Genomic DNA, 72,089 nt, shown 5'->3' with positions numbered 1-72,089 from the left:
CATACCCAAACTCTGTGCAGAACTAATGGACTCTCTAAAATACTATTAGGATTTAAAAGTGTTTAAACTCATACCTGGTTGAGTTCCAAGTCACCTATGGCAAAAGAATCACTGCTGACTTGTGAAGCAGACAGCAGCTGAGACACCGTGCATGGTAAAATCTGAAGAAAAGCCCTCTGAGGAGACATCAGGGTGAAGAATCTGTTACTGTCTGTATGGAAACATTTTCTTCAGGTGCTCACATATCGCTTCAGGAGATAAACACACCTTTGATATCACTGCTTTGTGGCTGCTAGTCCCAGCAGGAGACTGAATGCAGGCTGAGAAAGTAGAAGATACAAACTTCATAAAGACAGCAGAGGTAAAGTCTTTCTGTTGGAGTAATGGAGAAATTTAACTTACCTTGATTCCACATGGTAGAATAACCATCTCACGTGCTGATGTAAAGACAAGGTTAAAAACTTCTGTGATCCAGGACCAGGAGAAGGAAGATCATGAACTGGGAGAGTCTGTCAGCTGAAGCTGAGTCTACAGGTGTATTGAATTACAGCAATCACCTGTGCAGCAGAGCACGACCAGAGGGAACAGCCATAAAGGCCTTCAAGCTTCATTTCTCTAAACACAATTCACTTCTTTTCAGCTGCTTTTATTGAAAAATTCATCAGTTCAACAGTGATTGACAGGTGTTCACACCACTTCTGATAAACTTCATTTAATCTCTTCAAAATATTTTACAATGACGAGCCAAAAATCGTTCATACAAAAGAGTGAGAGGAGTTTGGGTTTATTGTTCCACATGAATCAGTGTGCTCATCATCCAACACAAGACAAGTTTATGTGAAGAGTAACCCTGATCCAGGACTAAAACACAATACATCACGCATTTTCACTGGTAGCTGTCACTGTAAGTGACATGCTTTTTTAAATCTGGAAGGATCCTTTAAGCAGGGTAAAAACTACAGGATAATTGTACAGATTTTGGGCCTGATTCCCCTCTTCCAACCAAAATCGACAATGGCACAATTATCAGATGGGTCAAAAGGTTATCTTGACAGATTTTCCTTTAGTGTGACGCATTTTAGGAGTTATTTACTCTGTGATCTTCTTGTAAGATGCAAAGTATAGAAAAATTGAAGCACAGAGAAGCAACTTCTTGATTTTGTGGCGACCACACCTATCAAAAAGTTGCTCATACCATAATCCAACTGACAAGGAGAGAAACTGGACTAAAAATTGCTACCATACTGGATGAAGCAGATAGCTAATGGCTAGCCACATTTAGTTTGTTTCCTCAAAAGCAATGCTTCTCAACTGGTGGTTTGGGACCCAAAAGTGGCTCACAAAGACATTTACCGTGAATTGTGAAGGTTTTCCTTCTAAGATATTGCCAAAATGTGTATGAAACGCTCTTAAAACATGTTTTTTCTACTTCATGTGTTTGTTTTGTAAAATGTGTTTTGCTTTCTGAGGTCCAAGCTGGACTTTTTTAATTAACCCTCCGAGCCTTAAGTAATTTTTTTAACCATTTGTCTCGACTGGACTTTTACTCTTAAAAAGCTTGTAAAAAATCGACCATGTTGCACGATCAAGCTTTAAACATCCTTTGTTCAGGACAACCTGGGCTTCAAGAGTATGTGTGCTGCAGTAATGACACTTGAATTCTTAAAAAGTTCCAGGACTATGAAGAAAAAAGAAATACTGAATGGAAATTGGCTGACCCAGTAAACAATAATGACAAAGATTTTTTTCTTGCACAGACTTGTTCTTCCATCTCTTAGGAATCAAAAAGTGAAAAAAAAAAAAAAAATCATTTTGTGACAAAAGGTCTTCTATATATTGACATTTTTACAAAAAAAGTCTGCGCTTTTTTGTGTTGGCTCTTTAGTGGCATTATTCAACGCAGTTCCCGTCTGCAGTGACACAGAGGGACACATCACAGACTCTCTTTCTCTCCTTTATGAGCTATTCAGGGTGTCTTCACCGTGATCTTAGTGTCAAGAGCATAATGTGATGGCGGTACAAAGCATTGTGGGATATAAAATGGTGTTCAGAAAGCCGCTAGAATAGACATACTGAGTTGAAAACAGGGAACCTGAAGAGAAAGTAAGGTCTACAATAAACTGAAATATTTCTTCCACGAACGTGTCACTGGTTTAGCATCCGCTGTTTGTGTACTACAAATTTGTTTGTACGCAGGTTCTTGTATGCACACGTGTTTTGTATGAATGTAAATGTATTCTCTTGTTTCTTATTTTGTGTTTGAACTTCTTTGTTTTTTCTCCTTTATTTATTTTGATTTGTTGTAAAACAATTTTGGTTATTTCAGAGGAGGCTTTGGAGTTTGTGGGTGGGAGTTTGGTATGTTTCTGTTTTATTCTGGCTGATGTACACATGGTGAAAATAAAAATACAGTATGTAATAACAAAAAGAAAGCTGACAGCAGCAGAAATTAAAATTAAAATTTTAAAGTTAAAAATTAAAATTTTGAAAAAAAGGACATTAAATATCGGATTTGCTGGTGTAGATTTCATCTTTAAACACTCCAGAAAGGTTTCAGGCTCCCTAGAAAAGCTACCATGAGGAATTTGAAGGCATGGATAGCGTCACTGAAATGGCAAAACGGCCCCCTCCAAGAGAAAAAGAAAGAGGCTATAATAAGTTTTTATAAACTGTGCCACTTCTTGACATTTACAAAAACGCAGGTCTCAGGGATTAATTAAATCTGATTGGCCTCTTAACTCTCAAAATGTGACTTTAGAACCCATAGGGCTAAAAATAATGGCAAACCATAACATTAAGCTCTCATGTTACTATTTTGTCTTAATAGTGGCTTTCAGAGTTCTTTTTGGTAGGCGTATGGGTAGCACACCATTTGTAGATGGAGCTAAAAATTCACTGTACTGATCGCTGTATCAGTGATCAAAAATTACCACAAAAAATCTTAGACAGTCTCTCAAATCCTCTTTCAGTCTGATTTGAGTTTTCCATTTTATTATGTTTCCATTTCATAGCTTTCACGTTCATGGCGCCGCCCCCTGGTGGGTAAGAGAGACTTCCTGCTGCTGTTAACTGCAAAGAAGTTGACAGCCTCAGTTGCCACCCATGTGTTTTAACCAGTTTTTTGTTTATATTTTCCAGTGAAAGAAAGTTGGATGCACTAACTGATGAGGAGACCAGCCCTGGTTATACTTGTACAGAACACAATTGGGGAACAAAATCTCAGAGTGGTGCAAAAAGTGGGTTAATGCTGTTAGACAATCCTCTGTTCCTTTATGGAACAATACAGTAGCAGTGAACAGACTTCTCCTAATCCTGAAAACAAGTATTGTGTTAACTTAATAAAAAAAGACTCAAGTAGCATTACAGCGCCATTACTTCTTTTGGTGAAAAACTCTCACAATGCCAACATTTTCTCTCACATTTGACAATTTGTCCAACCAGTCACTTTTTCTGTCCTGTATAAAAAAACTAATATCTGTTCATGCCACTTAACTTGGTCAGTTAGTAAAAAGGGCTGACACCAGCTACCAGTGTTAAACTGATATATCAGTGCATCCCTACCTGATGTGCTGGTTGCTATTTTATTTCTTTTAAGATGAATTTCTTCTTAATTTCTTCTTATTTCTTCTTAATACTGCTCTTTCCCAAACAGCAGTATTATCGACCCATACACATCATGAATACATAAAACTGTCTGTACTTTCATCCTGGCAGCGCTGTAAGAAGGATTCTCCACTACTATAAATATATCTGTATGTAAACATCACTTGTGGTAATTTCTGACTGGAGCTTTTTTTGGTTTTGGTGATTTTAATAGTGTCCATGTTAAATATGAGAGTCTAGCATGACAAAAACTTGCAGTTTTAGTTAACATCTTCATTTTTCTGTGGCTTTCAGGTGATGTAAACCTGCTTTTTTAGAGGTGTTGGCTCTTTTTAACCACCAGTACTTTGCGCTTGTCACATGGCTGAAAGCTATGAATAACAAATCTTTTGAGCCACTTACTGGTTGAAACATCTGAGTGTTGGCCTGGTTGCTTTGAAGGTTTTATCTGTAGTATGTTAGAATGATCCAGATTTGGTAATCCAGCTCACTTTTACCCCAGTTTTTCTAAGAAAACTGGACCAGATCAACCTGATCCAGAAATATATCTTTAAAGACCATAGACTAGTGCTTTGAAGAGGGGCCCTACACTTCTTAACTCCACCACAGGGGGCGCCAAAATCCTCAGAGAAATCCTCACAGGTGCTTTATATATGTTTTATCAAATGTTTGATTTTGGTGCTTCTTGGGTGGAACTGTTTTGTATATTTATATATTTTGATTCAATCTTACATTTTTCCTGTAATCCAGTCTTAACCCAGACCTCTCCTGGATCAGGATTACCCAGACCGTTATTGGATCCAAGATCTCTCAAGCCTGCTCATTTTATCCTAATAAAACCCAGGAATAGATTGTCTGACCTCAGCCTTTTTTGTTGCACTTTTTTTGCCCCTCAATGCCCAAATTTCAGGATTTGATTGAATCCAAACAGCTTTAATCCTGTCTGAATACTAATGAAAAAATGGGATTTAAAGACAATTTAGCACTTTTGGGGGCAGAGTGCATGCTGGTCCTGGATCAGGGCTTGTAGAGTGGTGATGTCTGTTTCATGACCCCCAGTTTCAAAGACTTTTCCCATCAAACTACCCCATACCAGACAGAAAAGGACCACTGAAGTCGACCCACATCGTCTACCAGCTTTTCTTTACACAAAATCACAATTCCAATGAAAAACATACAAGTATCACTATCACACCAACAGTATTGACCTGTAAGTATATCACATCTTTTCCATAACCAAAGTAAACCAAAGCTGAATCAGAGGAAAAGGAAATGAATCCATCACAGCAATTTACATGTCAATCAAGTCAGGCTCTTAAAAACAGAGCACATCCAATCAGTTGTACATCAACCTTGTTCGTCACACTGAACCTGTACAGTATTTACACATGTGCAAAGAATTCAATACAACAAATCGAAGGGTGAAATCTCTCAAAAAAAAACCCACACCTGGTATTTGTTCAGCTAACATTTCACAGCTCACAGGAAGCCATGTGTCTTTCTTCCCTTCCCTTTCGCTACTCTCGAGGATCGAAGGAAGAAATCTGGCCGGAAATGACTCTACCCATCCTCCTCTGCTCTGATTGGAGCTCTAAGGATATGCACTTTGAGTCCAAACTTTGATGCTCGTGAACCACAAATACCACATTCTTGGAGCAAAGCAACATTGTCTGAAGCAGCGTAGATTTAATACTGATTTATGCTATTCATATTCATACCAAGGAGACAGTGAAAGGTGATGCACCTCGAGCACAGCGTAAGCCAATCGTGTTTGAGCGCAGCATCACTGAGGCCACTAGTATCAGAAAGGATGTGGTAAATTTTAGGCCATGTTTACCTGTCGATGATTTCAGCTGAAAATAGATGCCTTTAGTGAAGTTTTGGCTGGACACAGCATCCAGGGTGGACACTTTTGACAACATCATTTGTCAAGTAAAATCTCAAAACATAGTTCCTTTTGAAAATGGAGACTTTTTGCACACAAAATCATTTGTGCATTAGCTGTTTTTGTATAAGAAGAGTATGTGCACAAGCATTTGTTGTTTCATTAGGCCACAGATTTACTTGCTGTAGCATACACATGGTGGCTATCATGCTCCCTTGTCACAGTTCAGCATGGCCCTCAAAAATTAGCAGGGCATCAATGTGAGATGCACTATTGTCATGACCAGTATGAGGGGTTGCCAGGTCGTCGTATTCAGTCTGAACACTCTGGTGTGCTCTCTACAGAAATCCTCTGGTGAAACCCATCACCTAGAGTCAAATGTATTTATAATCATGTCAGATTTATACACAAATGCAAAGTTAAACAGCAAGTATACCTTCAGCCCTAGAAAGTCACACCACCAACCAGTAGACTTCTATGCACACTACGGCATTTTTAAGTTATTTCTGTGGATCCATGTACACAGTGGTCTTTATGAAAATGTGATCTGGATCTAAAATGTCCAAAGATCAACATGAAAAGCAACTATTTTCAGAGAATCATTTGAGTAAACGTGGTCTCAGAGCTAAGGCAGATCTCAATCTCATAACAGGAATTAAAACAGCTGAAAGGTGGGAATTAAAGGCCATCTAGAAGATAAATATTGGCAACTAGCTAAACAGAAATGCAATTTTCTGCCACAGTTTGAAGGCAATGAAACAGCCCGGGTTGTTTGGTTTTATACGTTGGTGTTAAACTGCACAAATTATGTAGGTATGACCTGAAAGGCAGAAGGGGTCCCGCACACATGATCCTCCGCCAAGTGCTGCAACAACTTAATAGGCTTAGAATTAGCCTGTCGGAAGCATGAAGAAAGGGATTACTGTAAGATCCCGAGCCAAAGGAAAGGAGCAGCAGTGACACAGTGAGAGGAGATCAAGTTAAACACAACAGCATTATGTTTCCAAAAAAAAGGAACAGAAAAGAAAAGCATAGATCCTCTGGCTCACGGAGGATTGTGTCGTGTGTGCTGGTGTCTTCTCTCGCTTCTTTCCCTGAAGGTGAGAGGCACTGCATACATAAGTAGACTGTTGGCTGACATTGTGTTGGCCCGGTAAACAAATGCAGACACAGTTATCACACTGAATCCAGCCTCGCAGAGCAGCTTGATACAACGCAGCAGGTAGTTAATCAGGAATAAATTAAAAAAAAAACAAGGAAATCAAAGTGCTTTCAGGGAGTTTCTCTTGTTTAAATGGACTCAGACGGGAATATTCATGTCACAGCTCACCCTTCAGATAATTCAATCTAGGTTTAGGCAAAACGGGGATTAAACTCAACAGCAGATTTGTCTGTGTGTGGAGGAGTCTCTTCAACAAGTCTCCTCAATGTGGGCCGGACTTCTTTACTACTGTAGTGTGCTTTGTGTTTGAGATTTTTTAAGTTCCAAGGAGAATTCTGGTTCATTTAAAGGACTGTTTTATTGTTTGAGCTCTTTGTAAAACCTGTGAACACATAATGCAGGTAAAACAAAAACCACTGAACAAGTTTATGAATGATTATTAGAAATATCTTTAAATGATTTCAGCTTGAGGCATTTTCTAACAGCAAACTGCTGAACTGCAAATTCTTTGTATTTTTCTATTTTAACTCCGGGTTTCAGATTCAGAATATCATTTCTATTCAGTGCAAAAAATCTGAATTTATGATACTGGATTCACAATGCAATCTGATTATGAGTTTTAACCATTTCTCAGTATTTATAAAGACTGAAGTCAATAAATATGACTTTTTGTGTCATTTCTAACAGTAAAAATAGAAAACAGTTTCCTTTAACTTTCTTTTTAAATACGATAAATACCCTTTTTGTAGAGGTTTTACAGTAACTAACTGAAATAATTTCATTTCCTTCTGCCATACCGGAGCCTCTTTTCTTTAAGCTCCAGACTTTGAAATGGAGAAGAAGCCAAAAGAAATAACATTTTGGTGAAAAAGCTGATGTCCAATGTCTGTCAGAAAGGCTGGTATCAGCTGATACTGATGCATCTGTGAATGCCTGATAGAAAAGCAATAGTGGAAAGTAGCTAATTACACAAATTACTGTAATTGAGTAGTTTTTTGGTGTACTTTGTTGAATACATTATGAAATTGTTTTTGATGTGAGACACACATTTGCACCATGAGTGAAGTTATCCACTGAGTTAGAGCTCACACTTAAGAATTCAGGTGTTCCTTAAAGTGGATATTCTTCATCAGTATGCATCGTCTTGCTATGAGGTTGACTCTCTGCTGTAAAATATAAAACACTTTCAAAAGAGTACAACTATATGTAGTGTAGACCAATACAGACACTTTTAAAGTTTAAAATTTAACTGTATGAGTTGAATTAATATTGTCCAATTTGCTTTGCATTTTACTTTATTATACAGGTGTGACTTCACCTGAACTATCTGGTTGGAGATCTATTCTCTTGTTGATATAGCCAATAAGGCAATAAAGAATCATATTTTACTGTACAACTCCTCAGTAGCTACTCAGTACCTAAAGTAAACTTATAATTAGACACTTTTTACTTTAACTGAGTAAAGTTTTGAACCAGTACTGTAACTTTAGTTAAATACAACCAGAGGAACTGTAATTGTACTTGAGGACAATAGTTGTGTGCTCTGCTTTTAGTGTGAGCAGCCACAACTTCAGTCCTTAATAAAAAAAAAATGGTTAAGTTCCAGTAATAAGGATGACCAAGGAAAAAGACTTCAGCTGATGTAATCTATAGACTTATTGGTACAAACAGCTGGTAAATAGCAAAAATCTGCTTATACCAATATGATGAAGAATCATTCATCTACTGTTAGACATTTTCTATCACATGTATGCATCAAGCTAGTGCAGTCAGGTGTACATTACCATGCATCTGATTAAAAAAAATAAATTTCTTTGAATTAGAGCCAGTTACTTTTGAGGAACTTTTGCATTTTCTGTGAAATGCAGATCCTTAGACAGCATTATGTATGTTTTAGGGTCAAGTCTATAAAGTGTTTAAATAATCATTTAAACTTTGTATTTACTTAGTGGTTGCTGCTTTTCTGATAATAATGTAATAATAGTTTAATCTTTTAAAAAAACACTCACCACAGTTAGAGATGAACCAATGCCATTTTTTTCAGACAAAAGAAGAGTGCATATATTTGGGGGCTCACCTGTACAAAACACAAATCTCAGTACTTAATACCTTTACAGTTCTTGAATTATTTTGAAAGGTTGTATTTTCATCAGATGTTCCTCATTCATCTTCTTGACAATTTAGAAGCACATAATTCGTTATCTTGACTTTTCTCACCCTGAATTATGTTCAAATATCCCCACACTGAGGGCACGGCTCAACTTTGCCTACCTGCTCACTAAATAAGAGGCTAATATCATGCTGTACAATTTAATCAAGTACAGTATTAGCACTGTTTGATGAATTGAGTACTTTGGCTTGCATGAGCATCTAAATCTTTAAACTCTTAAAGTTCAACTTTGTGAGCTAAAAATAACATCTAGGTCAAAGTAAAATAAACCAGAATTATCCTTTAGACTTGTCTGTGTTGAGTGAATGAAATCAAGTGATTGGTCTTTAAGGCTCTACAGATTAAGGTGACCTGCTTGGATCGCTTTACATTCTTTTACACTAGTTCTAGGTGTGTCGGAGACAAACTGGCTTATCTTTGAGTCTCCAGCGAGCAGACAGAGAGAAACATCGACCACAAGCACTACTGGGAGGACACTGACTGATAAAACGTCCCCCACCCAAACAGCCAACGAAGCAGCTTTCAGAAAAAAACATGTTATCTTCAAGCACCAAAGTTTGGAAATTTGAAGCCTTTGAAGTATGGAGTTTGTCTACAAATACCGGTCATACTGTATGATTTTACTACCTGAGCACGGTGGGCATGTCTGCATTTGATGCTTAAACAGAGTCAAATCGTGATGACAGTGCTGGTGGTCGTGTACCAGAGTAAAGTTTGTGTTCAGGTTCTGTTAAAGCGAAAAACATTCAACACTTTGGAGGTGATTGTGGTCTAATATGGGCCCTTTGGATAATCTAAGCTGTAATGATCACAGGATAATGTCTCATATTGCATTTAGTTAGAATAATTAGCACCAAGTCCACAGTGGTATTTGTAGACAAACTGTTTGACTTTCACTTTTAATTGATTCCAGGACTTTTGGGGGTCGTTTTTGCTCTTCCATCACGCTCGGCTGATTCTGTAAGGAGGACGTGGAAGCCGTGATGTGATTAGCCTGAGACTAAGCTGCACTTTGGAGCAGCAGCAGCGGTGAGTTTCACACCTCTCCCCTTCGATGTAAAGACACAGCTCGTAGAGGACTGAATGTGCTTGAACAGTGGATGAAGTTTAAGGAAAAATCAGGTTTTCTTACACCTTGGCTGGTTAATTCTACAGACAGTACCTCAGAGCCTAGAGGCTCTAAGGTAAAAGGAAACAAGAGCATTGTTACTAGCTTTAACAAGCAGCCCTGATGGCTGCAAATGAAGTCTTTAAGGGGAAACGCAGTCAAGTATGTTCATGAGAAGGGCTTGTTTTTGCACCTACAAGCTCAGAATGATTCAAGTGTCTGGCATTACAGATAGGATCAACATCACTTTATGTTACAGTGGTGATGTTATTTTTTTTTTTTTAAGGCAGAAAAGGCTTAAATAGCCTGCATAATATTACGGTCATAAGGGATACCAAATTCTGCTTTCAAATGCTGCCTTATACCCATAAACAGCACCCGAGTTAGCCTTTACTGCTGTCTAAAACTGGATTTATACTTCTGCATTGAATCTATGCTGCAGTAGCCTACACTGTCATGAGAGGGGCATGTTGAATTTGTGCGCTACGTAGCTCTGCAAACTCTGCCTCCTTTATAGCGAAAACCATGGTGACTGAAACTGTGCATTACTTTGGGGTTGGAGCAGATAAATACTGATCAGCAGTTGATGATGCTCGGTTATTTTAAAAGAAGAAAGGGTGGAGGCATACACAATGTAAAATATGGCCGCTGAATCAGCTGAGGTAGAGGATGGGGGAATTTTTAAAGCTTGTTCAGCCACTCAGGAAAGACTTTGGAAATGTACATCCAATTTTTGTGATGCAGGCCAGTAAAGTAGCTGAATTTTTTTGTCTGTAGCCACACAAGATGCCTGCCTACCTATTGTGCCACCTTGCATAATCAATAAGGAATGAATACCACTGGCAGAGCTTGAGGCGCCTGTCGTTTCCATTACAGGATTTTATCGCACAGGGTGGTTGTCAATTTTCAATACTTTGATAGTTTTAGATACTTTTTGGCATTATGCATTCAAAAAAATAGGAGATTGATATGGACCAAAAAGAGCCAACGTTTTTAAAAACTAAGAAAAACTTATGCTCTACCATCATATTTATGATTGTTATCAAAGTTTTTGGAGAGCTTTAAACAGAGGATGGACATTTGCCTGCAATTATTCATGATTAATAACAAGAATACACCTTATTTTAAGTGCCTTGGACTTCTATTTTAGTTGCTGTGCCATCTAAACAAGTATTTAAATTGTTTCTTCAATATAAAAGTACCAAAGCATTGAAAAAAATCTTTAGATCTACAGATACATTTTACCTAGAGCAGGAGATGCCCATTTAAATTTTCAGATGTCCTTTTGGTATTAAACTAAACTTAATAACAGACAAAGAGCAAATGAAAGAACTGCCTAAATTGCACAAATACAATTGAGATATCTCCATATGGAAATATTACCAATTGCAGTAGTCAGACTATAACCAGGAGCTTGACTGCAGTTGTTGGTCAGTAAAACCAAGAAACTGCCTGTTACTTTATTCCCTTTGTGTTTTTTGTTGTGTTATATAAACAGATTTTGGTATTGTTTCAAATTAAAGTTCTATTATCATGACAATTACACCTTTTAAAAAGAATCATCACAGAAATTAACCTTTTTCTCAACTTTTTCAGACACTTTAAGTCTCATTTTGAGCCTGTTAGTAACAATAATGGCCATTTTTAGGGGACATACTTGGATCTGAATGCTGTATTGCAGTCTGCAGGAGTTGTTTTAAATCTTTTCCACCTTCTTTTCATTCGGACTCAAAAAGAAGTAAAACCATATGAGATTTAAGAAAACCTGAATTCTCCTTTAAGAATGAATACAAACAATGACTATTCTAATTATTGTTCCCTAGTTAAAAAACATTATTCCCATAGTGTGACCTTTCAGATCAACATTAAAAGAGAAGATGTGTACATGTGCTTGATCAGCTCAGTCAATGGCTCCGTTCGTTCGTCCATCACGTGTCCCAGTCCAGCTCTCTGCAGGCGATACGGACCAGTCTGAGCTCCAGTTCAAAGGCGTCGGGCCGTTCCTGAGGGTTGGCCGACAGCATCTCCCTGATCAGCTGCTTCATGTGGCTGTTCATGCTCTTTTTGCGGGCAGGGATCAGCAGCTCCATCTTTGGGTTCTCTAACAGAGCCTCCCCTAAAGGGACAATCTCTGAGCCCTGCTGCACGTAGCTCCCCAGCAGCTCCTTCTGAGTCTCCACATCCACAAAGGTGATGCGCTCCACCATGGCCCAAATAATCACACCCAGGGCGAAGATATCCGCCTTAGCCGTGTAGTGTCCCTCCCAGACCTCGGGGGCCATGTAGAAGTCTGTTCCGCAGGCCGTGGACAGGAAGCACTTGTTGACGCTGGCCGGCTCCTCTGGGTTGAGCCCAGAGGTGGAGCACACCTTACTCAGGCCAAAGTCAGCCACTTTGAGGGTGGGCTCGCAGGAGCCGGCTGGCGTGCAGGCCTGGGAGATGAGGATGTTGTCCGGTTTGAGGTCGCGGTGTATGATCTGGTTGCGGTGCAGGAAGGCTAGGGCGCTGCCCAGCTGCAGCATGAAGCTGGTGTTGGTCTTGCGGCTGGGCTTCCTGGAAAGCAGGTAGGCGTTCATGTCGCCACCATCACAGAAGTCGGTGACGAACCACAAGTAGTAGGCACAGCACGGGTCAAATGTGATCTCGCCCTTCAGAGACGTCTCCACCAGCTGCAGTAGAAGCACAAAAGAAGAAAAACTGAGTTAATATGACACTACAGTTGATGGTGGAGTCAGACAAAGGCTGCTAAAGCTGTGATATACCTGTGAAATTCTTCACATTTTCTTGAAAACTTATAACTAGGCAAAAATAGAAGGTATTTGCTTGTCTGTAAGTTTGTTTTATACTTCTCAGTCGGGCATGATTTAAAGCAATACAATCACTATGATTCATTCAATTTTCTCAGTAATCACGGCTGATGACAAAACTGATCTACAGATGAGAATGGAATTACTAGCCCCCGTATGAAAATTTCAGCTTTTCCCAAGTAAGGACTTTTAAACACAGATTTTCCAAACACCCTGGTTTTATTTTGGGTGCTTACATTATTTTACTTTCCACACAGAAACAAAATTATTACACAACAACTACCAGGGTCAAAATTATTAGCCCCCTTGAGGCTCATAGTCAGTTGTGTCTCCTTTTTATGGGACAACAGCCTGGAGCATTTGATGTAGTTGTTAAAAGTCTCAGAAAAGTCTCCTCAGGAACCCTAGCCTATTCTTCTTTGGCCAATCTCTCAAGCTCCTCCAGATTTGATGCGTCTTCTGGCATGGACAGAAATTTTAATAGGATTCAGGTATGGTTTTTGTGCAGGCCAGTCAATAACGTTCACTTTGGTTTTCTGAAGGTAGATCTTCACCAGGAGTTGCGTATGTTTTGGGTAGCTGTCGTGTTAGAAGACAAAGTGACAAACCAGACCCAGTGTTGCTACTGACTGGTTCAGGTTAACAGCATTTGGGAAATACTTTAAAAGAAATTACATTCATAGAGGGCCATAATTTTGTCCTCATGTTAAGCCACATTTTAGCACCTTTACTTTCCTTCTTTAACTTCAAAGAAAAATAAAACAATGTAGTTCCATAAACAGACTTTGACTGGAAATGAGTTTTTAGAGGAACAATGTGTTCATGATCTTTGGGCAGCTATTTTGCTCTTTTAAAGGCAAATATTGAGTATTAGCCATTTAAGCTTTAGCAACGTATACTGTCGTAAGCACTGCAGGCTCCAGCCGAGTAACAAGAGAAAAAATAAATACCAAGTCTATTCTAAGTCTGAGATACCTCAATACTTACACATTACCTCTACTGACAAACAACCAGCTCTTCAGCCTGGTCTAGTTTTCATAATTACTAACACAAAGGGAAACGGCTCTGTGATGTAGGGAGAAGAAAACGTCCCTCATAATTTAACAAGCACAGTTGCTCTCTCTTTGTATTCCTCACGTGTCGTCTGCCATCTTTCTTTGAGGCCATTTTTCAAAACAGAGCGGAGTGAGAGGCCTCTTATCTCTGAAGTCTGCAGCAGGAAGTCACTTCATTTCATCGCTCTCTTCCTGACAGCCGACCACAAACCTGCAAGCTTCATCCATCTCATGTTAAATTAAGATTAATTTGGGATGTATCTCTGGAGTCTGATAGATGATGTTCAGCATTAAATATGGAAAAGCAACAGGTTGTAAAAGAATAATGGAAATGACTAAACACTTTAAGATGATAATGTTCATTTTTCAGCTGCAGGAAAAATGAACATAAATTTAATTCCAAGTAATGTACGATTAGCTTTAAAAGAATTATTCCAGTAGTTTGAAAGAAATGGCACATTACTGGTACTGTTTAGGGAAAAAAAGATATAAAACAATCTCAAAAAATGACAGCTTTAATCTTAATACACAAATAAATGTGCTATTTTGGCAAGGGTTGAAGGCAATTAATAAAGAGAATATTCAAATCATCAGAAGCAGTAATCCTGAAGAGAAACTTCAAGATATTCTAGATACATCTCATACAAAGAGAAATATTTCAAACACATCACAAAACATCAGTGCAAAAAAGAATTTTTAATACAGAAATGTTGACCTTCTGGAAAATTATGCCTATTTATGTACTGAGTAATTAGTTGGAGGTCCTCTTGCCCAAAATACTGCATCAATGCTATGTGGCTTGGAGCCAATCAGTCCATGGCACTGCTGGGGTGTTATGGAGCCCAGGTTGCTCTGATAGCAGCCTTCAGCTCGCCTGTATTGTTGAGTCTGGTGTTTTTTATCTTTCTCTTAACATTTTTCCAGTTTCTCTATGGGGTCCAGGTCAGATCAGTTGGCTGGCCAAAAAAAAAACACAGTAATACCATGGTCAGAGAACCAGTTTCTGGTAGTTTTGGTTTCACTGTGGGCAGGTGCCTAGTCCTGCTGCAAAAGGAAATCAGTACCTCCATAAAGCGTTTCAGCAGATCGTCTTCCTCAAGACACCAGGACCTTGATGTACAAATGAAATGCAAAATTTACTTTCATTAAGACTTTGGACCACTGAGCAACAATACAGCTTGATTTCTCCTTAGCCAAGGTGAGGCGCTAATGAGGTCTGTGGTTCAGGAGTGGCTCCACACTAGAAACATGATATTTGTAGACCCTTTCCTAGACCCGTTTGTGTGTGGTGGCTCTTGATCCACTAACTTCAGCATCAGTGCACTCCTTGTGAAGTTCTTGAATCTGCTTTGCTTTGTTTGTAAGATCACCCCTGTTGCTTGGTCGCCATTTCTTTCTCCTCTCTTCTCTTCCAGTCAGCTTTCTATGAATATGCTTTGAAACAGCCTCTGAGAACAGCCTGCCCTTTCAGCAGTGACCTTCTGTGGCTCACCCTCATTGTGAAGGGTGTCAATGATTGTCTTCTGGGCAAAAGTCAGGTCATGAGTCTGCCCCATAACTGTGGTTGTGTGAACTGAACTAGAGTGAGAGAATGAAGACTAAGGAAACCTTTTCAAATTTGATTTTTATATATAATATTTTAAGACAGTGGAGGTTTTTTTGTGCGCAGTAAGCCATTATCGTTTAGATTAAAAGAGAGAAGCATTCTGAAATGTTTCACTTTGTATGAGATGCAGATGTATAGATATAGAAGTTTAACTTTTTAAAGCAAATTACAGGAAAAAAATGAACTTTTGCACAATATTCTCTTTTTTTTTGATGCACCTGTATATTGCCCATAGTGGGCCTCTTTTTTATGGTTTTGCAAGGAACTGTTGGATTCCTTTATTTTTCACCCTCAATAGCAGATAGAGACATGAAGAGACACTTTATAATTTCATATATTTTGTATCTATTCTTAATAGTGTTGACAGGAGCCGTAACCATTAAAAACATCCACAAATGTTTATTTATTGGAGAAAAAAAGATGTTAAAAGCATGTCATAAATATGGATGATAAGGCCTTTTATTCAGGAATTATATTTTTTAATATTAAAATAGTCAGTTTATAGCATTTCTTAGTTTTCATACAAATTTTGTCTCATCCTAAAATCTCTTTACTTTTGTTTAACGAGCACCTGGTTGTAATGCAGCACAACCAAGGGCTGATGGCTGTAGGGCAATCTAAAGCTGTTGTCAAATTAATTTCACAAATTAAGCAAAAAAATACTTCTTTAATTAGAATTAGTGCACTCACAAAATGTTGACTCTGTTAGCTCATTGATGAAAAACCAAATGTGTTAGCATCAAGTAAAGAGACAACAATGAACATTCCGGTCTAGCTGTAGGAAATTTGGTCATCAGCAATTAGCTTGAATTTAATTTGAATTTTCACCAATGACTTTCGAATAGTAATTGTACTTGAAATGCACTTCCCAATTATTTCGCTTTAACAGCCAAAGACAAAGCAGAAGAGAGTGTTTGCCTTGTTAATGTAAGAAGTGTGAGAACAAGAAAAAGCCCTGAAAATAAACGTCCAAGAAGATGATGAAGATAGATGTCATTGTGAGCTGACGAAGCCCTGCGTGAAAGCTTTTTATGTAAAGTGCTTTACAGAAACACATATGCTCTGAATATGTTTTGTAGGCAAATCCTGGTGAAGTCCTGCTGTAAACAAATGGCTGCAAATTGTTTGACATGCCAGCAGCCAAAAAATCCACTGCCCAAAAAGAATGGATGCAAATTATCCCACAGTTGGTGCGGTCAGATAATTCTGCCCCATTATCATGTGTTCTTCTGAAAGCACGTACTGGAACATTACAGCCCAATAAAAAAAGAGCTGGAATGAAAGGGATTCTGGGAAAGTGTCCAATGCTAGCGCTGCAGAAAACTGAATGAACGGTGTGACAATAGCACAGCGTGCTGCTGAGAGACTATAATCAGGCACCGGCAGAGCGCCTGTGTGCCCGCCGTCAGACAGCGGGGAGGTACTGCGACATGACAGGCTGCAGACAGGTTGACTGGGGAGGGGAGGAGAGGGGAGAGGAGGCCCCCTACCTCAACCTGACAACACGTTCATGTGACGGTGGAGACTCAGATCCAACCAGAAACATCCAGCTCTGCTGCTAATGTGGAATAGCAGCTCACACAAAGGAGGATAAACCAGGCGCTTATTCTTTATCTAAAGTGTTGATGTTCTGCACAACAACTACTGCAACATCAAAACATTGTAGAGCAGGACTTCAAGGCAGCAGAATTTTAAACTTCCTTGTGATCCGAGCCAGTAACCAAATGATATCCACACCTGTTTGGTTTCCTCTTCATTTCATATTATCCTCCAGTAACAGAATAAAGTGCTGTCTAACCTCTTTGAGATTAAAATAGTGTTGTTACCTTAAAATCCAGATTATAGGTCACACCAGCATGCACTGTAAGCCACAGTCTGGTTTTAGTCTTTACCCAAATAGAAAAAGCTGTTTTAAGTGTGCTGCTGGGTAGCTCGTTTAGTACTATCTGTTTATTCTCCCTCGAGTTTGCACCTCTACTATCTGTAATACGGTAGTTATGCTCTCAGCCTGAGTGGCTGATGTGAAGTTGACAGTCTACGAGTTGCTCCGCCTACCTCAACTCGTCACTTGTTGTCTCAACAAGCTTTATTTACAGTAAAGCTGAGTTTCCGTTAGCCGGTTTCTCAGGCAGGGTCTGACAAATGAAATCATTAATGGACAATCTACCCAGCTGGAAAATATGCCTATTATCAAATAAGTAAATAGTGAATAATCGTTTTACCTAGAGGATATATTACAAAAATCATTTAATATAAACTCAAAGAAATTTAGCTGCAACCTTGTTCCCATGTAGCGGTGGGGTTGTTTTACTATGAAGATAGCACATGGCTTAAATAAGTAATATTCATGATATCAATCCAGATGACGCCAAACAAAGCCCATCTTAAAGGGAGGTTGGAACTATTCAAAGGGAAATTCTGGTCAGGATCCTCTTAAAAGAGATGTTTAATCTCAATAAGGTTTTCCTGGTTAAATAAAGGTTAAATAAAACCAGCTGTATGAAAGGATTTTGAGTTAGTTATTGCTACAGGCAATAAAGAAGCCAAAACAAAGGGAGATGCTGATAACTGAGCGTCACAAACACCAATACAGCAGCCGAGACGAGGAAGGGCCTGGGCTGACAAAAGAGTTGCAGTGGACTTCAATAAGTGACTAAAATTTCCTATGACCAATTGTAAGATAAAGTGGGGTTACTTCACACAGAAAAGCATGGACCACTTGGGGCCAATGGGGAGTGCCATCTCTCTTCCCTGTAGCTGGGTGTTTATGCTCAGGACGTCCTGGCTAATCAGCAACAGCAGTGTGTGAAGAGCAATCGATAAGAGGTACTGAACCACTGATCCACCATTGACGGTTTTGTCTCTCTTCAGGACTACTGCAAAGAAAAACCATGATGGTTGGATTTACCATTTTAGCTGAGGTTACAGTTGAGATCATCAGTTTATGAGGACCAATATGGGACAATTGACGATGAGACTCAATTTTCATTTGTTATGCAGTGTTTTAGGGTGGTGTCTAGTTCATGGAGCACTGTTTAGTTTATTGGTTGGGCAATAAGAAATGGTAGCAGCTAATGTGCTAACAGGCTAACTCAGAGCTAATGGCATATAATGTGCAGCTGACTGCATGTAGGTAACGACAGTTTACAATTTTTTATGTTTGTTGAAACAACTTATGCGAAGATTAATAAAGGACTGTCTTTCCACAGTCATTTCCAAGGTCTGGTCATGTGTAATATGTTCCTAACAGGCTATAACAACAGCGTAACAATAACTTTGGTTTGCTGTCGACTCACTTTCTACTTTCTTGGTCTTGGGTCATGTTGGGAAAGAAAGTTGTGTCCCCAGACCTGTTTTTGCACTAACATGAAACTGTATCACAGTGTTTCTGATTTATGCATTTTACTGCTGCTAATTACAGGTTATTGGCCACAAGACTATCTAAAATAAATGTCTGGTAGTCATTCTAAAAGGCCGGAATTCTTTAAGACTGTGAGCCATTTTGGCCGGAGACAAATAAGTGTTGCAGAAACTCTGCCATAAAACCTTTTGTATAAGCCAAACCTTAACACTTATTTTTCTTTTTAAAGTTGGCTGCATCCTACATACCAAAGCGAGTAATACATTAGGATAAAGTGCTGAGGTGTGTGCTGTCATGAACTCAAGTGGGCACAGGCACCACTGTCACAAGACCTAGCAAGCAAAAATTGCCCCCACTCATTACAAACACTGGCACTGCTCACAATGTACCTGGCAGCTGTTTGCACCACTTTTTAACTGCTTTTCTCCCTTGTTAGGTCTGCACTTAAAAAAATGAGAAGTGCACTGTTGACAGGGTTGCTGCAAACACACAAAAGACAAATTCAAGTCTTTTAAGACCTTTTAACCCTTAACCTACTGCCGGAGCACCGGCGCTGTGTTTAATACATCTGTAGTAATATTACCATAACTCCATCAAAGTTTGTCCCATCAGAAAAATTCCAACTGTGTTGGAAAGCTGAGAATTGTGGGCATGCGCACTTATATGGCGCATTACGGTACTTGCAACCATATGACATGGGCATTCATAGCAAAACACCAGTTTTGTATTGTTCTTCTTTTAAACTGCTGACAATTCTGTATAGTGTGCAATAATCATTAACCAGCTGTTGAAAAGTCAAGTTTAAGTACTCCTGGGAAAAAAGGACCAAAACTTTTAGACTTACAGCCATAATAACAAAATATGTCCAAATCACCATTTGAAACTCAGGAGGTAAAGGGTTAAACATAAAAACTAAGACCAATTCTGGTGTTTTTGGATACCTTGCAAGTTGTCTGGTTATTATCCTTTTCCCCTGCCAGCAAGTTTCTGTCATTTTTATCACAAAGGCAGTTTTCCTTTTTGCATTCCTCCACCTCCATCAAGTCTGTAAAAACACAAAGATTAACAGAGCATGCCTGCTTTGTGTAGCCCTTTTCTGGTCCCAGTCCAAACAGCAGTGATTAATATCTCCATTTAAACTGCTTAAACAACTATAAAACATCTGTTTTAACTAATAACTCTTTTTTTACATCAATTAAGATAAAAATAAGTGAGCTGTATTTCTAAATTATGTCAAATGAGCAGCTGTTTACACTGTAGCTCTGTACACTTGCCTCTGCTTAAGCTAAATCAAACCAATGACAAACACGCTTCACAAGTAAAGCTGTTCTTTGTTTGAGTGCTTAATTGTGGACAGCCACATCATGAAATGTAGTTTTTCCAGTAGCAGCTTGACAGCTTTGACTCAACAGCAGAGAAATGAAACCTGAAACCACAGATTCAGTAACAAAGTGTGGGTACTGAGAACTGAAGTTACAGAGACTTATCAGACGTGTTAGATTTTGTGCACAGACATGAGCTGAGGTTTGCCATCACAGGTTTGTAGGGGAAGAAAGTGGGTTCTAGTGCCTTAATATGCATTTAACAATGCACTATCCCTTTATTTTTGTAATAATACAACACAAAACAGTTACTGCAAAGAGCAACAAAATACTGTGATATAAATGTTAGGCCATATTCCTCACCTCTGACATCAGGTTGCATTCATGTGTGATGGTAGTGACTTCACTTGTGGTCACGTTTAAGCAATTTATACCTGTGTATTGATCACACCAGTATATAAAGGGCAGCTAACTTTTTGGAGTGAAAAAACAACTACCAAAAATGGGTGTTATACAGCAGATTTTAAGGGAAATATTGCTCTGTATACTTGTCAAGCTGAATTAAATGATTGCAGCTTTGACTGCCAGTCAACAAAACACAGGCCCAACCCCATAATAAGCCTCAAGCTTGCTGCTAATGACTTACTTTGTCATAGTGGAAAGGTCAACAACCTAACAACACAGGATATATGATCAGAATAGTTGGCAGCAGATGGAAGAATAAGCATTCCCCTTTAATCCAGGATTTAACAGAAGACAGAACAATGCACTCTGTAAATCAAAAAGGCTTTGTATTCATTACAAAATTTATAGTATAGGCCTATTTCTGGACATTGAAACACTTGTTGACTAGCCACGTGTTGTAAACACATGGGTAGAAGTCAAGCTGGGTTCCTCTCCTCACTGTTGTCTATCCTCTAACATGTGCCATCAGCTCTATGACTCTGGACAGGAATGTCATGCACTATCAGACATACTGAAAGAGCCTTGCAGCCTGGAACCGGTGTAAAACTACAGCAGATTTAGATAAACAGATCACAACATAACATACATGAAAATTTGACTCCCCAACTTTGTTAATGTATGATCCAAAAACATGTAGCATTATCATCCTTTCCAAAATAAAGACAACTAAATAAAACAGACCCCCCCAATGTGTCATACTATCTTTATCCATCTATCTATAGTGCACTGCATCATAATATGGACAACATTAATTTCCATCACTCCCTGTGCATTAGCAGATATGCAGGCCATTGTTTTAAGTGTTGTCTGAGTGGAAATTACTTTATGGGACTGCAGGAAAATTCGTTGTTACACTGACAGTGCTTATAAATACAAAGTGAATCGTACCCTTCAAGTGTTCAGTTACTAAATAGAGACATGGAATATTACAGCTCAAAATAAGGGCTCAGATGGCACTTAAAATTAACTCTAAATTGATGTGAAGAGGGGGAAAAAATCTGCTGATGGACAGTGCTGTACCGTTTCACATTGTAAACCCAAAGCAAAATGTTTTCAGCTTTTTTGTTGATCCATAATGTCATGGTTTTATTGATTTCTGTAAGAATGAGGGTGAAGCACAAGTGCCCATTTACTATCTTTACTAACAATGTTAGCTTTTCAAAAGCATACACAAAAAAAGCCAAAGCCAAATCTGCTTCATCTCAGCTCTCCATCACCAATTTTAAAAGCTTACAGTAGCAAAAAAAAAAGATCCAAATGTAGACCTAAATCTGCTATGATTACCTTTTTTATAAAACATACTTACCCAGAGCTGAGCGACCAACAGTGCAGTGGTTTTTCAAACTTTGTACCACACTTTAGATCAAACCAATATCTCAAGACACACCAGCAGATTCATATTAGGGCTGAACAATATTGGAAAAAATAGATATTGCATTGAGTGCCTTTTATGCACAATTAAAAAAATCTAAAAAAACAAAAAATCTTACTTGGTTTTTATGTCATACTCAGATTTAAAATTTCAAACTGTGCAGCCAGCAGCTCTGACACAGAGACACAGAGACACAGAGGGAGGAGGAGACAGAGCAGGCTGGCCAACCTTTTTCCCTCATCTGCTTTATGAATAATCTTACCACAATGTTTCTCAAATGATATCAACAATTTCCAACAACATTTAGAGTTTAGTTTGACCAAAATGATCAGGCCAACTAGCCCAACTGATGGTTCAATGAATGCCGTGCTACGAACGGTCAGTTTATTAATATCATTTAGGAGCATCACATGTCACCTCACATAAGGAGCTCACTTCTCTGACTTCTGATGAGGACTTCAAGCAGACTTTGATGCACGTTCATTGCAGAAACAAGAAAACATGCAATTTTGGCTAAAATCCAAAAGCATTGAAAGGGCAGTGTGAGGTGCATCAGGTCACCTGAATTTTGCACATTTGCACATGGCCATAACAATAGAAATACAATATATCATTCAGCGCTTATTAATATCCATGCAAACATGCCTCTACAACACGCTACAGTGCATTTAGTTGTTGTACAGTTGTTGAACTAATGCATAGTTGCAAAAATTGAGGAAGATTTTTCCTCAAGGCACACCTCTGCAAGCTACGGCTCTATTATACTCAATCGGCAGCATACAGTAGGTTAAGGTTGATGCTGTGCATTTTTAAAATGATACTGTTATTTTCAAGTTCAATAATATCGAAAAGTGCTGAAGATTTTATGAAACTTTAGCCATTAATAAATAATTTCCACCAAATCTGCCAGAAGCGAAGGGAGAGGGCACCATCCAAATAGCATGAATGTCAGTGTTTCAGTACTGAATCGCTGCCAAGTATCTGTGATAATTAGGATGATGTGCAGGAGTTTGGTTGCAATTTTTCATTTAGAAACAAGAAATGACCCATTCATGAACGCTTAAAGCTGTAGTAGTTATTTTTAGTGTCGTATGCCCACACAAACAACACAACTCATCAGGGTCTTGTTATTGAAGCTATCTAACAGAATAACACACTTCTGCAAGACCTCCTCACGCTGCACTCTCACTTGAGGGAAACCAGCAAGGGACAGTGCTCCAGCCAGTGAGGAGGCTAGTACTCTCAGCCAATCACGGCTCAGGTCAGAGGGAGTGTTCCTGTTGGCCGCTGTAGTAGATGCGCTTCCGCCTCTTAGCTCAGTGAGAAGTTGATACAATGGGGGAGTTACCAGCGGTGTTCAGTCCTGTGTAGAATTTGTTCATGCTGAGATGAAGTGTTTTCTTGCCTGTGATTCGGCCATTGATTTCAGTAAAAAAGCAGAGCAAAATCACTCCACGAGAGCTTTGCCACGTCAGTATTTGATTCAGCGTCCTGCACATTCGCGAGGAGGTATGTAAGAAGAGGAGCGGAGCTATGGAGCTCAAACATGGAGAAGAAGTGGGGGGGGTAGAGTTGATTCTACACGGTTCTCATCAAATGTTACATAATAAAGCTTTAAGTTAGGACTTTTACATTTGTTTCCATGACGGCATTTCTTTTAATTTTCACTCATACCTTATTGAAGTTTAAAATCCTGGTATGATGACAACCCTAGTACAGGTCATAATCATCCTCCTATGCAGGCTTTTACTTTGAAGCTGGAGAAGGAAGTGTTAAATATGCATCAACTTTGCATCTCTATCCATTTATAGAACTGAAACTGAAGCAAGCAAATGGCATTTAGAGATCCAAACTACTGATGTGCACAATTAGCCAGAGAAATGATCGGACTCAGAAGTCAGGGGATCACTGATTTCTTTAGGCTTGTTGATTTTTTAATAAATATTGATACCCTTATCAAAACTTCTTACAGATGCAAGTCCTCATTAATACTACAGGTGTGTCTAAAAAAATAGAATTTCATGGAAAATTCTTTTTGTTGCTGCAACTTAATTCAAGAAGTGAAATTTCCATAACCTCTAGATTTGTCTCATACAAAGTGAAATATCAACACAAATTCAATAGTGGATTTCCACTTTTGATTACAAGACCTGGTACAAAGATCTGGAGCACATTTCAAGGCCTATCTGAGCAGATGAGGAGGATAACAGACCTGATGCCTGTGCATGCTACTCCTGACAGCATTCAGGGTTTTTATTTTGGCTTTCATGCAACAGTTGAGGAACCCCAATGGGTCTACTTTGAAGCACAATGCTAATGTGCTACGAGCAGATGTTCCTCCTTGCAAGAGCTGATGCATGTTTTACCCCAATATCTGACAGCAGTATCGATGAGCTAAAATGTCCTTGATTTTGGAGTTTTAAAAAATGAAGAACCAGGTCCTTGAGGAACTAGGTTTCAATCTCCATCCTTAATCATAACAACCCCTCTATAGTTCATAATTACCCTCTTACGCAGGCTTTTACTCTCAAGGTGGATTGCCAGCATCACATCAACTCTCAGGAATGCATTTGTTATATGGAACTGGCACTGAAGCAATAAGTGACATATTTTGAGAACACTAAAGATGTGTGCAATCACATCCTTAGTAGTCGTCACCAGAATTACTAGTCCACTGAACCAGCACTTTCATTTTCTTTTTATCATTTGAGATAACAATCTTGAACAAATTCTTTGCCTAAACTATGCAGCCGACTGTCCCTTGTGGCCACTTCCCTCTTTTTCACCCAGCCAGTTCCAGGATTGGTTCAGAGCCAAGGCCAAAGAACTTGGTTTGAGCCAGACAAACAGGTTCTAGCGTAGCACCAGTTCCTTGCTGGTTGAGGAGAAAGAAACAGGTTTACATCAGGGCCCAAAGGTCTACATCCGTGGCCAGGGGCGAGACTGTAACGTACAAACAGCCAGGAATAACACCATTTATAAACAACAGAGCTTCAAACGAGTTGGCAAAACAACAGGGCAAAAACATAGGTGTAAAAGAAAAGCAGCAGTGGTCCAAGAAGGAGACAAGCCGCCTCCTGACTGTGCGGACCTCTGATGAAGCACAACGAAAGCTGGTGGGAGTTACAAGCACTACATGCGCTGACCGTTTCTCAGCATTTTTTTGTTTTTGTTTTTTTTACTTTTAACAGTCAACATAACAGAGTTTGGAGTTTAACCAGGTTTAAGTAAGTCACCTAGGAAAATAACTACTTGACACAGCAGCATCTGAAATTCTGAATTCACCATCTTTACTGCTGAACAACAAAGGAGAGTCAATTCTCCATCACTGTTAAACTTCACTGCCTGTCCCTACTTTGTATACCCTGTATCCTCACCTCCAGGTAGAGCGGGGAGCTGGAGCCATGGTTCATCCTCTGGGCCAGCTGGTCCCGCTGCAGGATGCACTCCTCCAGGTGGATGACGTTGGGGTGCTGGCTTTGGATGCTGCTGAGGGCCCAGAACTCCCGCAAGGCAAGCTCCACATTCTCCGGAGAGTGGCAGCGGATCTTCTTGACCGCCACCCGGGCCCCTGTGCGCTTCACCACTGCCTCATAGACCACACCGTAACTGCCACGCCCCACCTCCTGGATCAGCTCGTACTTCGGCTGGCTGCTTACCATCCTAGTCCTCACTGTGGACAAAAAAAAAAGATGGGTTATTCATTTATATATTTTAAATCTGCTTCACTTAAGTAACACATAAAATGCTTACTTTCAGAAAACTATTTCACATTTCAAATTTTTTTGTTTCATTTGGGATTTTTGGTCTGTCTTAAACTATGAGTCACTGACTTATTTTTTGGACCTGCTCTTATTTTGAAAGAAAAATAAGGAGCCCTGGGTAGACCAAAGATCATGGCATGAACTCAGCCACGGGAAAAGGAACTTGTTATGGACTGAAAAGGAAATACATGAACTGTATGAAGATAAACGTTTGATAAAACAAGGCTCAGGTGACTTTTGACTTGTCCAATGAGCTGTCTGATTTTTCTTACACTGAAATGAGAAATTGAGGAGCAGTGATGGGTTTATTTTATTATACTGTGGAGGACAAAAGCACATGGGATTATTGTGATTGGAAATAAAATTAATGCACTATTCATGGACCTTAGTTAATCAAAAGTTTTATAGTGTTTTTTAGTTTTGTAACTTTATAAAACTAGTGATCATTAAAGTAATAGAAACTGTATGTTTCTCAAACACATGGAAGAAAAAGTATCTGAAAACTTTAACAACTTCATGCTGCTGTTATTTGGCTTTGTAATGTCCTGGCAGGGCTCCAGACTCTGTTGCAATGATGCAGCTGAATTTCTCAACTTGTTCCTCTGCATGATTTGTTCACTTTCTTTATTCTGGTGCAGTATGCATGCATTCATGCACTCACTCATTCATTTAGTATGATGTTAATGGAATCAATAAATGACCTATGTTAATCAGTAGGACCCTTACTTATACTGCAGTACTCATATACTTACAACTAGAAGTTTGCTGTCAGACAGATAGTTGTAAAATAAAAATACAAACAGGCACACTGGACCTTTTCTCCCTCATTGTTTTGGATTTGAATTTTGTGAATGGACATTCCTCCTCTGCTGTGTTGTAAGGATAATTGAACTTGACGACCGTTTCGCTCTCCTCCTTTGAGTGCTCGTTTGGGGCCCCTGTGCATCTGGGCTGAAAATTCATTTTTTCAAACTGGGGGAGGGATTCCCTCCCGAGTGCTTCACATTGGGGGATGGTGTTTGCGGGCTAATTTATGAGCGTTTCCTCGACAGCTTTCAAATTGAGTTTTTCAGATTTTTGCTAGAAATAATGCCACTTCTGATTCTACAAATAAAAATCACAGATTTCTTAAATAATAGCATAATAATGTCAAAATATCACTTCTAAGGAGTTTCTGATTATATCCATTATAATTCAACCTAAATCTGCAATAAGTTATTTCATTAGTATTATTTTAGTGGTAAGAGCAGAGTAGTGGCAGTGAAGGTGCACGTGAAATAGTGAAGTAGAGTTGCACCGATGAATCGATTAGGCTTCGATGTCAGCTGTTATCGGCCCTGTTGACAGACATGGACCCCTCTAAAAATAATGCAGCATGAACTGATGTCAGAAGCAGCTGTTCTTCTGACGTGCACAACCAATTTAATGCTAGCATCTAGTGGGGATGGGAGATGATTGGGGTGTCATGAGACACTCTGCTAATGAAACGAGGCAAGACAAAATTTAGACAAAACAAGATTTTATGCTTTTTAATCCATTTTTAACTTTAATAACAGAATATATGGTAACAGTAACGTGTGGCTCAAACAAAGGTGCACGCACAAAGGAAAATGTCAGTGGTGATTCAGATAGGTGCTGGAGGATCAGCTGTGCTCCGTATCTTTTACTGTCACAAACTATTTTAGTGTCAGAAACAAGAACAAAGTGCTTTCCTCTTCAACTGGCCTCTTTAATAGAACATTTTTCACTGTGACGAGAAATCTTGCGCCATTTCAGTCTCGCAAGATCTTGTGGCATGAGATCTTGTCACATCCCTAGAGATCACTGACAAGAAATTTGATCAGTCCTAAATTTATCATATTCACACATTTCATGCAATGTTAAAATGTAATTGCAATAATTTTGCAATGCCATGATGTCTTTGAAAGACTGCAAATGTCCTACACCTGTTAAAAATCGCATTTAGAGTGTGTGGGGGGGGGGGGTGGTACCATCATAATGGCAGCAAAGTTTTCCTACACACCCATTAGGGATGCAAAATATTACCTGCATATTGGTTTCAATAGACATTAGCTCATAAAGTATATACAAATTTCTGCCAATATTTACAGCAGATGTCATCTTTACATACTGGTAGCGTACATCGCACATCATCCTTAAATATGGGCCAAACGCACAACTGTACCATCAGGTAAAAGTGACTGCCTAGGGTGCTACACATTCAAGAAGGCCCACTATGAGCCCTGAACATTTTGAATGACGCCTTAAATATAAACATCGGCATATTGACAAAAATCTACTATTGTGCATCCCAAACACAAATCCTTGCTGATGACACCATTGAGTTTGTAGGAAAGCTCATCTCAGCTAACAAGGTTAGCCTTGCCACCATAGCCAGTCAGTATAATTGATCTCAGAAGGAGTGCAATCCCACATTGAATCATAGAAACCTCTGCCTTGAAGAAATACTCTGAGTGGCTAACCTGTTGCTATGAACACAACAGCAGTATAATTATGACTGGCTGCATAAGTTGAAACCTTGTTACATATCCCCTCTGGTCTAAAATCTCCCTTATGCAAAGCAGCTGTGGATGAGCTAATTTCAGAACCCAATCTCATCCTGTTAAAATAATCAGACAACTTGATTTTCAGAACCCAGTTGGATCATTGACAGACTTTATATTTTGACCTCATTGACCCAGTCACACATAAAAGTCTGGTCCTATTTGTTCCCAGTCTGGAGCCCTAGCTGGAGATTACACTGAAAGCCAACATTATTCTCCCTTAGCTGCAATCACATGGAAAATTCCCCCCAAACCATGAAATTCATTTCACTTGAGTCTGAGAAACACGTTTCCTTAAAATTCCCCTGGCCTGTTATCAAACTCCTGAATAAACCCAGATAATCTCCCTGAAGTTTCCTTATGGGTGTAACTGAACCAAACAGATCTGGCTGCTCACACACAGCTCTCCTGGTTCAAATGTAAAGACCAGAGGGGGCCTGATCCTCTTATTCTGATGTATTTACATTTATTATCTTTCTCTAAGGTATGAAAGTTTTTTCTACTACTAAGTCTAATTCTTCTTTTTCATGTCGTCACATTATGATGAAAGCACCAACTGTATATATCTAGTGTAGGACCCTGCATAGCATTCATTCTAGCATTATTATCACCTTTAAAGTACATCATGTTCAAGGTGATCACTATAGATATCCTCTATTAATAAAATTAAATTCCATGCCACATATCAGTGCCATAGTGTGACCACCAGTTAATCCGACACCAAGTTTAACAAACTGGTGTCTATTACAGGGTTCTCCAAGGCCCCCCATCAGGGACAGTACAGGCCATACGTTCATACGTCCATCCAGCACATTCCTGTGTACAATGCTTCAAGAGTGAGGGATTTTCATCAAACTTTGCACAGATTCCCATTCTAGGCTCACTAACAGTGCTGTTTCAAGGCTAAATATTTATGACCTTGTTTTTTCTCTGTTGCTGTGAATGTTGCAGAAGTCTAAAGGGTAAAAAAAAAAATTATCCCTCCTCTGTGTTGTCTTCAGAGGTAATGACAGATGCATTACGCTGGGTGCATGTTGGCGTCACAGCTTCCACATCAGGATTCTGTGTGCCGCTTATTGACTGCGTCTTACTTCCATACATTTTACCTTATAAAATCTCCCTAGTCGTGACTTTACCCATTGTATAATGGAGCCTGGAAAATTTCAGAATATAAGCACCCTCTCCAAAAGTGGCAAGCTTCTCCACAGAAACAAACTGGGCTTTTACTTTGAAAAGCACAAACCAGAAGTGTAACTGTACTGTGTGTATCTTACCTGGGAGAAATTCTGTCAATGTTGGCAGTAGGGCTACACAGTTCATCTAATCACAATCGCATTTTTGATGTCAGGCTGTGCAAATACATAATCTCATAAAAGGCTGCAATTATTTAAGATTAGGTTGAACTTGAAGAGTTTAAAAAAATGTTTCCAGAATGGCATTTAAGTCTACAATAGTGCCACTATTGCACTTTGTAGAAGCATCTTTATTTTCAGAAAAGAAAAAACTTTTACTTTTTAGGAAAAAGTAATTTTGAAAGCAGTATTGTAAAAACATCAGGTTTTATATTTTTTGTGACTTTATATTTGCATGTTTTGATTTGGAAAAATACACACAACAAACTGTCACTATTCTCTGCATTTTCCTCCAAAGCCAAGCAAGTAGACTCAGAGAAATATATCTGCCAAAGGTAAATATGGCACTCTATGTAACATTTTCCTATCAATTTGGGTTTAAAAAAAGAAAAAAAAAAAGGGGGGCAAGCCTTCTATTCTCAAGATTATCTGCTTGTAAGACATTGTACACATGCAGGCAAGTCTGGAAACCCTCCATTTTAACATACATGCCATAAGGAAAGATCAAGTGTTGATGCAGCCACCATGCACTCAGACTGAAACAGCCCTCAAGCCTAGAAAACACTGCACGACTTTAGACTGTCTCAGACGAAAGATAACCCATTGTGTTGATATTTTTTAGTCTTGACTCTAAAACTGGTCCGATGTTGTACTGTGACAGGCGGCCGTTGTCATGGTGACCAAAAGCAGTCTGGCATCTCACAGTGTGACTACGAAATACGTCGACTAACAGCGCATGTTGTAGCCAGCTCCATTTACTGAGAGTCGTCATCATGCAGTCTGCACACATCAAACTTGATATCTTATGAGATTCATGTCGCACAGTCTAGCATGCCAGAAACATATAACATTGCTAAAAACGCACATTCTGTAGAAGGCTTTACAAAAGCAAGCATTGGAATCACCTGGAGAGCTCCCGTCCTCTCCCCTTATTCTGAAAAGCCATAACAGATGTGAATTAACCAGCAGAGACACCAATCATCACACTGTTGCAGTATCAATATGAATACCTCATGGCATTGTGACAGCAAAGCTTTGTTATGGTACTGCTGTGGAAATGCACCGTAAAACACCTTCTGACTCAAGGGTTAATTTTGTAGATTTTGGAGGTCATAGGTCAAAGCTCAAAGTTTCTGGGCCTCACGTTCATCTCTTGCTTAGAAGATTTCTACAAAACACACAACCACGGTAACACTTCTTCTTGACCCACCACTGTACTTTCACTGTCTGGTTATTTTACACCTCGCTGAGGCATTTAACCACCAGGGGGGACTCTAGTTGATGGGTGCGTCTGCTCACGTTATGTGACACTTTCCAGAAGTTGCAGCATCATGTATAATGCATAGGAGTTTACTCTGAAAATGGGCAGTGTGGAAAAAACACAACCTTACCAGGAGAGGTAAAATGATATGATTTACCTTTCATGTCCTTATTATGTAGTTACATAAACCTGGTATACCTGCTGGACCAGAAAGAGCACCAGGACTAAAAGTAGAGTCTATTTTTATTAAAGCATTTCAAAATCAGGCTAACGATTATTAAAATGAGGATTAATCAGGTTGAGATATGCAGGTATTTAATAGATCTAAGACAAACTGAGCACAAGTCATCTCCAAGAAGCGCATTTATTTAGACTGATTTCTATGGTCTTCTGCACTTACAGGAAACTTGACTGATTAATTTATTGAAAGATTAAATAAATCATGGCATGGAAAAAGTTTCTAGAACTTTATGTGACTAGCCGCAGTCCTAAAATCTAAATCTATGATGATAGGTTGTAAACATAAACATGAAAAACTTTCATTTGACAGAAAGGAAAGTAAGAATGTTTATATCTGACACATTTACATTAAATGGGCTTTTATCAATTAACTTCCTTTTATTATATAAGTAAATAGTTTCAGGGTTTTACAATAGTATTTTTTTCAGGATTTAATAAAGCAGAAATATTAGATTTAGGGTTGCAAAAATAAATCAGTAAAAATAAAAAAAGGTAGAAAATTTTAGAGAGGAGTGCTTCTTTATCTCAAAAGACAGTGCAAGCTGGCATAGTGTTCATTTGGTCTCAGGACTAAAAAACACACCACTGTCTTCTCTGTAAACAAATAAAATGCTTTGTTGTAATGGCATGGTCATGTAAACGATAAACACACTTCTGGGGTGCTTCGACATCAGGCCTTTAAGAAGTCAAACTTACTTAGTAGGGTGCTGGCCTACAGAGTGTGTCAAAACACTGACAGTTATTGAAGAATTTTTCACTGTTTATCTATTTTTGCATGATTATACCTTTTTCGATCAATACAACTCCATCTGCTGGAGGTTCTGTATGCTCACACCCTCTGCAGGCCTCTTCAGTGGCCCGATGGAGTACCACTTTCAAAAGATCTACTATTTCCTGGCGTCTGTTTGACTTCCTGATGAAGGTGTGATACTGAAATGTGCCGGAAATGTGTTTTAAGGTCTGCATGACCATGACATAAAAATTGTGCTAGGAAAATGAAGTGAATCAACATGTGGCTTGATAGCTGTGTCACTTTTTGAGGCACAGAGCTGTTCACCTCACAAACATACAGTTGAGCTGTGTTGAACACCACTTGGTCAGCTTAAGCTGTGTTTAAATCTGGTAAATAAATGAGCTTTAAGTCAAAATGTTCATCAGCAACCATTAACAGGTTTTTCTTTGCAAGGATGTTAAAAAGAAGCTGTTTAATTTACTAAATCTGTAGCTCTTCTGATAAAAATGTATGCCAAGGATAGTTGTAAGAGAACTCTTACTACAATGTTTAAAGTATCCCAATACAATTAATAGGCATTCCTTCAAAGTATCCAAGTAATTATATTTTCATTTCAAATTCATTAAATAGAATCAAAATGGTAAAAACTGCACCACTGTCCAAATAATTACAGACTTAACTGTATGTGGTATTTGTCTATGGCTGCTCTTAAAGCTATTTATTGTAGCAGAGCCTGCAAACCTTGGAGACAATGCATTTCCTGCTGCATGCAGATTGCAGAAGGCCATATTATAGCTCCAGTAAAATTTTGATTAATTGCTCAGCCCTGTTTCGTAGCATTTGAAGAGCTCAGGAATGTTAAAGCAAAGTCTGTGTTGGGTTTTTAATAAATGGAGAGAAAAAAAAGACATAAATTTAATCCTTCTCATTAACTAATCAGAAACTAATTAACCAATAAATCAATTATCACAATAATCTTCAGATAAGGGGCAAACAATAGTTACACGATTAAGTGTGTGGCCCTAAAATGACTATAAAAAAGGCTTAGCCTATATGTCAAGCATCAGCATTATAATGGACAATACTTCAATTTGCGATTGCAACTGCTATTGTGAAACACTACATTAAAGTTATTGTGTTTGCTCGTTATCAAGGAAACGCAGAGAATAATGATAGTTTTGACATTCACACATCAAAACACGCAAATATCAAGCAGCATTTTGAAAGACACAAAACCTAAAGTCATTACTGTGCTGTTTTAAAAATCAAAAGTTTGATCTTTTTAAAAATAAAGGTACTCCTAAAAAGTGACGCACTCTTAAACTTCAAGGTCCTTATTCTCATATTTTTGCAAACTTTTAAGTACTTGATAATACAAAAAGTACCTGCAGCTTTTGGACTATGTAACTGCACAGTATGACATTGTCATTATAATTGCAATTCCATTAATAGTACAGTATTACATTCAAATGTAAATTTGTTTCTGCCATAAGTTGTAAAAGAACCTACTTTCCTTAGTGTTCCTTGTTCATTGTATTAAAAATGAGAATGACATTAAAATAATCTATACCTTCAATGTGTGGCATATCAAAATGAGTCATAAAAAAATTGCAGTCAGATATCTATTTCAAAAATCATTCGGCACTGGTAGGTGTGTTTAAATACCAGGAGGGAATATAGGACACTGAATTTTTCTCATTAACTAATCAAAAATCAATTAGCCAATTATCAAAATGAACTGTTGAGGGGGCCAACAATAGTAGCATGATTAACTGAGCAACCATAAATTAGGATAGAAAAGCTTATTAGTTAGTCAGATGGCAGCAAAACGTGTAAAGTAGCATTTTTAATGACTATTCGATTTAACTACATGATATATTAATCAAAAATGCAAAACATCAGTTTCAATCATTAACAGAACCAACACTAAACGCAAAGTTAGCAGGAAGAATATCTGAAGTAGCTCGTTGTTCCTATTAACTAGTGTTAGTACTCTGACAACTGCATTTAAATACCATTTAAATGGACACACCTAAAAACTTATCGTAATATAAAAGGTAAATAAGGTCAGATGGGAGGCACTTGAAACAACAAATAATTTATCTCCTCAAAGTCTGCGGAGGAAAAGCTGTCTGTCTGACAGAATGACTGATAGCCAGCATGCTAACGGGCTAATTAGGTATCCAGTCGCCTGATTGGCTAACAGGCTAACAGCTCTGTGGCCTGGACACCAACAGCTAACGATGTTGGTTAGCTAACGTTAGCTAATCACGTTAACAGCAGCTAACAAAGAGTCCAGCTCTCCACAGCTTGGTACACATGCCTGTCTGCGTCTAGCTTACATAATTCAACCCCAACACATGTCCGCTGATGTTTCACCGAACCTACACCGGGGGCTCGGAACAGCCGCTAATGATCAGCGTGATCAGAGTATTGACAGTTTATTGTCCTGTGTGTGCTCGTGCCTGTGTGTGTGTTAGTGTGTGTCATCCAAATAACCACATTCCCCACGCGCGCACACCTGAAAGACAAGTCGATAAGTATCCACAGCAGACGAGAAACTAGTGTCCGTGGATCAGAGGTTAGTAAGGTGTCATGTTGTCGGTCTCACCTTTGAATCGTCTCTTTGTGGTTCATTTGTTGTCTTCCTCCCTCTCCCTGGCAGCCATTACCGCCGCACACGTTCTGCTCGCGCGAGGAGGTTTTGTCAAACACTGGACGTGAGCGCGTGCAGCTGCTGTGCGGAGCAGCGCAGAGGTACAGCTTCGATGAGATGACTTCCGGCCTCACCTTTCAAAGTAAACTCCCGTCAGATAATCCAAATCCGAAACAGGGAAACTTTATTGATCCCCGTGGGAATTTTTTTCGTGTGAAAGAAAGAAATCCCAGGAAACCTATAGAGATATGCAACATAATACATTTTAAGGAAGAGAGGGAAGAATAATAGGGATTTTATAAAATTGGGCATTACAAGGACGACTTTAAGATGAGACCTTTAGGGGCGGTCAGCTTTAAAAAGCTGTGGTTTTGAAAAAAGAAAACATTATGCTGCTTTGAAAAAATAGTCAATTTATTGCTCTTATTTTAATTAAATGATCATTTGTACATTATTTTGCAAATCCTTCAGCATAAGCATGTAACATGTTACTATTTTTTTTCAACAAGCTAAATTAGTGTTTTCCAACCACTTAGACCGCATTTCTGTTAACTAAAGAAACCTACAACTAAATACTGACACACTAATAATAGCCCAACTTTTGCATTATAAGCCTCTGAATTTCTGCCACTTACAACCCCGATTCCCAAAACATTAGGATGCTGTGTAAAATGTAAATAAGAGCAGAATGCAGTGATTTGCAAATATAATGAATCCATATTTTATTCACAAGAGAATATAAACAACATATCAGACATTGATAATTCCTTTTAAAATGCCCAATGTACTACTGCAAACCTATGCCATCAGAGATGTAGGTTTTTGAACTGTGCACCAATGTCAAGCTGAATGGCTCCTCCCCTCTTTAGTTGGCAGGGCATGCTGTCCATGGTTTCCAAAAAGAATTTTGATTCGTCTTACTACAGAAAAGTTTTCCACTTTGCTCAGTCCATTCTATATGAGCTTTGGCCCTGAGATTCTGTTCCCATATGACCTGTCCATAGGCAAAGGAACAGACAATGATTTCTAGAAGTCCATGCAGTGATTTCCAGTACAGAATCGTATGGAGGCCCAAAGATCACAAGCATCCAATACTGACCTTTGCCTTGTTTCTTGCACACAGAGATATTCAAGATTTTCTTCATCTTTTGATGATATGTACTGTAGGTAGTGGGATATTCAAAGTCTTTGCAATTTTACATTGAGGAAATTTTTTCTGAAATTGTTTCACATGTTTTTTGACAGTTTGGTGAACCCCTGCCCATCCTGACATCTGAGAGACTCATTTGTGCCATTTAGTCTTTCAGCCTGTTGTTTTCCTGTCCCTACTTTTTTGAGATGTGTTGTTGTTTTTGTCAAATTCAAAATGAGCTAATATTTTTTGTGAAATGGTATGAGCGGTTTTGACATCTGATATGTTGTTTATGTATTATTGTGAATAAAAAATGGGTATACAAGATTTGCAAATCATTGTGATTTTTCTTTATCTAAGTTTTTCTCACAATGTCCCAACTTTTTAGGGGAATTGGGGTTGAACTATGTAGAAGACCTTGAAAAGGCTAAGAAATGAAATCTATTACATAAAACTGCTCTATGAAAAAAGAAAAAACAGGCAGTCCAAGCATGAAAACCTAGTAAATAAATAAATAAATAATGAGGATGGCTTTATTTAAAAACCTTTGTTATTAGCACCGAAAAAAATAAAAATAAAATAAATAAAACTTTATTGTTTAAACATGTTGGCTTGAAATGTCTGGACCATTACAATAAAGGCTTTTGAGTTTATTCCTACCCAATTTTTACACTTGCCATTTTAGTTTCTTCTCTTTTCATTGTGTGGAATATATTCCCTTCTAAGAGCATCCAGAGTTATTTTAAATTTCTTTCATTTTGACTCAGATGAACAGGCAGTAATCCCCTGTTGTCTAAATGGAATCTATTAATTGTATGAACAGGAAGTATCAGTATTAATAAAAGAACCACAGAGCTGAGACATTGCAGACTATTGCATGGTTGAGATATTGCAGAGTATTGCACAGCTTAGATATTAAGTGATTCATGGTCAGCAGGACTATTGCACAGTTTTACAGTATTATCTTCAAAAATGAATAATGGATTAACTGTAAAAAGGCTGAAAATTGTCACACATTTTAAATACACAGGGATGCTGAAGCCCTAGGAGGGAATACACCAAGCATGCAGGCATGTCTTATTGTTTCAACATATTACATAAAACAGAGAAAATGTTGGGCCCCACTTTGGGAATCACTGGTGTAGTGCACTTGTTCCTTAGAGGATCCAGTTTTTTGAGTTGGTAAAGTTTCTTTTTCACTGTGTCCACATGCGGGCATAGACACCTCATAAATGGCTCAATGAACCACTGGGCATCTTTTCTTTATACTCCAGCCTTTCACATCTCTTCAGCTGAGGTTGCATGGATGAAGTCTCATGTGTTGTTGGTGAAGGAGGAGGTGAGAGTCCCTCTTTACAAGAGATTTTTGCCATGCCAGGCAAATACATTGCTGTGCTGGAGGAAGTTTTATCTTTTCCACTGCAAGAGGTAGTTATAAGCAGAGGATTAATCAGTGGTCATGATCTAATGGCCTCCTGCATTAGGGAAAACCACTGCCAGCATGAGGCATTAAAGATACAGCTACAGCCACAATAACAGCTTCAGGTCTTCTAGGGGTACAGTATATTAATAACACAATTTCCTTATTTTTGATTTGCCTCTTAAATATAGTTTAGTGTTGCCCAAAAATGATATTTGGACAAGAGAACCAGGTAGTAACTATGGCTGGGATTTAGTTGTACTGGAAGCTGGTAACAATGGCTACCACTGGTAACCTTGCAAAGCAGATGGATACACCCATTTCCTTGTTTTTCACTGGCAAATCCATCTTGCAAAGCTCCCATCTGAACCCTTTGGGCCTGGTTAGAAAGTGACAGGAACAATCGGCAATGAGGGGCAGTACTTTCAGGCTCGGCAGAGTCGTGACGTAAACAATCAGCAGCAAGAGGGGGAACAATTATGGCGGAAGAGCTTAGCGTGGATGCTGCTAAAGCACCAGGTTTATCAGAACTTGACAACAATTCTTCATTAAAAGAAGAACAAAGAACAGCAGTGAGTTGTTTCTTTTAAAAAACGACAAAAGTCAAGTACTTACATGTCTATAGTCGCCATGTTTTGAGTTATTCCCCATAGCTGCGCACGAGCAGCTCAATAGCTGCTACGTCACGTGTTTTGTTGCTCTGATTGGCCCGTAGAGATGTGGGACGGACAGAACATTCATCCAATCACACTCCGTTTTTTCAAAGCCTCTGCCTTTTCTCAAATGTTCCCTATTGAAGCTTTCCCAGATGGATGTGTGAAACAAATCCATCTGGCGTGTGAGGTTATACCACTGGTAGGTTTTATAAAAAGCTCTACTTTGAGAGTAGTTTATTTTAGCTAGAATTTATTGACAAAGTATCAGTCCAGATGGGTTCAGAATGACTGTCATATAGCACAACCTTGCAAATTCAGCACTAGCCAAGCTGAGTCTCAAATCTGCAACTTCTGATGTAAAATATTACCATTTCGCTTCATCTGAATCTATCAAGCAATCAGTTCTCTCAATTGTAGCATACCAGAGATTAAATTCTACAAAATATTGATACTTGTAGCTGTTCAGTCTGTTTCTTTTTTTTTTTTTTTTGACACGCTGTTTTATTTTGAAAAGCCATTTTAAACTGCATTTTATTTTGATGTGCATGGCTGTTGCACGTGTGAGGAGGAGAGAATTAGAGAAAGGCTCAGAGGTTAGAGTATGAAGTTGACAATCCACTGCATTCAAAATGTTTCAGGCTCCTCCTCCTTCAGGGTGGCGCTGTAGCTGACCACCTATATCACCTATGCCCAGCTAATGCCAAGAACCAACCCTGGCTCAGGTGTCGCAATAATGTCATTTTTCTAGAACTCAACCACATATCTTTATTTTAAAAAGCGCAAAAAACTGAACTAAAAGCTTTCCATGACTGAAAAGATGTTTTTGCTCCTATGCAGATCTGCTTCAACATGAGTTTGCAATAGTTGCAGGCAGGGTTTAGTTGTATTGCTAACCAGTAGAAATATCCAGCCGGTGAAGCTATTGGCTAAGATGTAGCTTTAGTGACAGTTTTTCTCTGATCTGGGCAGCATTTCTTTACTGAAACAGGAGCAGATAACAAAACTGAAAGCTTTTCTTGGCAAAGATGTTTGCACTTCTCCCTGCTGGCCTCAGCATGAGTTTTATCCAACAACAATCTACATCACTGATAAACTACAACAGCTCATTTTATCTTGTTGCTCTGATTTGTTTGTATTGAATGAGATACACAAAATATTCGTCCAATCACCTTTGGGGGATTTTTTGAAAAGTCCTGCCCTTCCCAAACACTTTGTATGGGAGGCTTCCCAGATGAATGTGAAATGTATTCATGCAATGGATATAAGAAACAGTTTCTTGGGCATGCCAGGTTACCAAAATATGTCATGAAAGTTGAAAATGTATATTTCAATTAATTGTACTATACTTAAAAGTATTTCCTTAGGAAAACATATATTTAATGAAACATGTGAAACATAACAAAATGATGAACACCAAAAGGTTTTATGTAATATATTCGCATTTGTAATTTTCTTTTTTCAATCAGTGATGTGTTTTTGCAGTTGACCTTCAGGGCCACCATAAGAGTAAGTGTAACTGCACAACCAAAAACTGCCCCAAATTTTACCAACTTGTAAACTTTGTAATCAGAAGTGTAGGGGGATATATTTAACAGTCATCAGCATAGAGTGAAAACAGAAGAAACCAGTCAATGAAACACACATTTCTTTCTGAGATCTTTTATTTCCTGTTGTATTGCAGCACTAATTACCTCAGCTGCAGGATGAAGAGTCAAACAAGGCTAGAAGATGATCAGTATTTAAAGACTTAATCACAGGTTTAAAGGCAACAGCTTGTTTAGTACAACCCTGAGTAATGAGTAAACATCCATGTCATCATCAGCATGCTTATTACTGACTGAACAGCTTTGGAGAAGCTGTCCAGACAGACAAATCTGTTGGGTATGTCCACCCTGGTGAGCAAAGATACAGCTATTGTTTGAAGAAGGCAAGTGAACATCATATTTGTGTATTTTAGATCCTTTGTGTCTCTCTCTTTCCTGGACACAAGGCCAGGACGTTACTAAAAACATCTCTTTGGTATAAGAACAGGATGTCTTGTTTTATTAGCCTAAAGGTTCTGCAGGCAGCACCCATCATACTGGAAAGAAGAGGTAAAAAAGTAATAAATAGGTAACATAAATTAATAAATAAAACTTTTACATTAAATATAAAACACATTTTTTTTAGACCTGCTGTTCTCAAGCAGTCCAAAATCACACCTGAGGTAGACTTGTATAGATTTTTGACTAGATCAGTTCTGTCTTGTTCACACATTAGAAGCAATACAAACTAAAAGACAAAGACAGACCTTTGAGACTGGGCTAAATTAAAGTATTATACATGGTAGATTAAAGCTCATTGTGCTGTAACATGACTATTATGGTGTAATCAAGCACATAATAAAAGCGTAATGATCCTTAATGATGATCAGTGCTGATGCTTTTTAACATTCTTTGGTTTGTGCTAAAACTCCAGTCACCTTTAACCCAAATCTGATCACCTAATCTTCTACTGACTATCATGCAAACACATCTTTTACATAAAACTATAAATACATGTGAAAAAGCACTACATATATACAATGAAACAACATCATAGTGACTTAGTGCCATGCTTGCTTTCACGTATCACAAATTTGCTACATCTTTTCTGAAACTTGCTATCCCAAAGTAAATGATAGAGCTGATGACAAAGAAATCATTTTAGACCATGTGCTTAGTTTGGTTTTTTCTATATTGTTGACAAAGTATATGTATGTGCTTTCTCTCTTTGCTGACTTTAGATGTATTCAATGATTTTTCTACTTTCCCCAAAACTTTTTTGGCTACCATCTGACAGAGGAGGCAAAACCTTCCATTTACATTCGATCTACGTTGCAGCCTTCATCTGTGGTCATAGAGGCCAAAAGAATCCACCCTCCACCCTGGAGGGATATTCTGTCTCTATATGTCCCTTCTGGCCTTGAAATGCCTCGGGATCCCCAGGAAGCGCTACCCAGACATCTGAAGAGCTCAGACGTTTGGGTCAACCTGCTCACGAGCTGCCACTGTGGCCTGGCCTTTAAAAATAATTGAGTTAAACCTGCTGATTTCCTCTGTCTTTGGTGGAACAAGTTGAAGAATTGAAGTTTCTGCTTCAGCATCAAAGATCTCACCATCTGTCTTTGATCTCTTATGCACAGGTCAAACAGAGAAATGCTACCATGACATGCATTACACATCATACACAATGTCAAAGGTGTTGAGAGATGTCCCTTTAGTCATATAAGGTTGCTGCTTTCGTTTAACAGAAAATGACATGTACAGTGCATGGCTCACTTGGTAGTCAGTATCCTGGGTCTTCAGGAATCCCAGAGACAGTCAATAAATTAACATCTAAACACCCTAAACTAAACTACATCAAAAAAGTTCTCCCTGAGTTCAAAACAAAGTCTCTTAGTCAGCTCAACACAGGCTGAGGTCACTGAGAAAGTTATTTTACATTCAACAAACACTGAAGAATGCGTGCTTGTCACTGCAGTAGAAAAAAAAAGATTGAGAATATAAAAAGATGTTCAGAAGGATGGCACAGGATCTAAAGAAAAGTGTTAAAGCTGTCAAAAGTTCAGTTTGCCCTTCAGGGAGAACAACTCAGAATAAATAGTTCATATAAAAAGATAAAATCTATACATTCAGCTCCTTCCCTCTGCTTCACCTACAGCTTTCAAACACAACAGCTGAGTGAAGATGGTGTAAAACATCCCTGATATGTATGAGCATTCACTTCGGCTTTACAGTGTTTTGCAGACTAAATCTGCCTTACAATCAGTACTGGTCTTGCATAAACATTCAAAGAGTGAAACGGCAACTTGGTTTTTAAGACATAAACTTCACCCGGATAGAAACAAGTATTGTTCACATGGTATATTATTATGGTAGCACTACAATAAGGGCATAAAATGTTGCATTGTTACTAGAGAACACACTAAGACATCCTTTTTTTGATATATTAATTGGTGCTTTGGTCACCTTCTATGCCTGTCAGCGGGTTTTACACATCTAAAATGGAAAGTGTCAAAAAAGCATGTGCCTAAAGCCTGTAACTCTTTTGGATTGGAGGTACCTTTCTGACCTCCTCTGACCACCTTGCAAAGCTGATGAACTGTCCAGATTTCATGTCTGTCATCAGGAAAATCCATCATTTGAGGAGAAAGAGATGATAGCTACAGACATGGTTTAGTTGTTCTGCAAGCTTGTAAACAAAGGCAGTCAGTGAAGAGATTTGTGTGGAAGCAGCTATTGCAGAAAAAAAAGGTTCTGCCCTTCCCAAACACCATCTATGGGGTGTTGTCTAGCTGGATGTGAAATATATCACATTATATGGATATTAAAAACAGTCCATCACAGACTGAATTTGAAGAAAATATGAAGCAATGAAGCAAACTGTTCAAAGATTTAGACCTGATCAAGCAGTGTGAAAACACCCTAATCCACCTATTAGTTGAGTAAAGTTGGACATTATAACTGGAACTTACTCAGGACTTGACATTTTTGTTTTCCTAGGTTTGATTTTGACCCTTTTAGAAAAGTTTTTTGATTTAAAAAAAAAAAAGTATTTCTTTGATCTAATTGCTGAAGATAACATGAAAGGCTTTCTGCCACACCATTTTCAAATACTTTTTTGATCAGCACTTTTTATAAATAAAAATGTACAGCAGGTAATATAACCACCATGTACATCCAAATACTTAATCATTTCTGCTAAATTTGTCAATAAAACCAGGTGTGATTTCATGTTAATAAGGCATATGGATTTTAACTCACAAAAAGAAGTTGTCTCTAAAGCTCTAATACAGAACAGTGTGAGATAAATGTGCTACGACAGCACATTATGGCCAAAAAAATATTTTATCATTTATTATTAGTTATTATTAGCAAAAAAAAAGTGTCATTTTTGAGATCATAAAGTTGTAAATTACAAGAATCCAAGCTCAGAATTTCTGAGTTCATTAAGTTATGAGAACAGAACATAAATGTAGAAAAAAGGAGAGTGAGTCAAAAATGTCTAGATCTTTGTAACCAGGATCATGTGCTCTTCAGGATAAGAGAACAAGGATGTAAATCAAAAAGAGGAAATGATTACTTGCAAATAAAGTCCATGGTAGACACGGCAGTCGAAGAAAAATATGAAAATGAAAGGTGATTTTTATTTTTACCTATAGTCAATAAAGGTTCTTATTTGGATCAAATCAAAGCTGGTTTAAGCCACAATTTTTTTAACCCTATTGTCATTTCCATTAGATAATTTTTTTGTTTTTTTTCCATTTCATAAAAATGCATTATCCTCTGTTCATTTAATTCTGCTTATTTGTTAAAAGCCAGCTATCTATATGCACTAATAACTAATTTATTCAAAAAGATTAGTTCAATATGGTTGATAATGACAAAGGTAGAAAATCGTTAAAATCAGTGATAAGATACTTCAGATGACTGGAAAAAAAAGTGAAAATAATGCAATTTTTGGCCAATATCACAACTGAATAACAGAATTAGATAACTGAAAACTTAACATCCACCCTGAATGAATAACATAACAATTAGATACTTTTTTGTGTGTCTGATGGAGTTGACAAAAGTCAAAATATGAGTAAAAAAAAGTCATATTTTTGAAAAAAAAATCAAATTAAAAATCTGTTCCTACACAAAACTGTTAGTTTAGACCTTAACCTACACAACTACACAACTACACAACTCTCCACTTTAAATCAGTGTAAAATAAATTCAAGTTTAGAACATGTTTTGCCGCTCTTCTTATAAATCATTGATATTTATCTTGCATGTTCATTCTTGCACACAGATATACAAATATATGGTGGGGAAAAAAAAGGTTGACTATTGAATTTGACAATTAAAGTCTTCTGTATATGTGTGGGAAACAAACTGATTGATGTGACTTGCTGTGGATCATTTCAGAGATCAAAATCTCTTTTTATTAAGGTCTGCAGGGGGAATTATTTTTCAAGTAAGACTTAAAAGAGCCACAAGAGCCGAGTATCACTGATTTAGAGGCACTAGGATCAATTTTGACCAACAAGGACAACAAGTTTGATTATTTTCTGCGTTTATGAGACTGCATGGTTTAGTTGTTATCACGTAATGCTCCTCTGATCATAAATAAATTCCAAATAATGCAACATTATTGTTTTTAAACTCAAAATAAAGAATAATCTACTCTAGGCTAATTAAGGCATACTGGTCATAACTGTAAAATAAAAAGTGTAAAGCTTGTAAAACTGTGTACTCAGTCATCATTAATGAGTTTAGATAATAGAAGTTGGCAAAAATAACGTGGACCATAATTGGTGACACTGTATGCTGTTGGGCTTTAAAGAAAGTGATACCAGATCAGGTCAGTCTAACCCACTTGGATTACAAATGTATAGTTTCTTCATCAATACTTGACTGTCAGTTACCTTGTTTGTGTTTCCTTTATTAAACTGAATTGTCATTGAAGTAATACCCAACATAATGTCCAACTGTTTTTAACTATTAGGTGGAGGAAAACTCATCAGCTTCTGTCACAATGTAATAGGAAATTATAAATAACCAGCATTTAGTTCCTCATTTGTTCTACAACATTTTATGCCCCTTATAAAAAAGACTTACCATTGTTGTTTTAATGTAATGCTGCATTTAAAGCAGCTTTATTCAGCCTCATTGAAAGAGGATGTTATGGCACTTATCTTGTTCATTTTACTATAAAACCTGAGAACTGTTTCCTACAAAAGGAAATACTCAGGATATGTTTTTTCTTACATTCAAAGGTTGGATTGTTTACCTTATATTTCACTTCAGTTATATAAAAATGTAGCAGTTCTAATTTTGATCACTGATATACAAGAGAAAAGAAACACTTTCTTTGAGAGAAAATGTAGAGAAAATGAGTAATCATAGATGAATGAATCAGTCCAAATGTGGACTTGATCTTTGAAGCTACTTTATGGCTGAATCTACAGTAAATCTGATTGTTTCTTGTCAAAGCCAAGACACTTATCCAAGAGAAAAACAACAAAGAAAAAGAAATGAATACCCCTGACATCTATATATTATAAAGGAACCATGGTGATGGCTCAATAAATAAACCTGAGGTAGCTCATTCTGTGAGCAGTGTTCACAGTCGATCACGCTGAGTTTTCATGACATGGTTTCCTCACTTTGCTCCTCTTCCTCCTCCATCGTCTGTGAGGAAGATGCTCCCTGAGTGGCTGAAGACAAAAGCAGCTGCTGCTGCTGCTGAGCTTTGACCGGACAGTTGGCCACCATGTGGGAAATACTCTGGCAGCAATGGCACTTTTTGGGTTGAGGAGGCAGCTGACACTCTTTGGCATGATGGCCGGGCTCTCCACAGTTGTAGCATCTGAAATAAACAGAGGAGAAGCTAGATCAGAAAAAAAGATTTCAGTTTTTAGTTAGAGTCATCTGCTCAAAAAAAAAAAAAAAAAAAAAACAGGGTTCAACTTTTAAATCCACACATTATTTTGACCTCCTGGTGCACTGACGTTGTCATGTCTGTTTAAGGACTTGGGTTCTGAAGGTTTGCAGGTTTAAGTCCTGATGCAGCCCAAAGCATGGAACTTAAGACTAGTTCGTGTAAAGGCGCTCATTCTCTTCCTGATAAATGCTTAGGAGCCCTAGAGCAAGGCATCAAACCCTAGCTGCTTTGTCTGAGTGTATTCCTAACCTAAGAGTTTCTCTGAAAGACGAGAATTCAGAGAAACTTACATGATCAGACATGACTTAGAAAAACAAATATGTAGGAGGTTCAATGTCGCCAGCTGGCTTTCAGGACTATTGTAAAGAAAACTATGTTCTTGCCATAATTCAACAAGCTTGTCTTCTCAAAGAGAAGAATATGCCAAGATTTAGATATTATTACAGTGAAGGGTGAAAGACAGATAATCTGAATAAATAATAATGCAAGATTCACCAAAATTAAACCTGTCTGGCAGAGTGAAGTAGGCTACAAGATCTCAAAAAGCAACACATCATGTTACAATCTAAAGAAATTCAAGAATAGATGAGAAACTAAGTCATTGACATCTATCAGTCTGGAAAGGGTTACAAAGCCATTTCTAAAGCTTTCAGACTCCAATGACCCACAGTGAGAGCCATTACCCACAAATGGAGAAAACTGGGAACAGTAGTGAACCTTCCCAGTAGTGATCGGCCAACCAAAATTACTCCAAGAATGTAACAACCACTCATCCAGGAGGTCACAAAAGAACACAGAATAACATCTAAAGACCTGTAGGCCTCACCTGACTCAGTTAATGTCAGAGTTCATGATTGGACAATAAGAAAGAGGCTGGACAAAAATTACATTCATGGGAGAGTTACAAGGCCAAAACCAGTGCTGACCAAAAAGTACAACTTTTTGGAAACCGTGCGTCCCGCTGGTGTTAAACTAACACAGCATTTCATTAAAAGAACATCATACCAACAGTCAAACATGGTGGTGGTAGTGTGATGGTCTGGCACTGCTTGGAAGACTTGCCAAAACTGATGAATTCTGATCTCTGCCAGAAACATCTTGAGGAGAATATCAGGCCATCAGTTCATGACCTCGAGCTCAAGTGCACTTGGGTTATACAGCAGGACAATGATCCAAAACCCACCATCAAGTCCACATCTGAATGATTAAAATAAAATGATGATTTTGGAGTGGCCAGGACAAAGTGTGGACTTAAATCTGATTAGGATGCCATGGCATTACCTTAAACTGACCATTCATGCTGAAAACCTTCCAGTGTGGCTGAATTAAAGCAATTCTGCAAAGAAGAGCGGGCCAAAATCCTCTACAGCAATGTGAGAGATTCATTGCCAGTTATCACAAACGCTTGCTCGTAGTTGTTGCCGCCGAGGACGACACACGCAGTTATTAGGTTCAGGGGTGATTACTTTTTCACACGTTATATTTAAATTAGGGTGATGATCTGAAACATTAAGTGGGACAAATGCAAAGAATAAGATCCAAGAAAAGGGCAACTTTTTCACAGCACTGTAGACTTTAGAGCCCAGGTGTCACTGTTACAATATGGTGTTAACAATTATTTTTATTAAGGCATCATAAGTAATGAAGTAGTTTCAAAGACTAGCTGATTATCTCTTGCATTGGAATAATATTGATAAAACTCTATTTTTTGTTGGGTGTAATGCAGAAATTTCACCACCAGAGGGCAGCAAACTCCAGCTTTATTGCTTCTTCTATTAACATATCAGTAACCATGAAGTCACATCAGCTTCAGTCCGGGGTTGTGCAGCTGTTTGGGGGTTTAGCAGAATTGATCTTTGTCCCTGGAGGGATTTTCAGAGGAACAACTAAAACTTTAAAGTCTTTTTTTCTTCAGCAAGCAAAACTGACTTCAGCTTCTTAAAATTTGATGTACTACCTATATCAGGAAGTAGATCACACTCAAGACATTCACAAGCAACATTTGCCCTTAATTGTGAAATGTTAATCTATTACAAACAATCCAGGAGTTATTTTTGCTCTTTTTATCTTAAATAAAGAGTGATGAGATATTTGTGACCACATTTTAGGCTAGAAAGACTTGCTAAAAATCAAGTTGTTGCAGCATGGACACAAAAATGTATTGTTCGCCTCTGCAGAAGAAGAGCTTTTAACTTAGTTGGGATGTTTTGTCAGGATTCTTTGCCAGAATTTAAATAAATGAGCAGGAAATCTCTATGCACATGTGTTAAACTCAATCTTAAGGAGATTTCAAGAAAACCCTTAACATAAATGTGCAACAATATGATGCTGTTATGAATAACATCCACCATAATGATGTGAAGCTATCATGAGCCTTTGTTAACCTTGTTTACTGTATAGAAATCTCCTCAATGAACAATTTTTGCAGGACAAGCTGCTAGGGTTAAAACAAATTGCTACTGTTGGTTTATGTGGATTTGTCCATAAATCTATGCAGAGAAAGCTAATGATCAGCAGCTAAGTGAAATCCTGTTGGTGAATTCATTAAGGCGGTATAAATAAGGCCGGTGCGTGCAGTGTGACACAAAGAGACAGCGGCCACTTAAACAGGCAGTTAAAAATCATTGATTTCCTCTATAAAGACAATCTAGGTTTTCTGCAGGGCCTGGCTCTTTTCCTTTACTCTCCTACCATCAGCAGGAAAACAAGTAAATAAACACAGCAGAGCTGAGTAATTATAAGAGCCTCCTTTAGGAGACCACATGAGAATAGAGAGATAAGAAGTTAAGCATGAGTTCTTCCCTGTTAGCAGCAGATGTTAAATTTCAGCAATATGAATAAGTTGGTTGTATTTTAGGCCAGACCAAGGACTAAGGACTGAAAGTTTTTGGTTGTTGTGAGCTAAAATGAATTTGAATAATTGACATATTGGCATGCATCCCCATTTTTTTGGTTGAGATCTTACAATACCTCAAATATGGACAAAAGTATTTGGACCCCTGACCATTAGTGCAACAGGGACTGTAATGGCATTGTATTGTAATACATGTACTTTAATATGGAGATGGCCACCCTTTTGCAGCTCAGAGCTCTTCAGCTATAGAATCAGCAGAATTGGCCACCTTTACACACAGTGGTCCTAACCTCTATTAAATGTTTTGTAATCAGGTTTTGCAGGTCAAGTTTTTTAATTTTAATATTTGGTATCCTAACCCTAACCTTAAGCCCTACCTGAACCCTAAATATTAGACTAATGCAATTTTATTTCAAAAGCTTTAACAGTATTTCCATTCTGAGATGAACGGTCGTAAGGGTGGCCGTCAGAAATGAATGTGCTGCAGCGAGACTGTCTTGGTTTTCATCAGCATAAACCAAACTTCCTGATAAAAATCAGATTATATAACTTGGATCACAAACTAAAACCAGGGTCAGCCCTCTACGTGGGTCTGTGTGTGTCTGCCTGACTGACTGGCTGACTGCGTGAGTGACGATACTTTCAGAGCCGTACATACAGAGTTGCATTATGGGCGTTGTTCAGTTGTACTCAAAGCCGTTTATAATGGCTAATAATGAAAGATGTTTACACTCTTCTGCTGACCTGCTTCAGCATTAGTATGTGATATTTATGGGGAGAAAGGGTTAGTTGTTGTATGAGCGGTAAAATGGCTGCTCGTGAAATTATTAGCTCGGACTTAGCCGCAGCGGCAGTTTCATTAGAACTGGACAACGTGTCCTTATTAAAAAAGGGCAGAGAGGAACACTGAAAGCTTTTCATGACAGAAAAGATGTTTTCGCTCTTCTTCTGGTGTGTTTCTGCATGGGTTTGCAATCGTTACAGTTGGGGTTAGCCGATGTGTCCAATGGCTGCTGCTGGCGTGGTAGCTGTTAGCTCAGATGTAGCTGTAGAAAGGCGGCTGTTTAAACTGGAACTGGAGCACAGAGCCATATTGAAAGCTTGTCTTTGCAGAGAAGATGTTTTTTTGCCCCAACCAGCCTTGGCATCAACTTTATTCACAGAGAGCTCTGCCATTAACGATCTAAGGCAGCGGTAGTCTGTCGGCTCTGGCGGTGGGAGTTCCCACCAGTAGAGTCCATATCCACAAGATTAGCCCACATCATTTAGTCTTGTCGCTCTGATTGTCCCGTCATGAATGTGACAGAACATTCCTCCAATTACCTTTAGAGAATTTTTTGAAAAGTCCTGCCCCTCCCAAATGCTATCTATGGGAGCTTTCCCAGATTACTGTGAAATAAATTCATTCAATGGATATATGAAATAGTCTGTCTTGCGTGTAAGGTTAACTGTTTACTGCTGACAGGGCTTTATGTTTTTTTAATTTTTTGGGATCCTTCAATTCTCAACCTACAGAAATAAGGGATGACACAATTGCACACCCCAAAAACTAACCACTCCGCCAGAACACACAATTCAGTCAGGCATTTCAACAGGCATCCAAGATAGTTGCGGACTGCCATATACTAGGTTTTAACCTTGTCTTGTTTGTAATTCATTGACTTTGTTGGACAATAAAATATATATAAATGTCTTAAAGCTTCTAAGTTACATCACCCTGGATCCCCTTACAGCTGACCATCACCTCCGTCCTCCCCCCTCAGTATTGATCAGCGTGGACACCACAGCAGCAGAGGGAGTGCCTTTGTTTCAATACAGCTCTGACCTCTGAGCCCTGACCCCCGCTCCGCTTGCTGCCCCTCCTCCCACCACATCCCATTGTTGCTATGGCGATGGTGACCTCTGACTTCTCTCGGGCACCTACATCTGTTATCAGTTAAATGTGTAGGATGCTTTTTTCTCCTCTAAATACAACGTTTACGCGTGGATGTGATCAAACCTTCAGTGGGCATTTAAGGACAGGAAGTCTGTGGATTATTTTTATCACAGCCCACCATGACTGATCAAGTGCAACTTCATAAAATCATCTCACATTGATAAGATTGTCACTTAGGTTGACAAACTCTTCTTCCTTTAACTTTAATGTTCCTGAAGAAAATCACACAGAAATAAGGGGTATCCAAACAGGACAATATGCAATTTATTTTTGCTCTGAAAGCTATGAGCAGCTCACTCAGATCTTTAATATAATTAAAAGAAATCTCACTCATATTCTATATAGTCATGCTTCAAGGTCAAAAAGTGAACTACTGATTTAGTTTTCGCCAAAAGTTTTCATTTTAGCTTTTAAATTTGTGTTCACGAGTAGAGAGATGTGAGGACAAGAATGAAGCTGAACGGTGGAGCAGCTCAGGAGCTAAAAAAGCAGCGTTGGGGGTTGAGGAAACCTGGAGATTAAATGATGTATTGATCAGCTCAGCCAGCTGCTGCACAAAGAGAACATTTAGCCAGCTGAACACTTTCTGTTTCAGGAACTTCTCTTTTCAGCATGGTTTTCCTCAGTAATATGAAAGATTGTCATCATTTAAGATTATTATCTTTGCCTCATGAGATCACATTTTTCTGAAATAAAAGAAGGAAATGGAGACAAATGTCCCATTGTACTGATATCTACAAAGGAATATAACTGCTTCTTTTAAAGCTTTGGATTAGACAAGAGGGCTGTTATCACTTTTATGTCGGTTCTCTGAACCTGAGACCCCGTTTACACCTAACATTAACATCCATTTTGAGCATCAAGATGCAAAGTGGTAATCTTTAATGCTTTGTATGGACACATCTTGATGTCTGATAGCTCATACAGCATACAGAGGAAGAAGGGGATATCTTCAACCGGATTGGATTGGTTATATAGTATACCAAAATACTAGCTTAGATACCAATACCAAGTTTGGTATCACAATACTTGATACTAAGACAGTACTTGAAACTTGAAGCGAATCTGGTTGGATGCTGGATGCCTAATGGAATAGAATCAGGATGTTTACAAGGGATGGTCAGATTTTGAATGAAAGAGTTTATTAATTTCACTTAGTATTATTCCTATATTTTAGACAGAACCCTTGTCACCATAGGCAACCACACATCTTCGACCTCTTTGTTACCTGTGGTGTACCACAAGGTTCAGTTCAAGTCCTCTTTTCTATTTATATCATTCTTTTAGGTTTTATCATTCAGAGTCATAATCTTTCTTTCCATTTTTATGCTGAAGACACAGATATATCGCTCGCTGAGACCCATCTAGCCTAGCTGCTGTTTTAACTGTCTAAAGGAATCACTCAGATTCAAAGTTTCCCTAAAACGGTTGTCAGGTCCTGCTTCATTCACATCAGAACAATTTCCAAAATCAAACTCATCCTGCCCCCTGCTGATCTCGAAAAAGTCACGAACACACTATTTTCCTGGATACTTTAACCTTCGACGCTCAAGCGGGGGCTTCCTGATTGTCCAAAGTCAAGGATCATATCCAGAGGAGTTTGGGCGTTTGCTGTTAGGGTCCCTCGACTTTGGAACAACCTACCTGACAAGATAAGGCTTTCAGATTCAATCACATCTTTTAAATCATTTCATAAAAATCCATTTTAACATCCCGTTTTTAATTTGCTTACTTTTTTTATCTCTTTAATCTGCTTTTAATCCTCTTATACTTGTTTTATCTCTAATGATGATGTTGTCTTTATATCGTCTTTTCCTAAATATTTTCATCATGTACTTTTTAAACTGCTTTACAAGATCTCATGTATCATTTCCATGTATTTCCAATGCATAGAAAGACATGATTTGAGTCTAGGTTTGGCAGGTGTTGGGAAATATTACCTGTCTGACTGCATTGTGCCAACTGTGAAGTTTGGTGGATTGTTTATGGTGTGGGGCTATTTTTCAGGGTTAAAGAAAGGCTTGTGAAGGACAATCTTAATGCTTCAGAAAACCAAGACATTTTAAACAATGATACACTTCCAACTTTGTGACAACAGTTTAGGGAAGGCCCTTTTTATTCCAACATGACTGTGCCCCAGTGCACAAAAAAGGACTATAAAGACATGATTTGATGAGTTTGGTGTGGAAGAACTTGACTGACCCACACAGATCCATAAACTGAACCCCACTGAGCACCTTTGGGTTGAACTGGAACAGAGATTGTGAGCCTGGCCTTCCCATCACTCCATAATCTCCCAAAGTCTTCCAAGAAGAATGGAGGCTGTTAAAGCTGCAAAACGGGGGCCAATTCCATATCAAAGTGCATGTATTTGAATACAATTACAGCCCCTGTTGATGTAATGGTTAGGTGCCCAAATACTTTTGTCCATGTAGTGTATCTCTGTTTGTTTTCTTTAGAGAAACAATGGACTCAAATGTCCTGTTAAGCTCCAATAAGAAAACTCATGTTTCTTGTTTAATAGTGCATGGGGTCGTCTCCAGACTGGACTAACCTGTCACTTTTTGAGCGTCGTTTCTGGCCACTCTTTGGTTTCCTCTCGCTGCCCAGACATGGAGCTCCGTTTGGCCCAGTGACTCGTACAGACTCGAGTCCTTTGGAAGATTTCTTGAAGGTGAACTCGACGGCCTCGCCCTCTCTGAGGCTGCGGAAGCCATCCATGTGCAGTTTGCTCTGCATATGAGAGAGAGGGAGGTTGTTGATGTTTTCCAAAGAAAGAAGATGTGCTCATCAAAAGCAGAAACAAAGATACCTGATAAAGTTATTTAGTTACATAGTTTTTAAATCATACTAGTAAAGTTTAAAAGGATGCTGGACTACTTTCTTCTCCATTCCTCCAAATATAGAACTATTTCTTTTGTGTGTCATTATCCTGTCAGATCGCTGAAGATCCACACAAACATACAGCTTTATGATGTCAGGATTAGTGTCTGTGTCTGAACAATTTCTAACTTTTACAGCAGGTGGAGTTCAAACACTTTTTGAGTTTGAAAAACAACTTTACACTGCCTGCTTAATAGCAAAGCGCAGACAGACACAGTGCAAAAACAATTGGTGAGTACAAGGAAGCATTTAGTAGATACATTTTACACTCTGGGACTGTTGCAGACTGAAATAGAGGTACAAGAGACTAAGTAGCGAGCTGAAATTCTAGAAAACCTTATCAGGCAGAAACCTTGAGAAGAGTGAGGCTCATGCTGAACAGCCATCTGCCAAATCTGCATGTTTTAAAGAGATAGAAAGAAATGAGAAAAAAGAGAGAAGAAGGAGATGCAGAAAAAGTGAAAAGAGAAATAGATAAAGAGAAAGACAAAAAGGCTGTTAGGGCTGACTATGAGGTCAAATGACCTTGACGTTCATCTTTGAAAAGTCTTGGAAATCTGTGCGAAGTTAAGAGTAGATGATGAACATGAAGCCCAAAGACCTTCAACGTATGATTCAAAGAATCTGATCAGTTCATCATTTTATCAGAGTTGCCTTAAAGTGGCTCACCTAATTCAAAAGAGTTCCAGCCAATTGGTCCTATAGTCTCAGCGAGGTCTCTTTGAGTGCAGTGAATGTGTCTCAAGTGACAGTAGTATAAAGACACCTGTCTCTGGAGGGTCCAGTCACTGGTTAATCAGTATTCCCGGCAACCATTACACCATAAAGACAAAAGAACACTTCATTCCAAGGTACTGAACACCCCCTGGAGTTCAGTTAAATTCATCATCAAGAAATGGAAGGAATATGTCACGTGTAAATCTGCCAAGATCAGGCTGTCCTTACTAACTGAGTGACTATGCAAGAAAAATGCAAGTGGGAGAGGCCACCAAGACAGCTTTGACTACTCTGAAGGATTTACAAGCTTCAGCAGCTGAGATAGGAGAGACTCTGTAGACAACTGTTGCCCAGGTTCTTTGCCAGTCAAAGCTTTGTGGGAGAGTGGCACAGAGAAAGCCACTGTTGAAGAAAACTTGCATTAACTCGACTAGAGTTAAGGCATGTGGGAGAGTGCATGGTCAAGTCGAATGAAGTTCTTTGGTCTGATGAGACCAAAATTGTGTTTCTTTGCCGTCAGAAAAGACACTTTGTTTGACTGACAGCAAACTATGCACATCATCACAAACACACCATCCCTACTGTGAAGCACCGTGGTGGCAGCATCATGCCGTGGGGATGCTTCTCAGTAGCCAGCCCTGAAAGGCTTGTGGAGGGTAAAATAAATGCAGCAAATAAAGGAAAATCCTGGAGGACAATCTTATTCAGTCTGCAAGAGAACTTTGGCTTGGGAGAAGATTTATTTTCCAGCAAGACAATTACCTGACAAATACAGAGAAAGATGCACAGAAATGGTTTAAAGACATCAAGGTGAAGGTTCTGGAGTGGTCGAGTGAAAAACCCAGACCACGATCCAAAAGAGAACTTATGACTGGACTTGAAAATCGTTGTTTACGCCTAATCCCCATGCAACCTGACAGAGCTTGAGAAGTTTTGCAAAGAACAATGGGGTAAAATTGCAGTGTCCAGATATGCCCACCAGATTGAGACCTATATACACAGACAGGCTGTGATTTCAGCCAAAGATGCATCTTCTAAATATTGACTTGAAGGGGATGAACATTTCTAAAGTCACTTATTTTACACTACATATTTTTATTTAACTGACATTGTAGAAATCTGTTTTCGTGTGTGTGTGTGTTCTTGTAAGTTGTTTAGGCAAAATTTCAAAATGACTGATTCATAAAATCAATTAAAGTGTAAAACATCCAAGGTGGTGAATACTTTTTATAGGCACTGTATATATGAACAAAAAGGTATGTTCCCTTAAAAAATCATCCCAGATATGCTTGAAGCAAAAAAACAGCAGAGCCCTGTCCACATTTGACCAACTCATCATTCAAACTTCAGCATGTGTGGTGTGTAATTTTTGATCATCAACCAGTTGCTGATAGTGAAGTGAACCTTTTGTTAATATTTTTTCAAACTATGATATTGAATGCTGTCATTCATCATGCCCACATACTTTTCTTCAATTGTTTTAAGTATATTCTACAATCTTTCACCATTCAGGAGCTTTTTGATTATTGGTTTACTTCAAACAGGTCGATTAATGCACAGAAATACTGCAGCAGGAAGTGAACGGTCCGAAAAGCTTTTTTTACACAGTAGGAGTCAGCTGTGATAAATACCCCAATCAGAGTCTCACCTGGTGCACGAAGACGTCAACCGGCTCCTGCAGAGGAGCGCCGTCTCTGCTGCTCATGGAGAGGAAGCCGAAGCCCATCCTCACATTGAACCACTTACAGACCCCGCTTCCCTGAGCCACGGCCTCCCCTTCCTCCTCTTCCTCCTCCTCTCCCTGCACCCAGCCTCCTGAACAATAACACCAGAGATACACAATGAGAATGATGGTTAAGAGGGATGATTTTAGTAAGCATTACTTTTCTGTTAACAGAGCAACCACATGACCACAGGACAAAAATGTGAGTTAACAGTATTTGCTCATTAGCTCTCAAAGTCTCCAGTTCTTCTGTTGGCATTAGCAACAAAAATACTCATTTCAGGACGCCGATGACCACAATATCTCACACAGATATGCTTAAGAGGCCTCAGACGCCACTATTGCATTAGGGGACCTTTTCTTACAAAGCCCAGTGTTTCTGTAAAGTTATTTTAAAACCAAGTGCTTTGAAATGTGCAGAAGCAAATGTAGAAACGAAGCAACACAATCCAAATAAAAACAAGACCCAGAAAACAAAACAACCAACAGGCAACAACACAAAAACATCAGCAAAAAACAGTATGGCTGCAGACCGCTAAGGCTAACACTAACAAAGCTACTTTAGCCACATAAGCTACATAGGTAACAGCTGAAAACTGTACGCCTTTTACAGTTTTGCAAATCTCATAAATCCTATTCACATTAAAAAGCATTAGCTTATGCTGCATTTGCTAAAGCTAGTTATGCTACATTATCTACATAGCTACAAAAGCACGGGCTATGTTTGCTAAAGCTTATGATGCTAAAGCTAATGTAGCTAAACTGTTTCTCATAATTATTACATAGCTAGCGTAGCTTCATTGGCTTTAGCTAAAGCCAACAAAGCTAAAGTAAGCCACCACTTCTAAAACAGGTCTATACATAATTTAAACCCATTATAGACCTCTGATCTTTTTTCTGTTTCTGAAATGTTGCTGTGTCATGTTTGCAGTGTGGTTGGTTCACAAATATAACTGAAAGACTTTTTATGAAGGAAATTTAATTAAAGAAAAAAAAAATTTAAACTGAAATACATTGTGCCGGCAAATAACTTCTCTTCCGCCCTCACAGAGGTGCGTCTCACAGTAACGGTCTGCAAGAGGGGGCGTCTGAGAGTAATGGTCTGCAGCCAGACCCCTCTGGCAAAAACCCCCACCACTATAAAAAATCAAATAAAGACCCAACCAACACATTTAATGTAAAAAAATACAAGAACCCACACATCGTAAAGGACAACATAATAAACCAGGCAACAGCAAGCCTGTGGTCAGGGGGTTTCAAAGGGTTTATAATAACCCTCCCTTATAGCCAAAGGACCAGAATCTGAGTCTGATAAACGTATCCCTTTATGTAGCAACGGTCCGTAATTTTACACTAAACCAACAAAATAAAACCTCTAAACAAAAACAGAAGTCTGTATCTTGTTAAAAACACCACTTTTGTGTTAATGCCTTTCTTTGCCAAAACCCTTTTTACTCTTCCTTCGTAACTGATGTCCATACATTTTTTTATATATAGATGACCAGTTTTTATAGATGCATTTATATATATATCAAACTGCCGAGACGATCTGACAGCATTTCGTATTGACTGATAAATCAGGTTTTATTTCATGTCAAAGAGGTTAATCTGAATGTATCTCCTATCAAGCTGGAAAATGTATGACTTGTAACCTGTTAGCAGCTTGCTCACTGAGCTAGTGCACTGCTCTACGGTCTCTTTAAAATGCACCAAATAAGTTCAATTATCTCAACGTTACTTCAGCACATTCCAGACTCAAATATTAGGAGTTTCACAGACATAATGGAATACAAAGGAGATTCCCACAGGAATGAAGGGACTACCAATTGGCAAGCTTCTGTACCAAAGTGAAAAGTGATGTACAAATAAATAAAATAAATAAAATAGCTTTTTTACATGTGTCTACTACACTGTTTGTGAGACCAAACAAACATTAAAGATAAAGACTGAGACCTTGTGCAAACATAGGCAGGTGCACATGCAAACAGTGGAGCTGGCCATTTGGAAAAATCAAAAACTCAGCTTACAGTGTTTATCATCTTTTATACAACTTTTTGGGCTTTCAACATCACACTTAGCACTGGCTTCTCCTTTTCTCCATCGTGCACAATTAATGTGCTCACACTGTACAGTCTGATGGTCGTCCATGACCTGAGTGCTCACACTGTTTCCATGGTCTGCAGGTAGGAATATTTCCTGTTTGATTTTTTCCTTTATTACTGTGGGGGTTGGAGGGCATTATGAAGTTATTCCTGCTGTTGTCATGATGATTTAAGATGCTGTCTGACAGTTTACAAAGGAAAAAATACTCCAAAGTTGAAGATCCTGCTTGTGGTTCCGCTCTCACCGTGGGAGTGTCTGGAGTCGTACGACCAAAATAAACATGTCAGAAATCCATCCAACCAGCTGAGAGCAGCTGCAGCTGATCGGGCTGTGATCAGGACGTTGAATCCCAGTACACAGCACGACAAACGATCTGAAGGTAGGCCCGACTTCCAAGTGAGTCGTGCAACTGAAATGTTATAGCTGACTTGAATGAAATTTGCAATGTGTATGCTCAGCTTAGTTTCAAACAATACCAAAATTCAAAATGGAACAAAAACTGTTTTACTGCAAATTATGGAATTTTAAAAGTAAGACCAAAAGAAGAGGTTAACTTTGACAGCCCTATTGAGTATTTTTTCAAACACAAAAACATTTCAGGAAAAAAGGAAATGAATTCACCAAATTGTGAAACAATGAAACCTTTTTCAGTGAAGAAAAAAATTGTGCAGCACAAGAATTTGAAGAAGCATTAAAAAAGTTTGTGAAATGCTGAACCATTCATTAAAAGAAAAAAAATACATATATGTATATATATGCATGTATATATATATATATATATACATACATATATATGTATATATGTATGTATATATATACATATTAAATTTTTTTTTAAAAAAAGGGGAAGGGGAAGGGCGAACACATTTTTCAAAATTCTCAATGGAATTTAAAAAAAATCAAGAAAAAATATTTTTGTGTAAAATGAATCATACAACCCCACCCCCACCCCCAACCATACATAAATAATTCCAAAATGTGAAAAATATAAAGAAAACCCACAAAAAAAGAAATGAAAAACATTTCATGAAGCAATAGAATGAAAATTATTTTCATGTTTCTTTAAATATTTTTGCTTTTTTTAACGTTTTTGCTGTTGACCCCCAGGGCCGCTGTAGTACTACTTCCACATCAACAAAAGCACATGTTTCTCCCAACACTTATATATATTTTAGACTAAATAACACCCCATCCTTTATTTAGTGAGGAAATAATGAGAAAAACAAGAGGAATTTTAAGCCATCCGTCCCTATTTTCCATCACACGCAGACCTCTCTCTGTAAATAATCTCCTCATACCTTCTGCCATGGTTGGAGGTGTCCACAGCCTCCTGCACAATCTGCACAAATATCAGATGAAATAAGGTGACTGCATGCTGGACATCGCTGCTCGATTTCTCCTTGTGTGACAAAATGTAAATCCTCCAGGAGAAGCGGTGTGTTGTCCTCCCTCTCTGCTCTCTTCTTCACAATAAGCAGAGGAACCCCAGTGACCCTCCTGCCTCCTCCAGAGCTTTGGATGACACTCACACCCAAGAGAAAACTCCGCCCACGGTCACTCTCCACACACACACACACAAAAACACACAATACCAAACCTATATGTAAGGCGTTCTGAAGATAGATCTCAAATTAGACTCTCAACGACAGGCAGAGCTGCAAATATTGAAAAGAAACAGATTATTCAAGAATTTCCTTCCATGTTTTTGAAGTAAAATCTGCACATTTTTGCTTTTTGAGTTGTAAAAGGGGAGAGTAGAGCAGAAAGAGAGGATGCTTTTGTTCCAAAGATTGTAGAAAAAGTGAGAAATGATGACACATTTAATGGGACTACACACAAAAAGCAATAACTGAACCAAAATCAAGCAATTTTTAAGAAGCAAGAAAACCTCATATAAGGCAGGAAGATAGATATAAAAGCATGCAATGCCTTTAAAGCATAATATGGACACTTTTCAACGTTTTGCTCAAATATTCCTGCTGTTAATCAATAAAATACCGGGGATTATATCATATTCAATAAACAGGTGTTTAAAAAGTACAGTCTCAGCCAGTTAAGTCCTGTCGTTGCTTTTTTATGTTGTGCTGGAGGTTTAAACTGATTAGAAGTTGAAATTTAAACACCACATGGCTCTCCTGGCTCTACCTATTCTGGATGAATCACGTTGGATACAGGAGAATAAAGCGGCTTGTATTATCTTTTTGCTGAGATGATTCATGTTCCTCTGTTACTGGACAAAAAAACAAAAGCCATACGGTGGGCTGTTTGAGTCATTCACCTATACTCATTGAATAGGATATAAGATGATCTTAAGCTGCTGCAGAAGACCACAAACCTGCTCTCATTACTGCTGAGTCATGCATCTTCCGGTAATTCTACACAATTACACACATACATGCTCAAACACACGTGTGTACAGACAGAGCAAGCTGTTCGTGAACTTCCTGTGAGAGAGTTGAGCTTAATGTCTGGATGCATCCTCCCTAAGATCCATGTCCCCAGACCAAATAAATACCCATAAAAGACCAACATACCCTGTTTTTCATGCCTCTGCACTGATTTGTCTGTGTATATGTCAGACAATATCACTGCCATGGATGTTGCTAAGTCAAACTGTACCACATCTGAGTTTATAGTAAAGTAAAAGTGGTTCTGTTTTAAGGTTTGAACACATGGTGACCAGATTCATGTCTTCATAGCAAGCCTGTGTATTTGTGGGGATTTTGCATGAGTCTGTTCTGTGTTGCCTGATAAAAACCAAATGACCCCTCCATTCATGCATTTGATGGTGCAGCAGGAGGCTCTCTCAAAGACCTTAGAAATGGAAAGTGCACCGGCTGCCGCACAACAGCGCAGGCCACCCTAAGGTGACCTGGGTCAACCAAAAGGGATTGTGGGAACAAAGCATGGCACACGCTCATTCAGTCCCTATTAATGAATGAAAACACACAAAAACACAACACACATTGATGCTTCAATGACAATGTTTCAGTCCAAACTTTACAAATCAAAGTGTCCTTAAAATCCTGCAGCATTTCTGATGAGTTTGTGTTGATGTTTGGTTTTAAACACACCTTGTTACTGAACGCTCCGACCTCTCCGTGCTGCAGAGGAGGACAATAAGCAGAGGCCCCTTGAGACGCCTGTCAGCTCACCTTTCACCTCTACTCCAGAGGGAAATAAATCAATACAGCTGATCGATAACAAATCTATAATGTGCTGCCATGTTGTGACAGATATCCCTCCCACAACTAGCCTCTGGGTGCTGAAGGCTCTGCAGACCACCGCAGGGAAAAACAGGCAACAATGACTGGCTGAAGCCTTGTTTGTCAAAGGAATCTGTCTGTTAAAGCAACACGACAAGGTTTAAGCTGGATGGAGGCTGTCATCAAGAAAAAACAAAAACATTTAAGATACATATAGAGTTCTGTCATTCTTAGTTTTATTTTGTTGTTAAAGGAAACAAACTGGTACAGGTTAAATATATTGTAAACCTGCAGAAATAAATAATATTAACAAAAGGGCAAAAGGGCAACTAAGTGCCAATCTACACTAAAGCTGGCATTGTTTTTGGGTGACAAAGTAGTAGGTAGCTGCTTGGTTTACTAAGGAAAGAGTGAGTTACAACCCCAATTCCCAAAAAAAAAAAAAAAAAAAAAAAAACTGGAGCGCTTTGTGTGTATCAGATGTTGAACCTGAGATATTTTACCATTTCATGGAAAATATGAGCTCATTTTGAATTTGATGGTAGCAATAAATCTAAAGCAGTAGGGACAGGGCAACAAAAGGCTGGACAAGTAAGTATCAATAATGGAATGAGAAAAACAGCTCGAGAAGCATTTTTCAAATCAAAAGGTTAATTGGTGATATATCTGGAATATGACTGGGTATAAAAGAAGCATTTTAGAGAGACAGAGTCTCTCAGAAGTAAAAATGGACAGAGGTTCACCAATCTGAAAAAAAATGCATCTAAAATGCCACTGCATGGTCAGAGAAACACTTTCAGAAATCACTGCCCTCAACACAGTTCATCATGCCCACTACAAATGCAAGTTAAAGCTGCACCATGCAAAAAAACAAAGCCATAAGTGATCATCATCAAGAAATTCCACCATCTTCTCTGGGACAAGGCTCATTTATAATGCACTGAGACAAAATGGAAAACTGTTCTGTGGTTACTTGAAGCAAAATTTGAAATTCTTTTTGAAAACCATGGATGAAAACCAGTCAAAGAGTCCAAGTGCTGAACTGGCCTGCCTGCAGTCCAGACACTTCACCAACAGAAAACATTCGGAGCACCATAAAAAACTGCACTACTATTATCACCTTTATATGTGTTATACATCTCTCTCTTCACTGCCATTATTCTTGCAAATACTTGTGTTACAGTGATCATTGCTCCATCTTTTAACATCATGCTGACATCTATAATCATTATCAGAACCGTTTCATTGAATCCAACAACAACATGACTTCATTGCTGTATTTATTAACAATAAGGTAACATCGGTCTTTATTATGATATGATATAGTCTTTATTATCATATCTATGATTAAAACTGGACTATAATAATAGGCCACACCAGAGAGTACGGTGTAGACCTACCCTCTTTGTAAAGTGTCTTGAGATGACTTCAGCTATGAAATTGGCACTATACAAACAAAGGACTGATCTAACGAAAACTCCAGCAAAGACAATCCAGGAATATTGAGCACATGGAATCTCCATCAGACAAGAATGGGACAACATTCATCTCCCAGAACTCCAACCAATGGTCTCCTCTCCTCCAAGACATTTACAGACTGTTGTTAAAAGAAGGCACAATAAATTACTAATTTAATTTAATTTTTTTTTACTTTATTTATTGGGGTTTTTTTTTTACATATACAAAACATATGGCAAAATGAAGATCATGACATAAGTTCCCTGCCCCCACCCCCCACCCTCACCCTTCAGGAGGCAAATAACAGGAGTGAGTATGTAAATTAAAAATCAGAAATGAAATAGACAGATAAAAGAAAGAAAATAATTATATATTGCAAATAATAATTAATAAAACAAGTAAAGAGAAAAACAGAATAAAAAAATAAAAATACATAAGAGAAAAATTAAATAAAATAAAAACAAACTGATGCTCAGAATTGTACTATCTGTTCAGTATTACCAGACAATAAATGATACACCTTGTCTCCCACTTTCCCACAGCTGAAATCTCATACATACAGTGACCAAGTAACAGGAGAGTCTAACATCTCACAGCAGTGTTAAAGTTTTGACATGTGTTACAGATAGGGACCAAGTCTTGTATTTCTCTGCAGATCCATGTACAGAATACCTGATTTTCTCCAAGTTCTAGAACATCATGACCTCATGAATCCACTGAGTAAAAGTAGGAGGGGTTTTACTCTTCCAATTAAGCAAAATGAGATGACGGGCAATCAGAGACACAAAAGCTATAGCATTTTTATAGGAAGTGGGGAGCTTTATACCTTCTTCTATTATTCCAAAAATCGCCGTCAGAGGGTTGGGACTAATAGTCTCATTCCCTATTGCTAAAAGAGAACGAAAAACCAGGATCCAGAAATTGGATAGAGATTGACAAGACCAAAACATGTGACAAAGGGAAACTGGGGAGTACTGACACCAGGGGGACGCTGGGTCAACACTGATATATATCACAAGATATATCTTTGCCAATTTATCAGTGGAGTAGTGAAGACGGTGCACCACTTTAAATTGGATGACTCCATGACAAACACAGAAGGATGAAGTGTGTATTTTAGAAATTATGTTTTCCCAAGTCTCATCCAGAATGGGTTCCCCAGTATCAGCCTCCCAGGCAATTTTTTATTTTTCCCATTTATGGAAAAGCTCTTTTTGGATCAAATTGTATAGTTTAGAGATTAAATCTCCTTTGGATGGGTCAATGTTGAGTACTAAATATGATATATCTTCTGGGGGGTAGTTAAGATAACCCAAAAAATACTTGAAGGGCAAAGCTGAGCACCTGAAGATATCTAAAGTAGTGACAGTTTGGCAGATTGTAAACCTGGCAAAGTGAAATAAATGATAGGAAGCCTTCTTCATTAAACAAATCATTAAAGAAAACAAGACCGTTTGTACACCACAATGAAAATCCTGAGTCTAGTTGAGATGGCCTGAAGAGATGGTTAAACATAATAGAGCAAAGACTATTTATACCTTTAAGGCCAAAATGTCTCCTGAACTGGTCCCATATTTTAACTGTGTTTTTGACAACCAAATTAACATTCAAATTCTGGTTACTAATTTAATTTAATTTTTAAAAGCGCTGGGGAGAGACATGTGAGAAAGCTTCACAGGCCAGATTTGAATCTGTGTCGACTGCATACATGGGGCACACCTTTAACCATGCTAACTGCTTGTTTACCATGAAATGAATAAGAAAATGGGACATAACCTTCACAAAAACTGGCTGAGTCACTTGGTATGAACATGAAAATCTAACTGCTTGTGAAAATACACAAAAGTTGTCACAATAGCAAGGCAATAAATAACAGCTGGTTTATCGACACTAAAATTGTAAAGTTGATTGCTTCAAGTTAAAAAAATGAGTAACTAACATTTTGTTAGCACCCTTTGAGTATTTTGTCACATTTATCCCACTGTGTGGAATCCATGAAAGCACTTTGACACTTGTGGCCCACTGAGAGAGCACCCTAGAGCAGTGTTTCCCAAATTTTTTTCTAGTGAGACACTTTTTAGAGGGTACAAGCCATTGTGACCCAACAGCTTTTTTTTCTATACATTATTGCTTATCAAGTCTGCCTTCTGTTCTGTCCTCAGCTGGTTGGTTGAGCTAATGGCTGGTGCTAGCTTGGAAAACATTCACACAGGCTTGACCCATTGCATGTCCAGTGGCTGTCTGGTCTGTAATAGTAATAATTCTGTAGGAAAGAAGTTCTGAAAACTCATCTAGCGACCCCAGGAAATCTCTTACAACCAAACTTTAGGAATGAGTGCCCTAGAGCACATTATGAACGTCTGTCCACTATAAGGTAACCCTACAGTGCACTTCACTATGTTGTAAGGGCACCACTGAGAGCACTTTACTGAGTTTTGACCACTTGAAGGGCAACATAAAGGGCTCTTTATCATGTCTGTCCACTGAAAAACACCCCAGAGGGCAATTTACTATATTTTGCCACTAGTAGTGCACCCCACCTACAGAGCTTTTTAAAAATTTTGTCTACTAGACAGCTACCAGGGCAGAAATGTACCACATTGTTACCACTGGAATGGTACCACATTATTTCAGTGGTGAAATGTGTAATGTCTGTCCTTTAACGTTTAAAAACCCTGAAAATTCAACCCCAAGTAAAATTACAGTTAGAAACTGTAATTTAAGGACAGAAAATTACCATAATTTTACAAGAACGTATTTCCCATTATTCACGGTAATTTGCAGGTGCCCCAGCTGCTGGAATATTACTTTTTCTTTTTTTTTTTCCAGTTTCATTTTTTTACAGTGCAAGCAGTTGGTCATTAAAAATAAGGCCGGTGTGAAAGAGCAAAAAATGCAATCCCTTGAGTGTCCACTTGAGGCTGTTTGTCCATATCAGGTGTTTTTAATTCAATAACACATCCATCCTCGCCCCATTTATACTGATAGTTGTGGATGATAAGTGATGTTTTTGCTCTGATCGATGGACAGGTATGTTGTACACTGTGTATAGCTCACATAAGATCCATCTCTTTGTCTGTTACTAAGTTGGTGAAAAGTCAGTTTGAGAGTTTGTTTCTAATATGAGAGCAGCCATGAAGGGTCTCAGCACTCTGCTTCAGAAACCAAATGATGATGTCAAAAACACAAACACAATCTCAAATAGGTCTACGTAGAAAACAAACTCATCTGTAGCCTCAGGTAGACAAAGAATGGAGCATTGATTGTACGACAGAATGGTTTCAGCACCATGGACAGCTCATATAACACCACCAGTGTTTCACTTTTGTTAAATTTCTGGATTTTTTTAATGCAGAACATTTACATCCAACATTTAACTATCTACAGTTCTAATCCTTCAGTAGATACTGCACACTGTAAAAAAGGAAAACTTAAAATTGCTGGCCTTATAAGGACTTTTCGGTAAACTAATCAAAATATTTTGTTTTTCCAAAAACAGTTTCAAATTATTTATAAGTTTATAGTGTAAAGTTGGTCTTGCTCCAAAAATTAAGTTGGCAAAACTCAAAGCAATACATTTCAGGTCAAGCTAAGGTCTAAGTGGCATGCATGCTCTGTGCGAAGAACAGGGACTCTGCAGGGGTTTCCACACACCACCAGATGCTGCCATGTCTCCTGCTGTACTAAAGGGGATTATCTTGCACCTTAGGTGAGTACTTTGCTTGAATACTGCATTAAAATTTGTGCTTACAGTGATTGCATGTTTATCAGTATATGCAATTAGAACTGAAATAAGAATTGTGTGGATATAACACTAGAATGAAGGCATAGAATTTCTTACCACTGTTATTGACTAAATTAACACAAAATTTTGTTTTTTAAACTCATATTAAAAACACCTGGCACATCATATTTGTAGGACACTATGCTCAGAGGACAGGAGGACCGAGACTTCACTGACGCTATCTGTAGAGCCTTTGGCCACATTCAGCAGAGAGGTCAGGGCTAGACCTGTACGTCGAGCTGCTGAGGAGCTCTTTAACTATCACAGGAGGTAACACAGGCCTGAGGTTAATATCAGCGACAATGTGGCTTCCAGATGTCAGGAAACAGCCAGAAATGGAATCAAACAAAAATGGAATGTTGGAAATGGGATGTCAATAATGGAATGCTGTCAGACCATCACACAATCTGAGCAGTGCATGCACAGACCCCTTGGAGGTCTTCACCATGACACATAGGCCTGGACTTGGTGAATCTGGGGCCAGTAACTATCACATGATCACCGGTGGACTTGTCAGACAGAGACACAAAACACCAAGGCATTGTGGGGCTGCAGCCTCACATGCATGCTTACACTTACAAAAACCTAAAAGTCAAACAAATTTCAATCTACACCAACACTGTCTTGCAAGGCCAGTAAAGCCTTTTTCTAACAATCTTGCTGCATTGAATGTGGCAGGTGCAGTTGGCATCTGGTCATCCCACAGGCTCAGAATCCCAAAACCATATAAAAGTGTACCATAACAAACCCCTGAGCTGGCAGGACAACCAGACACTACCCACAGATGCTGCATGCAAAGGACACAAGATGCTACTCTAACAGTCTGGTACTCGTGTGCCAACACTACACCCTATGCTACTTCACCTGGGAGAAGACAACCTACCCTGAGTAAAGACGCCATCACCTTGCCTGTGACATGACTGAAACAGCTGACTAGACCCGTCCCACTGGATCCCACAAGATACCAACAAACATTCCATCTGTGAAAATTTGAGTTCCTGCACACGGTGAAAAGATCCATCTCTGGCAAAGATGATAACCTTGTAGTCTCACTGACATTAAAGGGTCAGAATAAGAGAACCATGAACACTACTCAGTCAGACATCTGTCTACAGGTTGTCCTGAGGAGTCCTCTCAAACCCAAATCACTATGCCTGGTGTCCACAAGGCCTGCGAGGCTTAAGGGAGAGTCCTGCATCTCAGCATACAGCAACCACAGAACTTCGACCCACCAAGAGTCCAGGGGTCCGTGTAAAAGGTACACAATGATATGGTTCTGAGCTGTCAGGACACCAAGGCATTTTCTGCAGTCACACTACACCTAGACTCAAGACTCTACACCTCAAGCCTCAGTGACCCTCTCTTCTCTCACTCCGACCCCAATTGTAAATGAAAACTAACCAGGAAGCAGATGATCACAAATCAGTCTGAGATGTTTCTGTCACTGTGTCCTGGAAGTCAGCCTCCTACAGATGGACACCTAAACACCTGACTATACAACCACCAACTTATCTTAATCTTGCACAAGGGTGGTGCTTCCCAACTACTTTTGTAAACGTCCTTACAGTCAAACCTTACTGTGGCCACTCAAAGACCAGCACAGAAATAAAGCATCACATCATCCAACACGTTTGTGTCTTGTGGTTGTGACAGTGCTGTGGATAACCATGCTACAGGTTAAGTCAGGACAAAAATGACGCCAGGAACTCTACACCACTTAGGTGTCTACAGTTGCAGCTGCCCAGGCTGTGAAACAGACCAAGGAGACACGAAGCAGCTGATGGAGCCTCGGCTGTGAGCTGCCTCCTGTGATAGCCACGGTCACACAGCGGCCCAAGGTACAGGCACAACAATATTTAGTCCTGGCTGTCCTGTGGTAGCCTGGATGGGCCCTACCGATGGTGCCACACCTCCCAAGTTTCCACTTCTACCTCACCAGCAGCTTCTGCAATGTTTAATGAAATCTAAATATTTTATTAAAAATGTAAATACAACTCTGTTGTCTAATAACCTAAAAATGTATTGATTTATACAGAGGAGTCTTAATTTTATGTTCTCTGTAATATTAGTTATTGAAATTTGTCCTTAAAGTAAAGAGTGAGAGCCTTTTGTGAGCCAAGGAAGCATGCAGACTGTATAACTGTCTAGAGTTTTCTTATTACTGACCTGACCTCAAATATCTCACAGATATTCTGTTCCTGTGACATATAACTTTAACGCTTCTTTTCTTATCTCTTAAAATTTAAAGGGCAGAACAAGCCTGTGAATGCCCAGTTTATGCTGCCATTTTTAATGCTACATTTCTAAGTGCACACAGTTACTGCAACAGTACATTTGGCCTGCTGGGTAACCAGAGAGGATGTCTGGCCTCTTTAAAAAGAAGGAACCATGCCCTCCTAGTCAGCAGTCATTCCATAGATATTCACGCAGGATGCACGGTCCTCCCGGCCAGAGAGTTTTCCTTTTTGTCTTGTTTTTTAAGTGTAGCTCAACAAGGCAGTTCTCTTCAAAACATAAGAGTTTGAGTTGTCTCAAAACCCAAAAATCTAGTACGGAAAGTTGCCATGAAATTTTGAGTTTTCAGAGCTTTTTTATTTTTACAGTGTAAGCTATTTAAGGCTCTAATAGTCCTGGTTATTGACTGATTACTGGTTATTTTTACCAATTAGCTATCTAAACACATGGAATACTCTGCAGCCACACAATCTCATTTACATTAATACTGGAAAATACTGGCAAGATAGAGAGTTGATTTTATTAATGAAAAAGATCAGCAGAAATCCATGAACTAAAATAGTTATTAAGATAGGCTATCAGTGTTTGTAAGACACAGCCTAAATGCTCAGTTTACAATGAATGAAACTGTTTATAATGAAGTAACAGCCATGACTATTTCAGCCTCCCATTCATCTAAATGAACATTAAAATCCTCTGTGTTGGATCAATAAATAATCCATATAACACTATAAAATTCGGGACATAAAAATGGAAATCTATTTGTTTTATTGATCCATTTTTATGGACTTTTAGATCTGCTCATAATGATGATAATGACGTAATTAAGCAAGAAAAGAATAAATAAGACATTATTGAAAAATATATTTGTCCCTGGTTCTGTTATTTAAATATCTGTATTTTAATAAAATTAACAAATGGTGTTTAACTGTGTTAAAGATTTTTCCCATACTTCAAAGTAAATATTCTCACTGAGGTATTTTATTGAAAGAAGAAGTTGGGAGTATCATGGATCATTCAGAACTTTTAAGGGGGATGAGTATGTTGATAAAAACTCTGTTTTTTACATACTTTAGAGCAGGGCGATACAATTAGTTTGGAATGGGGGTCACTTCCTGAAGAAGCATCCATCAGAAGGGCCTGAGAGACATTGCATGATGCTGTGAACAAGTATTCACCCCCATCCTAATTTTCTGGGAAAAAGCCATTGCCTCCCAGACTTAATAATTGGTCGTTCCACCTTTGGTGGCAACAACCGTGAGAAAGAATTTGTGCTAAATGTCAATGAGTCTTTCACATTATTGTGGGAGAATTTTGGCCCAATGAATTGTTTAAATCCAGCCACATTGCAGGGTTTCCCAGCTTGCTTTGGCTACAGGCTGTGGGCTCTTGCACTGCAAAATAGTAACAAAAACACAGAATCTTTCCGGGTTGACACTTAAAAAAAAATTTGATAGAGCGTTAATTTGAGGCAACATTATTTTGTGGCTCATTTTTACCAAAAACTTGCTCCATTCTGGGAAGAAACTGTACCCACCTGTTACACTGTATAGCCTAACTTAAAGGAACAATGCTCAGAACTAGAATAGAGAAGGAGGTTTAGTATCCGAGACACTGTAAGACCTAAGTTAAAAGTATATAATAAAGGAATGTACACTTTTTGAATAAATATAGGTTTTTAGGGTGGAAATTCTACATACTGGATCTTTAAAGGGCCACTAAAAAACGACCTTGGGGGGCCTGATCTGGCCCCAGGGCCTCCAGTGGAATTGCCTGGCTTTAGAGTATATGGTGAATGGGTGCCACAAAAGTAGATTTGCAGATTATTTAAGTATTTTACAACAGTAAAGGTTGCCTCCAGATTTAGATGTTTTTTAAGAGAAAGGTGTTTTAAAAACCGAAATTTTAAAGAAATTCTATAGAAACATTTGTGTCAGAAATAGAGAATAATCAAGTTTTCCAAGCCACTTATCTTGATTCAGACACAGCCCTGTCCTCTTCTGCTGTGTAATATTTTATTCCAAATGCAGAGTCGCCACCTAAAGGTGACAGATGGAGGTGCAGTTTGACTAGTGTTTATCTCTGCTCCCTCCCATGGACATGGCCACTCTCGAGGACTAACTATCACACAAGCAAAGTAATGAAACTCCTGTTGAACTGTTGATGCAGCAGGGCAGAGAGCATGACCCTGTCCCAACTTTTTAAAGATTTCATTATGGGGTCATATTCAAAATGGGTATACAATAGCAAAAAAGACAAACTGAAAAGCAAAATCTCAGTTTCAACACAACATAGCCTATGTTGATTTTGAGCTGCTATTTTAATTTAAATATGTGATTTTAGTGAATTCTAACCGTGGCTCACAGAAACAGGCTCCATAGTTTCAAGCACTATTTAACGTTATATCTGACGCACGCTCACGTACATGCACGTCAGGGATCAGAGACGTAGCACCTGACCCAATATAAAGGCCTTTGGCCCATTTTACGTTCCTTTTGCACACTTTGACACATGTTGACCTGTTGCAAAAACTTTTGAAAGCTGGAAAGTTGAACTTTTTGGAGACCAAAATGCGGGAAGCATTTAAAACCTTGCTGGACGACGAGAAGAAGAAAAAAGAAGAGGAGGAGCTTCGCCACACATGAACAAACTTTCTTATATGATGTCTATGTTCTATGGTGAATAAAATACGGGTTTATGATATTGGCAAATCATTGCATTCTGTTTTTATTGAAATTTAACACAGCAAACCAACTTTTTTTGGGAATTGAGGTTGTACATAAATACATACTGTATGTGACAGGCTTTAGTGGCTTAAATTGTTGGGAATTATCAACAAGTCTGCCCCTGAAAAGTATGAAAAAAAAAAACATAGATCCTGTTTCTCACTGCCTTGTTGTGGAATTTGATTGGGCATAATCTATTGTGAGCAATTTCATATCAATAAGGTTGAAAAAAGTGAGAGGGACCCAACTGCAGTCAAGATGGCCTACATGGGTGTCGCTATACATCCAATCCATGCCCGAAGTCCCAAGCGGAAGTTTCTTCTTCGTGTTGGACTCAGCTGCCAGTGTTTGTCAGTCTTTTTCGCGCCTAAGCCTAACCCTTGGTGCTGGATCTCAAATATATCACTTTCCCCACTGCCTTACCCTGAACCTAACCACTCGGGTTTTAATGCCTAAGCCTAACCTTAGACGCACGGACTTCCGGTTGAGACTTCCGGTATTGATTGGATGTATGACGGCCAACTTGTCAGCATTAAGGTACTCTTGGAAAAAAAGTAGCTATACAAACCTCGTATTTAGATGCACTATGTAACCTTTCCACTAGGTGTCGCCAGAAGCATATTTTCTATGAGAGCACAAACAGTAAAACACTTCACTGAATGACACATGATCCAAAATACTGCTTTTAGATCATCAAACATCCATCACTGCCATGTAAAACCAGCTTTTATTCACTGTTTTGATTAATGTGGGTCATAAAGAGCAGATGTTCTAGGGATTTGTCTCTCAGTGAGACTATCAAAGATAAAGATGTTTGTAGTGATTATGCATTTGATGATCAAGTGGACTTATAACATCTGTAAGTCATATTTTGTAGAAATATGCTTGTAGTCATGTTATTTGTAATTATGTTTCGCACTTGCTGTATCCTCATGTTCGAAAATTAAGTTTAAATTGGATTGTACACCAATGTGCACCACTTTACATAACTTATTTACACATGAGTGTTTCATATGATAGTGTGATTTAAAAATGTCCATTTTTACTGTTTTTGTTGTTGTTAAAACATTAAAAGTGAAAATTAAATGTAAGTTTAGCAGCATTAACAATGGCTAAGCGTGTTTATATATAGTATTAAAATAATATAATTAATTTTTTTGCTTGTAAAAGTGTTTTTGAAATCCTCAGAAGGCTGTCCTTTAACTAACTCTCCTTTAACTAGAGGTATACTTGTTTCTTTGTTGAAACAGAAAATCAAACAGACAAGCTTAAATCTTGTCTCGGGGTTTCCCTCCAAAGATTCATAACACAACAACGT

The 72,089-nt window shown here is 38.5% G+C and overlaps 3 protein-coding genes and 1 long non-coding RNA gene across 6 annotated transcripts in view; 1 reads left to right on the top strand and 3 right to left on the bottom strand.

The window, feature by feature from the left end:
- The window catches only part of LOC121524163 (replication protein A 32 kDa subunit-like), a 5,776-nt gene extending 5,224 nt beyond the window's left edge, over positions 1-552 (bottom strand). For all 3 annotated transcript variants that reach the window (XR_005993100.1, XR_005993101.1, XM_041809417.1), the window contains exons 1-3: positions 403-552; positions 268-320; positions 75-176 (exon numbers count right to left, since the gene is read on the bottom strand). Coding sequence is in view for 1 of the 3 variants with exons in the window: in XM_041809417.1 (XP_041665351.1) it covers positions 75-176; positions 268-320; positions 403-415 (168 nt within the window). In the remaining 2 variants the exon portion in view is untranslated. The remainder of the gene's footprint in view (positions 1-74; positions 177-267; positions 321-402) is intronic.
- Positions 553-11,677: 11,125 nt separating this feature from the next.
- Positions 11,678-34,583, bottom strand: pdik1l (PDLIM1 interacting kinase 1 like). The gene is made up of 3 exons (XM_041808208.1): positions 34,442-34,583; positions 25,294-25,589; positions 11,678-12,597 (listed from the first exon to the last, which is right to left on the bottom strand). The coding sequence occupies exons 2-3, from the start codon at positions 25,576-25,578 to the stop codon at positions 11,857-11,859; spliced, it is 1,026 nt and encodes a 341-aa protein (XP_041664142.1). The 5' UTR covers positions 25,579-25,589; positions 34,442-34,583; the 3' UTR covers positions 11,678-11,856.
- On the top strand, positions 34,108-35,870 carry LOC121523358. Its single transcript, XR_005993047.1, has 3 exons — positions 34,108-34,411; positions 34,496-34,628; positions 35,732-35,870. It is a non-coding gene; the product is annotated as an uncharacterized LOC121523358 (long non-coding RNA).
- An 8,978-nt stretch (positions 35,871-44,848) lies between these two features.
- Positions 44,849-58,670, bottom strand: LOC121524185 (protein lin-28 homolog A-like). The gene is made up of 4 exons (XM_041809461.1): positions 58,661-58,670; positions 55,185-55,351; positions 52,491-52,669; positions 44,849-45,071 (listed from the first exon to the last, which is right to left on the bottom strand). The coding sequence occupies exons 1-4, from the start codon at positions 58,668-58,670 to the stop codon at positions 44,849-44,851; spliced, it is 579 nt and encodes a 192-aa protein (XP_041665395.1).
- Positions 58,671-72,089: the final 13,419 nt, after the last annotated feature.

This window comes from Cheilinus undulatus, linkage group 16 (genome assembly GCF_018320785.1).
Source record: "Cheilinus undulatus linkage group 16, ASM1832078v1, whole genome shotgun sequence".
Taxonomy (NCBI): Eukaryota; Metazoa; Chordata; class Actinopteri; order Labriformes; family Labridae; genus Cheilinus; species Cheilinus undulatus.
Note: the sequence above shows the minus strand (reverse complement) of the source record. Positions and strands in the feature narration are given on the sequence as shown.

Coding starts and splice junctions, on each gene's coding strand:
- pdik1l (XM_041808208.1), bottom strand. CDS start 25,578: ATGGTAAGCAGCCAGCCGAAGTACGAGCTGATCCAGGAGGTGGGGCGT. Junction 12,598..25,293: donor GCTCCCCGCTCTACCTGGAG/GTGAGGATACAG, acceptor CTTCTACTGCAG/CTGGTGGAGACGTCTCTGAA.
- LOC121524185 (XM_041809461.1), bottom strand. Junction 52,670..55,184: donor TTGACGTCTTCGTGCACCAG/GTGAGACTCTGA, acceptor TCTCATATGCAG/AGCAAACTGCACATGGATGG. Junction 45,072..52,490: donor CGACGCTCAAAAAGTGACAG/GTTAGTCCAGTC, acceptor TGTTTATTTCAG/ATGCTACAACTGTGGAGAGC.